Source organism: Lagenorhynchus albirostris, chromosome 6 (assembly GCF_949774975.1).
Source record: "Lagenorhynchus albirostris chromosome 6, mLagAlb1.1, whole genome shotgun sequence".
Taxonomy (NCBI): Eukaryota; Metazoa; Chordata; class Mammalia; order Artiodactyla; family Delphinidae; genus Lagenorhynchus; species Lagenorhynchus albirostris.
This window is the reverse complement of record NC_083100.1, coordinates 17,853,998-17,926,086: the sequence shown is the minus strand read 5'-3', so window position 1 is coordinate 17,926,086 and position 72,089 is coordinate 17,853,998.

The following is a 72,089-nucleotide window of genomic DNA, read 5'->3' as shown; positions in this document are numbered from 1 at the left end:
GTCTGCCTTAGCAAGGTAAGCCTGGCATACACAATAAAAGAACAACAACAGCGCACCACATGGCTTCTAGCACCAGGAAGTGATTCAGAGTCTTGCCTGGACCCCAGCCCAAGCCCAGAATATGCAGCAAAAGGAGATCACTGGGAAAGGGTATTAACTCATGGCAACCTTTAGCAGCACTGCTGTTGTTTTTCTCCTGCCTTGGGAAAAACTGCCTAATTTTTCTGACTACTCCGTATCTCTCCCGCATAAACCCAGATGCTCAGGGCCAGAATCTGTCAGGGCAAAACAGACCCAGCTCACCCTGTGCTGTGAGAACCACTAGACTCTGTGCTTCTGCTAATCTGATTACATTTCCAGTCCAAACCATCTTCATTTCTCACCTCCTAATTGATTTCCCTGCTTCCACTTCTACAATTTGTTCTTTACTCAGCAGCTGCCCACATCCTTCTAAATTGTGAGTCTGGTCATGTCACTCCTCTGCTCCAAGTTCCCTAATGGCTTCTCGTGTTCCTCCGAGAAAAGCCAAGTCCTCGATCACAGTGGCCTCTGTGATGGAGGGCGGGCGCCAGTACGCTTTTTCTGTAAAGGGCCAGATAGTAAATATTTTTGGCTTTTGTGGGTCACCGTCTCTGTGGCAACTACTCAACTCTGCTGTAGCAGGAAAGCAACACGGACAATATATAAATGAATGGGCAGGGTTCTGTCCCAACAAAACTTTATTTGAAAAGGGCAGTGGGTTGGATATGGCCTGTGGGCTCCAGTGCACTTAGCTCTGCTCCAGCAGATTGGGCTTCTGGTACGTCTTGGTCCTCATTACTTTCTGTTCTTGCCCTCTGATTCAGCTCCAGTGAGCTCTACAAATGCTCCAAGCCTCTGCTCGGGCCCTTGGAGCGGCTGTTCTACTGAGAACATTCTTCCCCAATATGTACGAGTGGCTCCTTTCTCCACTTTCTTCAGGTTTCTGCTTAAATGTCATTCCCAGGGAACCCTCCCTGACCACTCGATCTGAAATAGCAACGCTTCTCATTTTCTGAGCCACGCCCCCCCCGCCCTATCCTCTTTACCCTGCTTTATTTTCTTTGCTAGACCTTGCCGCCAGCTGGCATATTTATTTATTTATTGAATGATTTAATGATTTCTTCAGCAATTATTACCGAGTGCCTCCTTAATGCCAGGCAGGTGCCAGAATCCCATCAAGAACAAAACAGACAAAGGCCTTCACTGTCACTGGACTTGAAGTCTAGCTGGGAAAGACAGACAATAGGAGTAGTGAAAATAAATATAAATGTGGCAGGTGGAGATAAGCGCTACGGAGGAAATTAGGCTGGGCCAGGGGACAGGTAGTGGGGGCTTGCCTCTGGTCTTCTCTGTCAGAATTTGCGGCCTGGCATCATCGCTAGGGTTTTCCAAGTTACAGCTGCAGTGACATTAACTCCCTTTGCTCTGCTTAGAGCCTGTTGCCAAGCTGGAGTGTCTGCTGGAGCCAATAGGGGGCGCCACAGACTGTGCAGAACTAGCTGTGCAACGAGGTATGATGGGGATGGGGCAGCCAAGCTTCTGCACAGGAGGGAAAGGGAGGTGAAGACGCAGTGGAGGGATGGGGAAGTTGGAAGCTGTGGGATGTAACAGGATCTGAACACAACCTCTTGCACCGCCAGTGTTTTTCATGGAGCACTGCCTATACTCTGAGGCATTATGGAACAATGCACTTCTAAGTCGGGATGCTTAATAAATCAGCCAGGCGTGGATTATTATGCCGCAACGGAGCCCTTGTTGTGTCTTAGTGCTCAATTATATAGCACAGAAGCTGGGTCGGGCTTTCTATCATCTTGGACGTGTGGCAGCGATGGCCCGGCTCTAATTGCTCTACGTGGGGGTGGGTTCATTTGTGTCTTGGCAGAGTGACTCACTCACTTCCCTGGAATCACGGGCTCAGAGAACTCCAGACCTTGAAAGAGACCTTAGAGGTGATCCTGGTTCAGTCTGCTCGTGCTACAGATGGGAAAATTGAGACTCACAGAGAGGAAGTTACTTGCCCAAGGTCATAAGATAAATAGCAATTGAGACTTCAAGTCAGGCTACTGATTCTGAGTCAGATACACACTTTACCATCCCAGACAGGGTGTCAGGACAGCCACTGCTTCCCTTCCCATCTTTGTCTATGTTTGCAGCAAATGCCATGGACTGACATCCTCCTGCCATCTGATTCTGAAGCTAAACACCCAGAAGAAGCGGTGCCTCATTTGCTTGAATACAAATGGACAACCAGTTTAAAAACCACAGACTTCCATATTTTGTGGATCCCTAGGGACTCAGTGAACTCATGCTCCCAGATTAAAGGAAGGAGGAAAACCATACCCTTCTTGCTGAACTCTGCTGCCTGCTGGTTCCCCAGCGCCCCAGCAGTCTCCGAGATGGAGATAGTCATATATGACAGCTGGAGAGCATTATCACTTGAAGGTTTTCATTCTGGCTTTTATATTTGATTTACATCGATCTGCATACAGTATGCTCTGGGCATTGTTTTCTGTTTCATTCCATTTTCACAGCCACCCTTCTCCAAGCTCAGTTGCTATTTTGGCTTCCTCAGCTCTGCTGGGTGAGATGAGTGCTTGGCTACAGTTTGATCTGGAGAAACATCTGAAAGTTCCATCTCACGGGAGGGGCTCTGGGGCAGAGAGTGTCTGCTGAGTCAGCGATGTGTTATTTGGCCATCAGTTCCCTTAAGGTTCCACTGTAAAAATCTGTTTATTGCAGTCCTCATTTGTCTCTCATACCTAGGACCATCTGTATGTGTAAATGCCCAGAGGGTAGCCTGTGTGATCAGAGTGACTCTCTGTGTCAGGGGCAAAGTGGCACCTTCCAGATGCCATGGAGAGATGACCACCTTTTGGGCACTTAAATCAGTCCTAGATGGGAAATAGTGTTGTATAGTAAAGTACACAAAAGCACAACCACTTGTAGAGGATGCATGCATGTGTCAGTGTACACCAGACACGTGAACTAACTTACGTGATTGGACATGGGAACACGTTTGCATCTTTGAAAGTTTGCAACTTGAAGGTTCATATGTAGGGGACTCACTGTAGTCATAGGTGAGAAATGCAAATTAAAACCACAATGAGATATTACTACCCACCCACTAGGATGGCTAAAATTAAAAGGACTGATAATACCAAGAGTTTACAAGGATGTGGGTCAAGTAGAACTCTCATGCAGAGCTACTAGGAGTGTAAACTGGTACAATCACATCAAAACATCACTTGACAAACCCTCTAGAGGTAAACATATGCCTGTCCTGTGACCAAGCCATTCCATTCCCAGATCTTTCACCAAGAAAAATGAGTGCACATGTCTACCAAACACACGTACAGAAATGCTCTAGCAGCTTCATTCATAACAGCAAAATATTGCAAACTACCCAGATGGATAAAAGTAAGTTGGATATGCTCATACTGTGGAATAGCGCATGGCAGCCAGAAAGAATAGACTACTTATACGCAACAACACAGATGAGTCTCACCCATATAATGTGCAGCCAAAGAAAACAGACACAGGAGTCTATGCTGTAGGATTCCATTTACACGAGGTTCAAGAACAGCAAAGCTAGCCGATGGTGATAGAAGTCAGAATTATGGTTACTTTTGGGGAAGGGAGGTAGACGAGGAAAGGGCCTGGGGAAGCCTCCTGAGGTGTTGGGAATGTTAACCTATGTGAAAATTAATTCACTCCCTTAACTTTTGTGCACTCTACTGCGTGTCTATTATACCTCAATGAAACTGAAGGAGGGGAAAAAAGGACTCAGGAGAGAAGGCCTCCAGGGCCATTCGAGTAATGTCACAGGCCTCTTACTTCCAGGACTTGGTCTCTGTTTCTAGAATATTGATCCCAGTTTGCTTTGTGGATTATGCTCTTCAGCATTTCCTGATACCAGCTTTGCCACCTGCCTAAGGGCTTGATGTTCAAACATGCCCCAAGCCTGCCACCAGCCTTTGTGTTTGTACAGTATACACACACTTTCAGGTTTGCCCAGCTTCAAATTGAGCAGATGGTATCAGAGTTTGCCTGCAGCAAAATAGCTCTTCTGTGGCCTGCTTTCCCCACGCCCCAGCCCCCTAATCCCACACTTGGTAGTCAGGGTGAGATGGGAACTCCCCACGCCAGGTCTCCATAAGCTACCCACTGCTGCTGTAGTTTCTAAGGGGCATCTGAAGAGGGAACACTCCGGGTCATGTGCACTCTCTTAGGAGCTGAGTAATAAACCGTGGGTAGTCCCAGTGAGCTGGACTGAGTAGACCTATCCGGACTCCTTTGGGCTAAGCCAGTGGCCAGCTAAAGGCCTAGAATAAAAAACAGATTCTCCTCTCCTTGGGCCCTCTCCTCTGGGACAGGGATGGCAAATCCTTCATGTATGGGCCAATCCATCCTCCCTTGGCTCCTTCCTACCCTGTGGCAGACATTAATAATCAATTACAGCATTTTTCTAATAAGCCTGGATGGAAGAGCACTCCTAGGAAACACAAGAGACAAAGTGCGTGCTCAAGTTTCTGGAGAGGAGCTGCCTTCTTGAGTCCTAGCCAGGGCAGCATCTCCTCCCAAACAAAAGGCCACCCTAGACCTCTCTTCCCACACCAGCTGCAGATAAGAGAGATGCAAGTTCTAGATTCTTAGAAGTAGAAGCTGAAAGAAGGATTTGCCTGTAAGAGACTTATTAAGGAAATGCTCCCAGGTTACAGAAGGGGAGGAAGGCAAGTAAGGGTGCAGTCTCAAGCAAAAGGTCCCCAGAGGTGGCTTCACTGTGATTGGTAGGGGCATTCTGGAGTGTAAGTTACTCTGGGAATTGTCCAAGGGAGCTGGGCTTGCACATCTTCTCACCTGCTGTCAGTCAAGGGCCTCCGGGAGAGAGAGGTTCCCAGGTACTTCTGGCCATCTGTGTGCAGGCAGTGCTCTAGTGGCCCAAGGGCAGTCCTCTGAAGATGAACCTTGGGGTGGGTGTGGGATGCACCCAAACTGGGGCACGCAGGAACAGCAAAACACAAACACTCTCTACTACTGAAGACAAGTCAAAAAGAACCAATGAGAAAGGCTTCGTGCCAAGCAGCATAGTCTCTAATCCTTCCCGACTCTGGGGAAGAGTGAAGCGGGAGGAAGGTGATTGAGTTCCTCATGGTCAGTCCCATCCTGACCCCCACCGTAGTTGTCCCTAATGGATGAACAAGGTTGGAAGGGGCAGGGGCACTGCCTCTGGATCCCCCCCATTACAAAGACACAAAGGGATCTCCTTGGGAGCGGCTTCTGGCTCCTAGCCCTCGTGCAAAATCCATGCGAATCATGATCACTTCTGTTTTCACAGCAACATACAGTTTCAGTGCTTTCATGCTCAGGACTGTATTTTCATACTCTGCGAGGTGGCAGGGGCTTTTATTTCCATCAGTCACGTAATATAAAGGATTGGTGCTCTTTCCAGTATACTTCTATGTGCCGCTTCTCCAATTAGTTTGTATTTTTGTCTAGAGCTGACCCTGACTGTACATATCCACAGCTGAACTGGGGGGCAGGGCTGGTGTCATTTCCCCACCTTTAAATAGTCCTTTCTCTACTCTAATAGAAAGATGTTTTTTTCTTTTGTGCAAAAAAGATGGGGACTCTGGACATCTGGCCCTAGTGTTGGCTCAGCCCACCTGATGGCTGTTAAAATTCTTTAACCTCTCTGGGCCTCAGTTTCCTCATTTGTAGTGTAAAGAGGTTGGCCTAGATTACAACTCCAGTCCTGTTCTGAAACTGTGTGCACACGTGGCTCCTGGTTATGGGAATTGTGTTTCTTTGTTCATTAGGAACAAAGAGCGAGACTCAGATTGTAAAGGTTGCCACTATTTTTTGGTTTCGAACTTAATTTTTAGGTAACATTTTTCTTTAAGAGGAGGGAGCCGACGGGTATAAGGGAACCTGTTTTTTCTTTTCTTTTTTCTTTTAGACATTAAAGCCCCTGTCTTCAGGGAAGAAGAGGCTGTTGGATGTGTTCTGAATGTTTCAAATCAAAGCCTGCCAAGGGATAGAGAGCTATAGGTTTCAATAAGCACCTTCTTTCAGTAATTTTAAGAATTTCACTTATGAGGATAATGAAAACTTCAGAAACCCTAGGAGACATACCAGAAAAAAATATGGTTGATCAGTGGAATTTTCCTAAATATTCTCTCTCCCTACTCCGTTTGTCCATCAGGAGGGTCTCCTCTGTAGATTCTGATGTTTTCTACACCTTAATTGGATCTTTGGAAGCTTGAGACCTTGAGAGCTTGAGTCCTCTCCCCCGCTAGCAGCTCCCCCTTCCCCCCCCTTCCCCACAGCATCCAGGCCCACTGTTGACCACCCTGGCTCCTGGGACCCGAGTTGCCCTCTGCTCGCGGCAAATGTTTCCACCAGAAGCCCAGGCCTTGCATACCAAATGTTTGTTGCTTTGCCTCCTGCTTCTCTCAGTGTTGCTTTAATGAAAACAAAGGTGCGAATGCAGTCTTTCTGTGACCAGGTGTGCGGATTTCTTTTAGCTGTAGAATCTGCACCCACCCTGGGGTTTGTGGGCCTCAGTTAGGCGATAAGTGCCCTGAGGGCGGTCTGTACATGCAGGCCCTGCCATATAGAGTGTGCCCTGCTCCTAGTTGGGAGAGAAATGGGTATAGAGCTGACTTCTTCCCTTTGATAGGTTTTCTTGAGATTTTGCCAAAATTCATTCCTAGCTATTTAAAGATTAAGAAAAGAAGTACATTTCTGAGAACTTAATTTGATGTAATTTCAGGCAAAAAAAAATGCATACGTTTAGAAAAGGCAATGTGAAATCCTTAAAGACCCAGTTGAAATCGGACGAGTTGATGTTTAATTAAAAGCAGTGGGCATGGATGGATTCTGTACATTTTTTAAGGATCAAGTTACCTGGAAAGAAAGAAAAATTGTGGGATGGGTATAATGTAAACAAAAAGCAGAGTTCAAATTAGGACTTTAAGACATTAAAATCAAAAGAAACTCTTCAAAAAGAGTGTCCATCTTGGGTATTAACCTCCAACATTGAAATGAAAACAATTTTGAAAAGCTTTAAAACAAAAGGCAACCCACATTTGGGCATCCTTCAGATCTCTTGGCCTCCAGCTTTTTGTGGGAAGCTATGGTTTCCCGTCATTTGCTTGCTGGGTCTAACATGTATTCCCTGCCATGTGCACCTAGAATTTCTTACCAAAGCCACGCTGATTTGAAAGGGGATACTTTATGGCTCTTGTACAGTGTGTGTGAAGCCAGTGTAATGGCTGGAAAACACAGAGCAGAAGCCAAGACACTTAGTTTCTTGGTCCTGTTTCTGTTTCTCACTCACTGAGTGAATTGGGGGAAATTACTTTCTTCCTCTGAGACTCAGTTCTCTCGCTATAAAACGAGACCCTTTTCAGCGCCGTCCGACAGAACTTTCTGTGATAAGGGAAATGTTCTATAGAACATCCAGTAGAGTAGCTGCAAGACACATGTGCTGTGGAGCCCTAGAAACGGTGCTACTGTGTCTGAGGAATACGCGGTTTAATTTTATTTAACTTCCGCTGATTTAAATCGCCGCACGTAGTTGGAGGCTAGCATATTGGATGGAGCAGTTCTAGATGGTTGCTGAAATCACCTCCGGTTGTAAAATTCTGCAGTTCCATCCTTGGTGTTCATTGCGAATCAATCACACAATCCTCAAACCATACTTTGGGGCCTTGCCTGATCCAGGTGCAATTTTAATTCCTAGGGAAACAAAGATGATAAGGCAGAGTCCTTGTTCCTTAAGAGCTCACAGTCTCGTGGGAAAGAATCATAAACTTCTAGAAACCCTAGGCTGTTAAGGCTTGGAACTCCTGGGAAAACAAAGAGTAAGTAGGGCCAGGCTTCGTCGATATTCATTACATATAGGTCTTTCACGCCGGCTGAGCAGGGATGCACTGTTAGGCAGTTGGTGCCACGTAGGTCTGGCTTACTTTTCCTCCCTAACTTTAGATGCTAAAAGTAAACCTGGATATTCGCCAGCTGCTGAGTCAAAACTTGGTTATTTTTAGTGTCCGGAGCCTTGAAACCTAGTTAGGGTAAACAACCTAAAAGGATGGACTGAGAGATTCATTCTCATTCAGCGAATAAGTACTGTGCACATTTTGAGTGTCAGGTGATGGGCTAGACATGGGGATACGGCCACACAGGAGGCAGAAACGTGCCTTCCTCTCGTGGAGCAGTCGTGGCTTTCTAGGGGAGGCGGCAGACCTCGCACCAGCAAAGAGAGGCGATGATTTTAGATGGCGTTCAGAAGAGGTTGGCAACTAATAAAAATAATAATTAACAAAATTATTTAGGACAACCCAACTAAATCTGTTGACCTCTAGCTTATGGTCTCTGGGTAGATGTTGGTGTAGGGATTTTGGTCTTAGAGGAAAAAAAAAGGAGTTCCAGGCCTGGTGTGCTGCTCACTTTGGTGGAAATTTGGGGAAGCACAAGCTTGTTCTGGGGATGGAATAATACACTGTGTATGAAAGGGCTTCATAACCGGTTAAGCACTCCACAATGGTAAGGGTCCATTATTATTGCTTAGGTTCTAAAATCTCCCTGTAGATTGTAATGACTAGTTGAGGATCTCTGGCTCAGCACACAGGAAGGGGAGACCCGGGAGAGGGATGGAGAACATCTTGAGGAACATCTAAGGGATGCTGCAGGTCAGGGGTCTTCAAACAGTGATCTCCAGAGCCCTTGGCTTCTATGGAAGGGCTTCTGCTGCTATATAGCGTACAGGCTGAGAGGCCAGCCCAGTGGGTCTGACCCTACTCTAGCTAGAGCTACCCAATCTTAACTATCCTATATGCAGGATGTATGTGTAAAGTCTTAGTTAAAGTATCTTTTGGCAAGAAAATTTGTGTGAAACTGGTTGGGTGTCTGCTGAGAGTGGAAGGGGTCACCAAAGACTCTGGAGCACGGGAGGAGCTCAGGCCAACTTCCTTCCACGGGGAACAAAATGGGTGTGACCAGTAGGAACCTGGGAGAATCCTTGGGGCAGGACGAGAAAGAAGCAGATGAATTCTCCAGGCATTGAACCTTATTTACAGAGCAACTGTGAGTTGCACTGTTTGTCCACGTTGTGCAATTCATGTTGTGTCCAAAACAAATAACTAGAAACACGAAGTAAGCGGTTAATGTATATTGAACGTGTGCTCCAGGCTCTGTGCCTCGCTGCCTCATCCATTTCTTCCACTGGCCTCTTCAGATTCGCTCTCCACTCTTCTCTACCCTGCTCCGTGCCCCACGTGGAATGTATTAAGGGGCTCCTCTGCCCTCTGGTTTCTTTTGGTTTCAGCCAGTGGGAGGAATGGAGGGAGGACAGTGAGGTTAGTGCATTTATTCACGTGGCTCTTTCGCTGTGGGGTTCCTCCCAGCTGGCTGCATCCCTGCCTTGAAGGTCATAACTCATTTCAGGTGCCCTCTTCACAGAGATCTCACTTTCTTTGGGTATAGATACCCAAGTGTGTCCTGGTGCCCCTTCAGACCTAGGCGTGACAATGGTACCCACTGTTGTTGGCCTGGGGACGCTGCACCCCTCTTGTGGTTTTGCTGCATTTTTCACACTCTTGTGTAAATTGGTCTTTTAATAAACCTTCCTTGGATTATCCCAATTTGAGGGCACTGTTTCCTCCTGGGGCTCTGGTGGATGCATAGCACAACAGCCCTGTGAAGTATGTACAGTTATTACCCCATCTTGCAGATGAGGGAATGGAGAAACAGAAAGGTTAGGATATGCGTCCAAGCTCACACAGCTAATCAGTGAGCCCAGAGGATTAAAAACCCAGGCAGTGTGCCCTTGAGCAATGCATGATAGCACCTCTTCAAGTAGGGGAGGTGGGTGGGTAGATGGGGGGAAGGCCTAGAGCTTGACTTCCATCACAGGGAGCTTCCTGCTCGCTGCCCCAAATTCCTTTGAGATCCGGCCTTTTCTCATTAGCCCCTCTTGACTGTCAGCCCAGCCAGGGCCATTAAGTGCTCGCAGGCAGGCAGCCTGTAAGAGGTGGCGGCGAGGTGAGGTCTGGGGAAGAGTAGACGACAGTTTGTTTCTGTGATTGCAAAAAACACCACCACCCAAACCAAGACAGCCCCAAATGAGTTAAACAAGCAGAAAATAGGCTTCCGGATGTGGCAGGGGCTGACAGCTTCCCCTCCGTGATTTCATTTGGTGGTGAAGGTTTTGTCAATACAACATGCTGCCCGGAACCACACACAGTGTCTGATTCTGTCTGAGAACATTTTTTTTTTCCCTTCTGACTTGCACAGGCTCTGGCTGGGAGTGACAGAAGCCAGCCTCTAACTTCTCTGACCTACTTCCCAGCTGCTTTTCCAGCCAGCAGCCTATGCAGCATCCATTTTAACCAGCTTTTCCAGGTCGGGACCGTTCAATGCAGAGGCTGGCTTTTGCTTGACACAAAGCCAGGTACCATCAATTTTCCTGTTTGCTAAATTTTCAGTGTTCCCTTTCTTTAGCTGAAAAAGTATGGATTGGGCTCCTGTTTAGGACAGATAACAAATGCAGTTGCTTTGAGCCAAAATTGGCCACTTGCTCTATACTTCAGGTGCTTTAAAAGGCAGTTTTTCTACTATTATGGAGAACCTGGGCCAGACCAAATGCAAACAGTGAGAATTTAGGCCATCCCGGTAGACAGTCATTCTCCTCTTTTTCTTGTGACGCAGACAAATGTATGCTCCACATAAACACAATGTCTTATTTTTCACTGTTATGAAAGGATCATATGAAACCAGCTCTTCACAGATAAAAAGCAAGTGCTTTGTGTATCTATTACTGTACCTTACATCTCCCAAGGCTTTGTGAGAAACTTCCAGCTGGAGCTACATTCTTTTCTGGTTTGATAAAGATAAATTGTATTCAGTGGGAGAGAAAGGGGAAACCTTTTCTTGATTATTCTCTAAATAAAAAGTCAGGGGAAATGTGCCTTTTTTTCCCCAGTCCTCAAAGAAGTTATTCCCCGTCAAAATGACCCCAAATTTTCTGTGCTGCTCAGCATACTAAAACTGTTTGATCTTTAAGAGAAACTTGTTATATATTGGGTCCTGGGAACTCATTAGAGAATAAAGAGGACAGATTGCTTTCTTGACTAATATCTGTTAATGGTCAACACTCAGGTTCAGGCCGTATGGTGTAGTGGTTTATGGCATAGGCTCTGGAGTTTAAATCTTGGCTTTGACCCTTGCTGATTTGGCAATTTGCCTGTGCCTCAGTTTCCTCATCTGGGGTGTTAGATATAATATTAGGTCTCTCATAAGATGTTGTGAGAGGTAAATGGAGTGAACCATGGAAGGTGTTCTAAATAGTGCTTGGCACATACATTTTACTAAATGTTCACAATCATTATCTACCGCAGGAAAGATAGAAAGGCGGGAAGAAACCCAGTCCAGTGTGTGTGTGTGTGTGTGTGTGTGTGTGTGTGCGCGCGCGCGCGCGTGTGTATGCGTGTGTGTGTGCATAAGCAAGTGTAGAATTTAGTTGCTGGGAGAAGGGAGCTCAAAGAAACAGGGAGCAAAGCAAGAGGAGGGTAGTGGGGATTCTAGAAAGGGCTAAGTGGGATCCAGGTGTCCTCAAAACTGATTCTCTTTCTTTGTTAGTTTTCAACACAAGAAGGAAGACGAGAAGCAGCCAGCTGCCTATCAGGTTGCTGTCCTTGCCTGAGCAGGGCTATCAGGAGCTCGGAGCTTTGCTTTTAGTGGAGCTACAAGCGTTGGGGCTTGCAGTCTCCTGAGGTGGTGGGAAAGGGGCACAGGGGGGTTGACTCGGTACCTGGTATGCTGCAGTGACCTTGTGACCTCCAAGAAGTCTTCTTTCACCAGGCCTGGGGCCACTCACAGACCAGGAAACTGCTGGAATGGACGCAGCAGGTGCCTGTGACCTCATGGTTTTGGGGTCCAGAATATTTTGACCTTGCCATTTTATTCCCAGGACATTGTGAATATGACTTTTAATAGAATTATACCAGTATTAATTGTTTTTTGCTGGAAATGTATTTTTCTAAGGGACCCCATTAATTCAGTTTAATTTCTTGATTAATATTCTAGCCAGAACAGTAAATACTTCTGGATATTTTCTATTTTTTTTTTTTTTTTTTTTTTGCGGTACGTGGGCCTCTCACTGTTGTGGCCTCTCCCCGTTGCGGAGCACAGGCTCCGGACACACAGGCTCAGCAGCCATGGCTCACGGGCCCAGCCGCTCCACGGCATGTGGGATCTTCCCGGACCGGGGCACGAACCCGTGTCCCCCACATAGGCAGGCGGACCCTCAACCACTGCGCCACCAGGGAAGCCCGATATTTTCTATTTTTAATGAAATTATTTTCATTTGGATCCAATTCAAAGAGAAACAGAGAAAAGAGAGAAAGGAAAACAGGGATCGAGAAAGGGAGACAGAGACGAAGGCAGAGAGAGAGGGAGCAGAGAAACAGAGGAATGTCTGCACAAGCACATTTACACAAAGATGCAAAGAAAAATACAGAGACAAAGATGCAGAGTTAGAGAAACTGGGGGATTTACAGAGGCAGTCACGCAAAGAGAGTGGGAGACAGTGAAACACAGAAGGAGAAAAACACACACAGACAAGGAGAGAGAGAGCAACATAGAACAGATGTTCAGATATGCACACGCATTTACACACACACATGTGCACAATCACAAAGCAAGAGAATCAGAGGAAAGATACACACACATACACAACACAAACACACACCACAACCGAGGAGATGACAGCTGTTCTGGTTGGTTGATTGCCAAATTTTTGGATATAGCAGGATCAGAATATGGTTAGGATCAAACAGTGGGATTGAACTTATCTTCATGATCAAAATGGCAGAATTCAGATCAGGTATATAAAGTTCTTCACAGAATACTTGATAAATAGAAGTTATTAATTTTTAAAATAAATTTATTTATTTTATTATTTATTTATTTAGGCTGCGTTGGGTCTTTTGTTGCTGTGTGTGGGCTTTTTCTAGTTGTGGTGAGCGAGGGCTACTCTTCGTTGCAGTGCACGGGCTTCTCATTGCGATGGCTTCTCTTGTTGTGGAGCACAGGCCCTAGGCACACGGGCTTCAGTAGTTGTGGCTCGCGGGCTCTAGAGCGCAGGCTTAGTAGTTGTGGCGCACGGGCTTAGTTGCTCCACGGCGTGTGGGATCTTCCCGGACCAGGGCTCGAACCCATGTCCGCTGCATTGGCAGGCAGATTCTTAACCACTGTGCCACCAAGGAAGCCCAGAAATTATTAATTTTAATAGAATCTTAGCCTGATACTTGCAGCAGAAACCCCTTTCCTGGTTGGAAGACCACTTTCAGGTGATGTCACAGATTTTTTTCTTGCAGGGGTGGGAGCATCCTGGTCTGGATCCTCTCCTCATCCATTGACACATTCCCCACTCCCCTCTGTTGTGCTCCTGACATGCATGGCGGGCAGATAGAATATAGCTATTACTTGCTCCTCTTTAGAAAGGTGGCAAAACTTGCAAGGAATGGCAGAATGGGGGCTGGTGGGCAGTGAAATTTGGTAGGAGAACCAAAAAATAAAATCAAATAAAATGTCTGTGACTGGGGCCACCAAATACTGTGAGACTGATTCTAAGCAGTGTTGTTTTATGGCTGTTTCAAGATCTCAAAATCCTTATGGTTTCTTAAATCCCAAGGAAATGGGCCTGAAGACACAGAGAATGTAAACTAGATCTTTGAAATTCCCTCCGGTTATTCTCTGGAAACTTATTTCTGCAGAAGTGCCTTCTGATTGACAAAAGCTCACTTTTATATTCACAATCTCACCCTGTGAAGGTCTAGTCTAAAATCGCCCTCAGAGAGTATGGTGCAATAACTTCTAAAAAGCCCCAATCCTGTCGATTTTTGCATTTAATTTATTGTTTTTTTCTTTCGGAGCTTTCTTTTGTATATAACCAAATCCCAATTCTGAGTGCCTGTCTCACACCCCTAAGCCGTGATGTTGGAAGCTATTTTTAAAATTTAGAGCTTGAAATTCCCTTCATTTACTTTCAAGTCCCTGGTCCTTTGGAAATTTATATAAGATTTCCCAATCCCTCCCAATCTCCTACTTTATGCTCCCTTTGGAAGCAGTTAATTAATTTCATTTCTCAAAGATGCTTTGTTTCCTTAAGCAGTTCAGTCTGGCTAGCCTTCCACTGGGTATCACTTTTCGCCAGCACTTTACACAGATTCATTCCAAAATGGCTTATTGTGGGCCAGTTGTCTGGGTTTGATGGGACAATTGCCTATGAGGTCAGGGTCTGTATGCATCACTCAGTCACTCAACAGTCATTCTTGAGTCCCTGATATGGGCCAGGCACTGAGGATAAAAAAGCCTGACCTTTGTGAATCCCTGTCCCCAGCCCATAAAGGCCCCAGTGACTGACCTGGGTGGGGTCCTCACAGGCACTTTGGGGGATTTTATACTGAAAGTAGAAGACATGAGAGCTGGTGAGTGAGGCCACAGCAGTGCCTTTGACAGGGAGTTGAGAGACCAGGAGAATACATGCATCTTTCAAGCCAACAGGACTATAAATGGGAGGTAGAACCAAGAGTCAGTAACCAGACAAACAGCAGATTAGGAGGGGATTACGGTGAGTTGCTTCCAGGATGACCGCCATGAGCTCTGTTTGGGGTGTTGACAGCTCAGTTTGATGGTGCTGAAGGTACACAGCACGTGGGTGTTTCTGGCTCTGGATTAAAGGTACAGGCTCTGGAGGGGCTCTGTCCACCATCCACCATCCCTCAGGCCTTCCATGCAGTGTGGTTTGGAAGAGGGCAGCCCCCATTTCCCTCAGTGAGAGAACAGAGGGATATTCTGGGATGTTCACACTAAAGGCCTGATTACTTTAACTTCTCCTCTGGGTCATCTCCTTTGCATGGTTCTAGGTACTGGAGCTGGAAAAGGTAATAATCTTGTTTCTTTAATTGCCTTCTCGGGCTTCCTGTCTTGAGCTAGAGGCCAGGATGAGGAAGTGTGGGGAAAGCACAGGTGTAGACAGGTCAGGTTAGCAGGGGGCAATGGTAGATAAGGTGGGTGTACAGAGATGGTATAGCCTGGGGCAAAGGTCAGCATGGTCACTTGCATGACTTAAGATGAGTCTAAGAAGTGCCTGTGAGTTTGGGGGAGGGGCAGATGGTAAAGACAGAGACAGAGGATGAGTGGACAGATAGAAGCAGCCAGAGGTCCAGTGTAGAAGTTGATCATTTTGGTGAGTGTTCCTATTACTGTCAGAATTACGTTGTGGCCTTAGAAGGGTGGCAGCTCCATTATAAATCTAAAATTATGGTTTTTCAAGGAGTTTTCAGGACTGAGAGTGGTGGAGCTTACCCCTAGGGGGTGTTATATTGGGGAGAATTGTGCTGGATTCCACATTGTGCATGGATCTCAGAGAACTCTCTGCTTCTGTTCACTCTTCCTGTCCCTTGCCAATTCCAAGCCCTGGGGTAAAAGTCAACATGGCCACTTGTTTGACTTAGGGTAAGTCTAGGCTTCCCCCATGGTATTTGAATCAAGATGTTTAGGTAGAGCTAGGTTTTTTGGTAGAAGAGACCCACTTACACTCAATTTATTTAGGACATTCCCAGAATATCTCAAGCCATGCCAGACATGATTGGGCATAAGCAACCTCTGCCTTTCACACTAAATTACCTTAATTAATTCCACTGGTGGCTGGCCCGAGGCACCAGTTTCTGGGCACAGAAGTTCTTGGAGCAGGATGTTTTATAGTCTACAAGAACCTTGTATTGATAGATTGAGAAATCTGCTTAGCAGTTTGAATGTGAAGCATTAAAAATAATTTCATCTCATCTGAAGGTCCAGAGATAGGAAAGTTGACATTCTGACACAGGCCAACATGGGGCACAAATTATATGGTCATAGATGACAGATGAGGAATGAGGTGCCTTGCCAGTAGAATGGGACAGAGATGACAATGCTGGGCTTAAGCTTTAAAAAGGCAAGTTCATTTCCCCTTGGGCTTTGGGGAGTCCTGAGTTGCCATGTAATAGGAGAGGCACAGCAGCTGGGATTTAGACTTTTGTGGATTCCAGCTGAGTCCAGCTTTCTGGTCAACCTTGCCAAGGTGCCGGACAGATGACTGAGCCATCTTGAATGTTCCACCCAGTTGATAACCTCAGATGCCTGCAGATGCAGCCATTATCACATGGAGCAGAAGAATCACTCATCTGAGCCCAATCGATGGACAGAATCTTTGGAGATAAAATAATTGCTGTTCTAAGCCACTGAGATTTGGGGTGGTATGCTGTGCAGCCATAGGTAACCAAAACAGGAGACATATCCTTTATAGTTTTATTTATTAGAGAAGTTAGATATTATGACTCATAGACCAAATCTGGCCCACTATCTTTTTTTTTTTTTTTGTGGTACACGGGTCTCTCACTATTGTGGCCTCTCCCTTTGCGGAGCACAGGCTCCAGATGCGCAGGCTCAGCGGCCATGGCTCACGGGCCTAGCCGCTCCACGGCATGTGGGATCTTCCCGGACCGGGGCATGAACCCGTGTCCCCTGCATCGGCAGGTGGACTCTCAACCACTGTGCCACCAGGGAAGCCCACTGTCTATTTTTATAAGTATATTTTTATTGGAACATAGCTCTGTCTATTTGTCTAAGTATTGCCAATGACTGCTTTTGTAGAATTGAGTAGTTGCAGCAGAGAACTTATAGCCTGAAAAGCTAAAAAAGATTTACTTTCAGATCCTTTATAGACAGTGTTTGATTTGCTTGCCCATGATCTATTACACTAATCTAGAAAAAAGGTGAAAGATAAGCAGAAATGATCTCTTTTAAAACAGTGTGCAAAACCCAGTTGTGCAGAAACCAGTGGTATATGGGAAATTCCTTGTCTTTCATGGTCAGAGATTTTAAATGCCCTTGTGTGGTTTGGCTCAACTTCTTGAGTCCATGCTGTCTGCCATGAGAAAAACATGCTCCACATAGCTGTAGCTGATTTTGCCTGGGTCTCAGAATGAGTGACACATAGAGCAGAACTAAACCCCACCTGCTATCTTGATGGTAAGCTGGTCCAAATCCAGCTGAGTCCAGCAGAGCCCAGCAAACCCTGCAGACCTGTGAAACATAAATAAATGTTTCTTTTTCCCCACTTTTTCTCTGTAATTGACAATAACAGTCCTGCTGTTGTTAGTCACCAGAGAGTTTTGGAATTGTTTGTTACATAGCATCTTTGCAACTATGCCTATCTAATACAAAGCTCAAGAAGCATAGAAAGAAAGGGGATTTTCTTTACGTTGAGCTGCTACTAGTCCATACAGCACCACTGTGAAAATTAGAAAAAGGTGGTTCTCTGTCAAGATACTTTATTTCCCATCTGCCAGAAAGTTGCCATGTTATGACTCTGCTGTAACAAGACAGTTGATTGCTAACATCAGATGTATTATACTGCATAAATGAAGCTATGAGATCCATGATGTGAAGGTCACCCAATCAGATGTGTCACCTGTGTGCAGTGTACACATACAAAACCAAAAGTTATGACTCTATACTGAGAGAACTCAATGAGTTGGGTCCTCCTGCATTAACCCGTGCTGTGTTAGAGGCGGATGCAAGGGTATTGTTGAAGACATTAGCTTGCCGCATAATATTATGTTTCAGTGGCAGAAGTTGTAAATTATTTTGCATGTGTCTTTGCATCCTTTCATGGACAAATTCTATTCTCTCTCCTTGTGGATGGAAGCAAAGGTAGATCAGGGCAAAGGTAGTGTACTAAGAGAGAGAAAGAAGAAAAGCCCATTAAAAATGTTAAAATATTACCACGATTACACATGCTGGTTCCATCTGGGCAAATGCAAGAAAACAGCCTCTCCTTTGTCCCCTTTTTCTCCTTTATGCCTCTGTAGGGTGGAGAGGGATAAGTTGACCCTAGTTTACTGGCAAGTCAGGACTGAACTGGGTGTGACTGGATTAGTTTTTCTGTGTGACGTATCTAAATTACTTCAGGTTGAGGTGTGTAACTTTGCAAACTGCTTCTGTTATCTAGCTTAAGTTTGTGTATCCAAAGCCCTGGCAGCAACACCATATACGCTAATGGAGAAAACTTCAGCTGTATAGGAAAAAAAAAGATGTGCTTTGAATTTGGGCCCCTCAATTTATTAGTGACCTGAGTTTCAGTTTTCTCATTTATAAAATGGTGAAACCAATTCCTGCTTCAAAGGGTTGTTATGAGGATTAAATGAGATATTGCATAAGAATAATCTAGAAGAGTGTGGTACAGAGTCAGTATTTGCTGTTGGTATCCATTCCATCTCTCTTCAGGCCAAAAGGGAATGAAAGCAAAGTGGAAAGCATGTGTCTTTGGTGTCTTCATATCTCTCTTCTTCTCATGTTTGGTGTCCTTTTATCTATCACTTCTCTGTCTCTGACTTTCCTGCTCCCATTTTGTGAGCATCCAGGTTTACATTTTTGTTCACGTAAAGTTGCAGAAGCAAGTACATGATTGTAGCATGTGTGCTCTTGCTCAGTTAGATCCAGGCAAGCCTCAGACATGTCTGCATCGGTTACCGAACTCGGGTTTGGCTGCTCGCTGCTTGAAAGCCAGTACTCGAGAGACAAGTGCGGATACGTTGCTTTATTCAGGAAGATGGCAACCTGGGGAGAAGGCGGACTCGTGTCCAAAAACCAACTGTGAAGATTCTGCTTGACCATGAAAGTTTTTAAAGGGAGAATCATTTGGGGAGGGGGTCAGAGTCTTTATTATCTTCCACTGTGTGCAGACTTGCTTCTGATTGGTTGAAGTAACAGAGTAGTGTTCCAGGTATCTTGTGTTCAGCCTGAAGTTACCATCCTTCACCTGGGTGGGGACTTTAGTTCCTGCAGAAAAACTCAAAGGTATTGTCTATATTCCTTGAGGAGGAGCCAGGATCCTGCTTCAATCACTGCACTATTGGTTCTTGACTTCTCCTCTTTTGTTTCTGCATTCCTTCTTTTCCTTGGTAAGCAACTGTTTGAATCTGCCCTTTAGAACTCAGGGAAAGTCAGGGAAGCTGAATGAAGCCTATTTCCTACAAACAAGAAACGGGAGACACAGAAAGGATTTGTACCTGGGAGGGCCCCATAGGGTCCTGCTCCGTTCCACATCTCGTGCTAGATTGTAAACTCTCTGAAGACAGGGGTTTGTGAATCTTATTCACATGGTATGCACAGGGCCCTGCCAGCACCAAGCACACTGTGAGCTAAGCAGTGATGCTTGTTGAATTAAAATTGTATTGTATAATAAGTGAAAGTGGTCTGTGTCACATTGTGAAAATTCTTTCATCTATTCGTTTAATATTTATCACTTGTTCACTGTCTGCGTGTCTGAATTTTATGGCTGTGGGTATAAATGATGATATTGTTGGAGATTTAACTTTCAAAGGAAATGCTTCCTAGTGCTTCTTTTTGAGCTTCTGGGTCAGTGTAAGACATCCTTGGAAAAAACGTGAAGTATAAATCATACACCAATACTGGAACAAGACCACAACTAAGCTCTAAAAACTTCTTACTTTAAAATTTTGTGTTACTTAAAAGTAACTTTCAGAAATCTTATTGATTGAATTTCCAATAAGTAAATGTTATATAAATTTGAATTTATAAAAAGCAGCACTAACAGCATTTGGCGTTTTATCTGTTTTGTATGTATGTTGGGGATCCTGATAAGATTTGATTTGAGAAAACAGCACAACTGCTGAGAAAGCGGCTCTGGAGTGGAGGTTGGCAAACTTTTTTGGCAAAGGGCCAGATATTGCATGTTTTCCGCTTTGCAGACTCCATGCAAAGTCTCTGTTGCAATCACGCAGCTAGGCTGTTGCAGCTTGAAAGCAGCCACAGACGATAAATAAAGGAATGGGTGCGGCAGTGTTCCAATGATACTTTATTTACATCAGCAGGCAGTGGGCGAGGTGTGGCCCTGTAGTTTTCCAACCCCTGCTCTCGAGGAGAGAGGATGATGGGCTTTATAAGTCATAGACTTGGGGTGGGGGTCACTTATTCTCTCTCATCATCAGCACATCTGTAAAAGACGGCAAATGAAACCTACCACACTGAGTGCTGAAAAGGATAAATACGATAGGCTCTAAAAACACCCAGCATAGCCATCATTTTCTTTCTTGATTTTCTCTCCTCCCTCTCTTCTTGCCCCGATCAGAACAGTTGCATTCCTTTGGTGCAGCTACCTGAGCTAGTCATTGCTAGGATTTGATACTCACAAAAAAGACAGCTAAGGCTTAACACTCCCAAGGGAATTTGTGTTAGAAACAAGAACTTACCAGCTGAACTGGCACTCCAGAGAGAAGATTCTGGAGCCAGGGCCCTCTCTCCATTCTCCCCTCATATCCTTATTTTGGATGTGAGTTAGTTCTTCACCTTTGATCACTACCTACTCACCTCCGCCACAACTGATTCGTCCTCCAAAGAGTAAAACATAGACTCAGATTTGCTTTGTGCCTGGCCGAGTCTAACAGTAGTCACCCACTCTTGTCTACAGAGCAGGGAGTTTTGCACACAGGGCCTCAGTGGGCATAATTTTGGGGTTCAGTTGAAAAAGAGCTTGGATTGGCATAACTAGGCAGTTTTGGAGGTAGACAGACCTGGGATTGAATTGACTCCTGTCCTAATAAGTGATGTGATCTTGGGCAAAAGAATTAACTTCTCTGAGCTTTCACTCCTTTATAGTAATTAAAGTGACAATAATACCTACCTCACAGGGTTGTTGAAGTGAACTATATGAAATGTGTAGAAAAAAAAAATCTTGGACTGGCAGGTGGAGAAAGCTAGGATTATTTCTGATATATAAATACTGTTGAAAATGAATATCATCACTATGATTTTTATCATGACACATATGGTAACTGAGATATTAATCTCTATCATCACCACCATTTACTGTTGTCTTTAGTCTCTCCCTTTTATATTATCAGCATCCCTAGAAACAAGATATGCATCACTGAAAACAACGCATTGCCATTTTTTTAACTTATTTTTTTATACAGCAGGTTCTTATTAGTCATCCATTTTATACACATCAGTGTATACATGTCAATCCCAATCTCCCAATTCATCACACCCCCCACGCCACCCGGCTGCTTTCCCCCCTTGGTGTCCATACTTTTGTTCTCTACATCTGTGTCTCAATTTCTGCCCTGCAAACCGGTTCATCACCATTTTTCTAGGTTCTACATATATGCGTTAATATACATTTGTTTTTCTCTTTCTGACTTACTTCACTCTGTATGACAGTCTCTAGATCCAGCCACGTCTCTACAAATGACCCAATCACGTTCCTTTTTATGGCTGAGTAATACTCCATTGTATATATGTACCACATCTTCTTTATCCATTTGTCTGTCAGTGGGCATTGAGGTTGCTTCCATGACCTGGCTATTGTAAATAGTGTTGCAATGAACATTGGGGTGCATGTTTCTTTTTGAATTATGGTTTTCTGTGGGTATATGCCCAGTAGTGGGATTGCTGGGTCATATGGTAGTTCTATTTTTAGTTTTTTAAGAAACTTCCATACTGTTCTCCATAGTGGCTGTATCAGTTTGCATTCCCACCAACAGTGCAGAGGGTTCCCTTTTCTCCACTCCCTCTCCAGCATTTGTTGTTTGTAGATTTTCTGATGATGCCCATTCTAACCGGTGTGAGGTGATACCTCACTGTAGTTTTGATTTGCGTTTCTCTAATAATTAGTGATGTTAAGCAGCTTTTCATGTGCTTCTTGGCCATCTGTATGCCTTCTTTGGAGAAAAGTCTGTTTAGGTCTTCTGCCCATTTTTGGATTGGGTTGTTTGTTTTTTTAATATTGAGCTGCATAAGCTGTTTATACATTTTGGAGATTAATCCTTTGTCTGTTGATTCATTTGCAAATATTTTCTCCCATTCTGAGGGTTGTCTTTTTGTCTTGTTTGTAGTTTCCTTGGCTGTGCAAAAGCCTTTAAGTTTCATTAGGTCCCATTGGTTTATTTTTGTCTTTATTTCCATTTCTCTAGGAGGTGGATCAAAAAAGATCTTGCTGTGATTTATGTCAAAGAGTGTTCTTCCTGTGTTTTCCTCTAAGAGTTTTATGATGTCCGATCTTACATTTATGTCTATAATCCATTTTGAGTTTATTTTTGTGTATGGTATTAGGGAGTGTTCTAATTTTATTCTTTTACATGTAGCTGTCCAGTTTTCCCAGCACCACTTATTGAAGAGACTGTCTTTTATTTTTTATTTTTTTGCAGTACGCAGGCCTCTCAGTTGTGGCCTCTCCTGTTGCAGAGCACAGGCTCCGGACACGCAGGCCCAGCGGCCATGGCTCACGGGCCCAGCCGCTCCGTGGCATGTGGGATCTTCCCGGACCGGGGCACAAACCCATGTCCTCTGCATCGGCAGGCAGACTCTCAACCACTGTGCCACCAGGGAAGCCCGAAGAGACTGTCTTTTCTCCATTGTATATCCTTGCCTCCTTTGTCATAGATTAGTTGACCATAGGTGCGTGGGTTTATCTCTGGGCTTTCTATCCTGTTCCATTGATTTATATTTCTGTTTTTGTGCCAGTACCATATTGTCTTGATTACTGTAGCTTTGTAGTATAGTCTGAAGTCAGGGAGTCTGATTCCTCCAGCTCCTTTTTTTTCCCCTCAAGACTGCTTTGGCTATTCGGGGTCTTTAGTGTCTCCATACAGATTTTAAGATTTTTTGTTCTAGTTCTGTCAAAAATGACATTTGTAATTTGATAGGTATTGCATTGAATCTGTAGATTGCTTTGGGTAGTATAGTCATTTTCACAGTATTGATTCTACCAATGCAAGAACATGGTATACCTCTCCATCTGTTGGTATCATCTCTAATTTCTTTCATCATTGTCTTATAGATTTCTGCATACAGGTCTTTTGTCTCCCTAGGTAGGTTTATTCCTAGGTATTTTATTCTTTTTGTTGTAGTGGTAAATGGGAGTGTTTCCTTAATTTCTCTTTCAGATTTTTCATCCTTAGTATATAGGAATGCAAGAGATTTCTGTGCATTAATTTTGTATCCTGCAGCTCTACCAAATTCATTGATTAGCTCTAGTAGTTTTCTGGTGGCATCTTTAGGATTCTCTATGTATAGTATCATGTCATCTGCAAACAGTGACATTTTTACTTCTTCTTTTCCAATTTGTATTCCTTTTATTTCTTTTTCTTCTGCTTGCCGTGGCTAGGACTTCCAAAACTATGTTGGATAATAGTGGAAAGAGTGGACATCCTTGTCTTGTTCCTGATCTTAAAGGAAATGCTTTCAATTTTTCATCATTGAGAATGATGTTTGCTGTGGGTTTGTCGTATATGCTCTTTATTATGTTGAGGTAGACTTCCTCTGTGCCCACTTTCTGGAGAGTTTTTATCATAAATGGGTGTTGAATTTTGTCAAAAGCTTTTTCTGCATCTATTAAGATGATCATATGGTTTCTATTCTTCAGTTTGTTAATATGATGTATCACATTGATTGATTTGCGTATACTGAAGAATCCTTGCATCCCTGGGATAAATCCCACTTGATCATGGTGTATTATCCTTTTAACGTGCTGTTGGATTCTGTTTGCTAGTATTTTGTTGAGGATTTTTGCATCTATATTCATCAGTGATATTGGTCTGTGATTTTCTTTTTTTGTAGTATCTTTGTCTGGTTTTGGTATCAGGGTGATGGTGGCCTCATAGAATGAGTTTGGGAGTGTTCCTTCTTCTGCAATTTTTTGGAAGAGTTTGAAAAGGATGGGTGTTAGCTCTTCTCTGAATGTTTGATAGAATTCACCTGTGAAGCCATGTTTTCCTGGACTTTTGTTTGTTGGAAGATTTTTGATGACAGTTTCAATTTCATTACTTGTGATTGGTCTGTTCCTATTTTCTACTTCTTCCTGGTTCAGTCTTGGAAGGTTATACCTCTCTAAGAATTTTTCCATTTCTTCCAGGTTGTCCATTTTATTGGCATAGAGTTGCTTGTAGTAGTCTCTTAGGATGCTTTGTATTTCTGCAGTGTCTGTTGTAACTTCTCCTTTTTCATTTCTAATTTTATTGACTTGAGTCCTCTCCCTCTTTTTCTTGATGAGTCTGGCTAATGGTTTATCAATTTTGTTTATCTTCTCAAAGAACCAGCTTTTAGTTTTATTGATCTTTGCTATTATTTTCTTTGTTCCTATTTCATTTATTCCTGCTCTGATCTTTATGATTTCTTTCCTTCTGCTAACTTTGGGTTTTGTTTGTTCTTCTTTCTCTAGTTCCTTTAGGTGTAAGGTTAGATTGTTTATTTGAGATTTTTCTTATTTCTTGAGGTAGGCTTGTATAGCTATAAACTTTCCTCTTAGAACTGCTTTTGCTGCACCCATAGGTTTTGGATCGTCGTGTTTTCATTGTCATTTGTGTCTATGTATTTTTTGATTTCCTCTTTGATTTCTTTAGTGATCTCTTGGTTATTTAGTAACATATTGTTTAGCTTCCATGGGTTTGTGTTTTTTATGATTTTTCCACTGTAATTGATTTCTAATCGCATAGCATTGTGGTCAGAAAAGATGCTTGATATGATTTCAGTTTTCTTAAATTTACTGAGGCTTGATTTGTGATCTGTCCTAAAGAATGTTCCGTGCGCACTTGAGAAGAAAGTGTAATCTGCTGTCCTTGGATGGAATATCCTATAAATATCAATTAAATCTATTTGATCTATTGTGTCATTTAAAGCTTGTGTTTCCTTATTAATTTTCTGTTTGGATGATCTGTCCATTGGTGTAAGTGAGGTGTTAAAGTCCCCCACTATTATTATGTTACTGTCTAGTTCCTCTTGTAGAGCTGTTAGCAGTTGCCTTATGTTTTGAGGTGCTCCTATGTTGGGTGCATATATATTTATAATTGTTATATCTTCTTCTTGGATTGATCCCTTGATCATTATGTAGTGTCCTTCCTTGTCTCTTGTAACATTCTTCATTTTAAAGTCTATTTGATATGAGTATTGCTACTCCAGCTTTCTTTTGTTTTCCATTTGGGTGGAATATCTTTTTCCATCCCCTCACTTTCAGTCTGAATGTGTCCCTAGGTCTGAAGTGGGTGTCTTGTAGACAGCATATATATGGGTCTTATTTTTGTATTCATTCAACAAGCCTGTGTCTTTTGGTTGGAGCATTTAATCCATTCACATTTAAAGTAATTATTGATATGTATGTTCCTATTACCATTTTCTTAATTGTTTTGGGTTTGTTTTTGTAGGTCTTTTCCTTCTCCTGTGCTTCTTTCCTAGAGAAGCTCCTTTGGCATTTGTTGTAAACCTGGTTTGGTGGTGCTGAATTCTCTTAGCTTTTGCTTGTCTGTAAAGCTTTTGATTTCTCCATCGAATCTGAATGAGATCCTTGCCAGGTAGAGTAATCTTGGTTGTAGGTTCTTCCCTTTCATCACTTTAAGTATATCATGCCACTCCCTTCTGGCTTGTAAATTTTCTACTGAGAAATCAGCTGTTAACCTTATGGGAGTTTCTTTGTATGGTATTTGTCATTTTTCCCTTGCTGCTTTCAATAATTTTTCTTTGTCTTTAATTTTTGCCAATTTGATTACTATGTGTCTCCGCATGTTTCTCCTTTGGTTTATCCTGTATGGGACTCTCTGTGCTTCCTGGACTTGAGTGGCTATTTCCTTTCCCATGTTAGGGAAGTTTTCGACTATAATATCTTCAAATGTTCTCTTGTGTTCTTTCTCTCTCTTTTCTCCTTCTGGGACCCCTATAATGCGAATGTTGTTGCGTTTAATGTTGTCCTCTTAGGCTGTCTTCATTTCTTTTCATTCTTTTTTCTTTGTTCTGCAACAGTGAATTCCACCATTCTGTCTTCTGGGTCACTTATCTTTTCTTCTGCCTCAGTTATTCTGCTATTGATTCCTTCTATTGTATTTTCTTTCTTTTTTTTTTTTTTTTGCGGTACGCAGGCCTCCCACCGACATGGCCCCTCCCATTGCGGAGCACAGGCTCCGGATGCGCAGGCCCAGCGGCCGTGGCCCACGGGCCCAGCCGCTCTGCAGCACACGGGACCCCCCAGACTGGGGCACGAACCTGCGTCCCCTGCACCGGCAGGCGGACCCCCCACCACTGCGCCACCAGGGAAGCCCTCTAGTGTTTTTTCATTTCAGTTATTGTATTGTTTATCTCTGTTTGTTTGTTCTTTAATTCTTCTTGATCTTTATTAAACATTTCTTGCATCTTGTCGATCTTTGCCTGCATTCTTTTTCCAAGGTCTTGGATCATCCTCACTATCATTATTCTGAATTCTTTTTCTGGAAGGTTGCCTATCTCCACTTCATTTAGTTGTTTTTATGGGGTTTTATCTTGTTCCTTCATGTGGTACCTAGCCCTCTGCCTTTTCGTCTTGTCTGTCTTTCTGTGAATGTGGTTTTTGCTCCACAGGCTGCAGGATTGTAGTTATTCTTGCTTCTGCTGTCTGCCCTCTGGTGGATGAGCCTATCTAAGAGGCTTGTGGAAGTTTGCGGATGGGAGGGACTGGTGGGAGTAGAGCTGGATGTTGCTATGGTGGGCAGAGTTCAGTAAAACTTTAATCAGCTTGTCTGCTGATGTGTGGGGCTGGGTTCCCTCCCTGTTGGTTGTTTGGCCTGAGACGACCCAACACTGGAGCCTGCAGGCTCTTTGGTGGGACTAATGGCAGACTCTGGGAGGGCTCACGCCAAGGAGTACTTCCCAGAACTTCTGCTGCCAGTGTCCTTGTCCTCCCGATGAGACAGAGCCACGCCCCGCCTCTGCAGGAGACCCCCCAACACTGGCAGGTAGGTCTGGTTCAGTCTCGTATGGGGTCACTGCTCCTTCCCCTGGGTCCCGATGCGCATACTACTTTGTGTGTGCCCTCCAAGAGTGGACTCTCTGTTTCCCCCAGTCCCTTTGAAGTCCTGCAGTCAAATCCAGCTAGCCTTCAAAGTCTGATTCTCTGGGAATTCCTCCTCCCGTTGCTGGACCCCCAGGTTGAGAAGCCTGATGTGGGGCTCAGAACTTTCACTCCAGTGGGTGGGCTTCTGTGGTATAAGTGTTCTCCAGTTTGTGAGTCACCCACCCAGCAGTTATGGGATTTGATTTTATTGTGATTGCGCCCCTCCTACCGTCTCATTGTGGCTTCTCCTTTGTCTTTGGATGTGGGGTATCTTTTTTGGTGAGTTCCAGTGTCTTCCTGTTGATGACTGTTCAGCAGTTAGTTGTGATTCTGGTGTTCTTGCAAGAGGGAGTGAGAGCACGTCCTTCTACTCTGCCATCTTGACCAATCTCTGCATTGCTGTTTTGAATCCCAGTTACAAATCTTGGGATAGTCAGACTGTGTGAAGCTGAGGTATTTGGGAGTCACTGAGCCCTGAGCTTAAATGCCTCTTCCTTTCTTTAGCTGCCAGTGTGTAAACTCTTATAGACCAAGTGAAATGGGGTTAATAAATAAATAAATAAATAAATAAATAGTGGCTTAATAAAAATAAGTAGTCAACCCCTTCTCATTCTCTTCTAGGCAAAATATAGAAACTAGGCTAAGTCTCTTTGTGGCCCCAGAAACACTCTCTCATCTTCCGAACTATGTCTCCTTGAATTCCTCAGAGTGTAACTCCCATTGTTCATCCACACCAGGTGTGAAGGGCTGTTGACAACTTGAAGTGTGGTCACTCTGGGATGGGGTGGATGGGACAGTGGTGGTAATGGTAACATGTGTTTAGGCCATTATTGCAAACTCATATGGCTACAGAGACCACACAGGAAACTCAAACTAGTGATGCAGGCTGGATGCTCACGTCCAGTTTCTTAAAACACGTCATCCTCTGAGGTCATCTTTTATTTTTCTGATATTGACTTAGAAATGAACATGGAGAAATATTTCCTACTATAGCAGTTCTCAGATGTGAGCAGTGGACCTCTGGGGGCCCCTGAGATAATTTCAGGAGGTTCATGAGGTCTAAACTATTTTTATAAAGTGTAAGACATGACTTGCCTTTTTCACTGTATTGATATTTGTTCTGATGATACAAAAGCAATAGTGATTCAACAGGAATCAAGTCATTGGCACCGGACTGTTCTAGTAGTTACTGTATTCTCCACTGCCATGCACTCACATTTTTAAAAAAATGACAATTTCACTTGTCCTTGGTGAAATAGTAAAAATTATTAATTTTTATTACATCTCAACCCTTGTTGAGTACACATCTTTTTTCGTATTATGTGACAATATTGGAGGTGTACATAAAGTATTTCTGCACAGTGAAGTATGGTGGCTGTCTCACTTATGCAATTGCTTGAGTTGCAAGCTGAACTATACACTTTTTTTTCATGGAACACCATTTTTCAAACTATGGTTATTCAACCTTGGGCATCTGGCATTCATTCAAAATGAATGAAGTTAGCTTGTCACTTCAAGGAAAACAGCCATCAGAATTTGTTGCCAGTGGTGAAGTTGGAGCTTTCAAACATTAATATTTGGGAAAACTTGTGTCCACAACTATGAGCTGGATAGCATGCTAATACTTTCAAAACTTTTTCCAAGATAACATTAAAAACAAATGTGATTTTTTTGATGTTATACAATGGAGTATGTCAACATTTGGAAGATCTGCATAACTCATTGAACCAGTATTTTCCAAATGACCAATGCATGACATTATAAAATCTTGCATGGGTAGAAGATACAAAGTGTAAGACCAATGGATTTTAATGTAACAGTATGAGCTTCTTGGAATGGTTGCAGATTCCACATTGCAACTAACTTTAAGAAGTTACCACTTGTTGAGTTTTAATATAGTATCAAAGAATCATATTCACAATTATATGAAAAGGCTATGAAAACATGTGTCCATTTTCCAACTTCTTACACAATTGTGCAAGGCCGGTTTTCTTCATTTGCTTTAACCAAAACAACATATCACAATTGATTAAATACATAAACAGATATGAGAATCCAGCTGATTCTATTAAGCCAGACGTTCAAGAGATTTTCAAAAATATAAAAACAATGCCATTCTTCTCGTAATCTTTCTTTGTTTTGGAAAAATAATTTTTCATAAAAATATGTTATTGGTGTTAATAGGAAATATCTTTATATTTTAACACTTTCTCAGTTTTAACTTTTAATATAGTAAATATTTATAGATCTAACATACAAAACAGAAACTCTTTGAGCGCTTAATGATTTTTAAGAGTATAGAAGGGTCCCAAGACCAAATATTCGAGAGTCCCTACTCTACTGCAAGAAGTGCAAGAGCTTAAGAATGGTGGTAAGTGGCAGCAAAAGCTTGGCTTTGCTGTTGGGGAGGGCGGAGCCTGCGGCAGCCTGTAGAATGCCTGCTCTGTCCAGTGGGGCAGCTTATTTCTCAGTGCCTGCTGATTGTTGCTGTGAGGGGAAGGCAGGTTCAGAATTGCCAGATATTCTGCTTTTTAAAGAAAAGCCAGAATTCCACACCTCAATGTGAGATCTCTCACTTTTAATATTGGCAGTACTTTCAAGAAAATTTTAACACCCTGTGTGGGCGGCAGAAAATCTACCTGGATACAGGATGCTGCCTCTGGGACAGCCTCTGGTCCAGGCTTGTATGTCGACAAAGCTCTGTACCGGGTTGCGGGGGGTAATGTATGACCGTGATGATAATGTAGTCAAGATTGAATAATAGTAAGGATTTAAGAATTAGGAAGGATTTTAGATTTCTGTGTGTATGATAAAAAATTCTTTTAAAAATCACAAAAAGCACAAATTCCTAGAAACTTACCAGACGATTGTGTTCTACATGGCAGACATTGTGCTCAATCCATTGGGGAGCCTGGGAGAAGAAATGAGGGCTTTTCCTTTCTTCCTTTTAATTCCCTTTCTGAAAAGGAGCGCTTTTTGTCTCTACCCCTCACTGTAAAGAAAACCAACTGCAGACAACATAATAGCTCTTTGTTTTATTATAGTGTGGTTATATGCTTCTGTTCTCAACTGTTTGCCTCCTTATAAATTGTTAAAAAAAATGTAGCAATGCTGGATTCCTTAAAGGTCATCACCTTGTAACTCCATTTGTAACAAAAATGAAAAACAACTCAAAAGTAGCACAATCGGAATATTTGTCAGGATTGGCTGAATGAAAATGCTTTTAATTTAACATAACAGACTAATTTCAAGAGCAAACCAATTCATGTAAAATGTGATTTTATGTTTCTAAATCAGATAATTCCAGATTTGTAAAGGGTATGAAATAACACGAATTGCATATATTTAAATTTACTTCAACAATTTTGACTTTGTTTACTTAAAACAAGCATAAACAAACAAACCCTTCACAACTCAACCATCAATTATTATTTTACTCATGGCAGCCTTTTATTTTAAAGCACTGAAATAATGCATCTTTTTCATTTGTGAGAACAAAATCAATTTTTGAGGTTTGTGGTATAATGAAAAGAAGTAGAATGGGGTCAGATATTCATGGATTTGAATTTCCCCTCTATCATTCATACTAGCTATGTGATGAGATTTTGAGCAAATTTTGAAGTTCTGTTAAACCTATTTTGTCCTTTTGCAACATGAGAATGATGAGGCTGGTTATGAGAACTCAGTGAGGAGCTAGCAATCAACACAGCTTGGCAGGTGGGCATAACAACTACAACAATATAATAAGAGTTAACTTTTACAGAGAGTTTATCACCATGTGCTAGTTATTGATCTAAACGTTCCATATGAATTAACTCACTTAATACAGTGGCTTCATGAGAGAGGTGTTATAATTATTCCCAGAGGTTAGGTAATTTACCCAGGATGACACAGCTAGAAAATTGAGGAGCCAGGATTTGAACCCTGGCAGTAGCAGCTTACTAAGTTCTCCCTTCTTTCTTTTCTTGTGCTTCTCTGCTTTAAACAGTCCCACGGTAAGACTACTGGGTCTGTGATGCTTATGAGTAACAAAAATAGAACAGAGAGCTGGGGGGGTGGAGCGCGTCTGTGATCAGGCAGCACCGTGTGGTCCTGTCAGGAGCACCAAGGGTTGGTTGGTACCGAGAGCTCTATTCGCTAAATCAGACTCAAACGCCATTATGATTATCGCTCTGTGTTTAATAAACCTTTTAGAAATCAATTTTCAGGGACTCGCTATAAGAAAGAGAATACAAAATTTGCTCAAAGCTGAAGAGTTATTTAAAATGAGAGAAGAAATCGGCTGATAAATATCACAAACGCTACAAACTGCAGAAAAAAATCATGTATGTCTTCATATATCAATGATTTTATAAGATCATTTTCCATAATAAGAATGTAAAGGTAATTCAGTTTGTTGGCAGTTAAAAAATATGTAAATAGTTTAGAAGAGTTCCTTTGAACTTCGTGATTCGTTCTTGGTAATGTCATTTACATTCAGGTTGACTGTCAGATTTGAGAAAATCTCTAGTGAGTTTCATTTGTAATTGAGCTGTTACAGATGAGGTACTCAGTCTGCGGTACTGCTCTGGGTTTTCCCCAATAGATCCAGAGATTCTGATAAATTTATTTCACATGTTTCCCATCAAAAAGAAAAAAATCAATGGTGCATTTATAATTGTAAAATGCTGCGTTATTGAGTATACTTCCTCAATAAGAAAGAACTTCTGTTCTTATTAGGCATTAATGAGAACCAAATCTTCTGCTTACAGTTTTAAACCTCTGATGATTGGAAGAATTTTCCACAGGCTGGCTTCTGGTTCCACACATTTCAAATTATATTTCTCATCCAGTACCCACATACTTGCATGCTGGGTACCATAGAACCTGTGAGTATCTCCATATGACCTCTGGCCCTGGTCCTGGTGCCCGATGAGTTGGCACAGTGGGCTGTAGGAGTGTTCCTAGGAGCTGTTCCTGTCCCAGGACAGCTAGCGATGACTTCATTATGCACAGAAGTGACTGTGAGCCACCGAAATATCTCCCACTGAACTCAAACTAAATGCACCCAAGTTCAACCTGCCTTCAGCCAGATGTCTTGAATGCCTATGACCTCTCCAAAACACCTCCAAGACATCAAGGGGAAAGCTTGATGGAGAATAAGTTAGAACAAAAAGGCATGGTGATCTTAACACACTGCAGTTAAAATATCTTACTTTGGCACATTTTCCAAAAATGGTTGACCATATGAAACATTGCTTGGACTCAACTCAGTTTTGTGGTAAACCCACCAGGTAATTGAAGAAAGATCACGTCACTGCATGGCAGAGAACAGTTTGAGAAACACATTATCTTGAAATGACCTTGATTAATGCTAGAGAGTCACCTAATTCAACCGGTAAAATTTAAAAAGGAAGCAAAATATTGAATACAATTTAGTAATTAATCCTGAGTTTTTGGCCTCATAATTACAAGTGTTGGATGTCACTTTAAGCCAGCCTTTTTATTTTTTTATTTTTTTAATTTTTATTGCGGTACGCGGGCCTCTCACCGCTGCGGCCTCCCCCGCTGCGGAGCACAGGCTCTGGACACGCAGGCTCAGCGGCCATGGCTCACAGGCCCAGCCACTCCGTGGCACGTGGGATCTTCCCGGACCGGGGCACGAACCCGTGTCCCCTGCATCGGCAGGTGGACTCTCAACCACTGCGCCACCAGGGAAGCCCTGCCTCTCTCTTATATGAACACTTGGGAGGGCATTTAAGGACCATCTAGATAATCCAAATAATCACCCCCATGTCAAGATCCTTAACTTAATCATATCTGCAAAATCTTCACCATGTAATGTAATATTTATAGTTTTAAGGGATTAGGACCTGGCATCTTCGGTAGCCATTGTCTGCCTACTACAACCGCAATTCCTACAAATGTATATACTCATGTTGACTAAGAATTTTTAAAAAATCTTTTCTTTTGGAAAAATAGTGGATTGCTGTATATTTGGAGTGACTTCATATTTGGTAGTTTAGTTGGACATTTGGGACTAGAAGGATTGGGAATTAGGGCTAATACTTGCATTTAGGTGTTCAAGTCTGAAATTCACATCCTTTAACAGCTCACCTGCTGTCTTAGGCAACTCAGGCTGCTATAGAAAAATACCATAGACTGGGTAGCTTAAACGACAGAAATTAATTTCTCACAGTTCTGGAGGCTGGAAAGACCAAGATCAGATGCCAGATGATTTGGTTCCTGGTGAGTGCCCTCTTGCTGGTTTGCAGATGGCCACCTTTTTTTGTGTCCTTACATGGTGGGAGGGGAGAGAGAGAGAGGGAGCTCTGGTTTCTTCCTCTTCTCATAAGAGCACTAATCCCATAATGGGGGCTCCTCCCTCATGACCTCATCTAAACCTAATTACCTCCCAAAGGCCCTACCTCCTAAAACCATCACATTGGGGATCAGAACTTCAACATGAAATTTTTGAGGATACATATTCATCCCATACAACCTGCGCAGCTCAATACCCCCCTTCCCACCCCCAGCTACTTTTTTTTAAAAAAATTTATTTATTTATTTTGGGCTGTGTTGGGTCTTCATTTCTGTGCGAGGGCTTTCTCTAGTTGTGGCAAGTGGAGGCCACTCTTCATTGCGGTGCGTGGGCCTCTCACTATCGCGGCCTCTCTTGTTGCAGAGCACAGGCTCCAGATGCGCAGGCTCAGTAGTTGTGGCTCACGGGCTTAGTCGCTCCGCGGCATGTGGGATCCTCCCAGACCAGGGCTCAAACCTGTGTCCCCTGCGTTAGCAGGCAGATTCTCAACCACTGCGCCACCAGGGAAGCCCCTCCCAGCTACCTTTAAGTCCCTGGCCCCTTGAACTTTGACATTTCCTTTCTGAAAAGATAGAGAAAAAGGGACAATGAGAGATTAATTTCAGGATAGCTACTTGGGGCAACCAGATAGACAAACAGACAATAAAAAATATATTTTATTGGTATCAGGCTAGAATCCTCCTTGGCTAGCTCAGCCTCTGGGGAGGAGGCCAAGTGATGCATTGGGAATGATAAATACACTGTGGCTTTCTAAGAGGAGCCCCTAGTGCTACAGAATCCAGCTACCACTCTTCTGGCCTCAATGCTGTCTGAATGAAGAAGGCATGGGAATGTCCCCAAAGATGAGAGGCTCTTGTGACTGATTTAATAATAATTTTTGGAGGCTTCCTTTGGAGGAGAGGAGCTGTGTAACTTAGAGTTTTCAAGCACATGGCAGCTGAAGGAGGTGCCGCCTAAGAGGATGACCTGTGTTTTTTAATTAAATATAAAGGAATCTTAAGGATGGAAGGAATAGAGTAAGTGTAATCTATTTGCTTAATCTTATAAATGAAGAAACTGAAACCCCAATTGATTAACCTTTGCCAAGTTCATATAATTAGCTCCAGAGCAGGGACTAGAACCAAGTCTTCTGAGACACCAGGCTCAGGGTTTTCCCACTGCAGCAACATAATAGACACTCTTTGGTTGGGCTTCCAGGCTTACAAGAATTTCTCTTTTCTGGGGCCAGCTTGGGATATATGCGTATTGTCCCTATGGGTCATGGTTGTGCAGCATGGCCCTGTCTCTGACCAGGAGAGTGGGTGGGAGAGTCTCCCATGAATGTGGAATCTGAAACAGTGACACATGGAGAATAGCAGTTGATGGTGCTGGGTCACCTGGTGGCCATGCTCTAGAAAGAAGACAGCATGCAGGAGTATCGTGGAGTCTTGACTGTGCTACTTATTAGCGTTGGGACTTTGGGCAAGTTAGTTAACTTCCCTTTCCTTAGCTTCCTTATCTTTAAAATGGAGATAGTGGTACCTACCTCATGACATTGTTTTGAGGACTAAATGAGAAAATACCTTTAAAATACATAGAACAGTTCCAGACACACAGTAAGTATTCAACATATATCAGTTACTTAATCTCTTGCTGAGGGCCAGGAGATGCCCTGGGCTCCTTTGCTTTCTGAGTCTGGTTATTCAGTTCTCCTTTTGATTCTAGGTGATAACCTGGGATCTTTTCAATAAATGTTTCTCCCCTCCTTTATTTAAGCAAATCAATCAGCTTCTGTTTCTTGAAACAAAAATAACTTAAACAATATAGATGTTCATGCATTATGGCTCCTACGTTATTAGGAAAATTACATATAGTGTGATGACTCTCAGCGAGGGTGTGTGTGTGTGTGTGTATGTGTGTGTGTGTACCCTGACAGTACAGAATGAGAGCACACATTCTGTTTGACAAAAAAATTAAAAATCAATATTTGAGGGAAGTAGTACTAAAAAGTAATGTGTATTGATGGTACTTTATATCTGTGCATGGAAGTGGAGTCAGTTAGATCTATATAAAGAGGGGATAGACAAATTGATCCAGATCGTGATGTGTAGTGAAATGGATCATCATTAATAGATTCAAGAGCTGGTTAGCAATGCTTAAATTACCAAAATATTGACTTAAGCAACTTTATCTGCCGATACTAGTTGAGAAAATTGTTGCATTCCACCATACTTATTGGACTACATAGATCTTAATACATGTAATATGCAACCATAAATAAAATTCAGCTGTTACACTTAGGAGAGAAAGATAATTTGATAGCCTATATTCCATAACATTAAAGGGAGTGATTCCTAATATTATGCATCAAATACACTTTTGTTTAACAACTTGCTGTCTTTGTACTTTACATAAATTAGATATATAGCAGCAGGTTCAATTAACTGTACAGAATAAAAATAGTAATTTCTAAAAGCAACTTCAGGACATTGCTGTGTATAATTCCACAAGATGCCTTCATGCCATTCAATGAATGTAATAAAGATGCTGGTAAAAATAGCGTTTGCATTGAATGTGGAGTAGAAAATAGAATCAGTGGGGATATTAATAAATACTAATCTACAAACGAATCTTCAAGTCTATTAAGAGTTCTAATGTTGCATTTGAAGCTCGTAACTCCAGGCAATTCCCTGTCTAACTTAGCTTTGGCAAATGTTTATTTTGAGAAATGCTCAGTCATCTGTTTTACAAGCTGATTCTCTTTACACCTGAAACTTTCCATAAGAAAGTCGGCATAAAAATTGACTCCATTTTTAGGAAGGGTTGAGCCCATCTGCTTTAGGGTTGGGAACATATGCACAAAGAATATTGACTATTTGGACTGGAAGGAACCTGAGAGGCAACGGTACCTAGTTGTTCATTTATAGATTGTATTATAAATTGAGGCCCAGGGGCTTCCCTAGTGGCACAGTGGTTAAGAATCTGCCTGCCAATGCAGGGGACACGGGTTTGAGCCCTGGTCGGGGAGGATCCCACATGCCGTGGAGCAACTAAGCCCGTGTGCCACAACTACTGAGCCTGCGCTCTAGAGCCTGCGAGCCACAACTACTGAGCCCATGTGCCACAACTACTGAAGCCCACGTGCCTAGAGCCCATGCTCTGCAACAAGAGAAGCCACCACAATGAGAAGCCTGCGCGCCACAATGAAGAGTAGCTCCTGCTCACTGCATCTAGAGAAAGCCTGCGCACAGCAACGAAGACCCAACACAGCCAAAAATAAAAATAAATAAATTTATAAAAAAACATAAATTGAGTCCCATAGCAGTGGAGTACTTGTGTAAGATCACACAGGAATTTGGCAGAGCTGGGGTCATGTCTAGTCCCAGTCTAAGACTCTTTCTACCACATCCATATTAATTCTCATTTTACATATGAAGAGGTTGGACCCTGAAGAGGTTAAGTGACTTACCAAGAAGGTCAAATGGCTGGTTAATGGATGATGGTGACCAGCAGGCCTCTTGATGCTTTTCTGCTGGTTTTGATCAAAGTCTCTAAGGATATGATCCAGTGGGCCCTGAAAAACGTTCTGTGATTGAGACATTATTTCTGTTCTGTCCATCCAGGTATTTGAAATTTTATCTTAATGAGCAAGAAACTCCTTTTGCTCCTAATTAGACATTAGGCTGAAAGTAAAAATATCCTTGGGAAAAGGATTGGCTCAGCTTTGCGCCAGAGTACCCTGGATTTGCCCAGGCCTCCCCAGCCAGTGGGTACAAATAAAATCCCAGTAACATTAGGACCTCTGTGTTTTTGGCTCATGGTCCCCCCTGGCGTAGACAGAAGCAGGCTGGGACTCTTAGTTTAGGCTCTCAAATACCTGGCCACATAGGGGTGTAAATGATGACTAGGAGTAGGAAGCAAAGGCACTAGAATCAAACTCTGCCTGTCATACCATGTTCCCTTCAGACAGTCCAGCTTACACCCAAGGGAGTTTCAACAACCTGGCAATTGCTTGATCTAATCCTGTTGCTCATTAGTATCAATGACTAATTTTTCTTTGTCTATCGAACTTGTCATTTCTCTTCTCCAGTTCATTCATTCAACAAATTTTTACTGGCCTCTTACCTACTGTGTTCCAGGAACGGGAGAAACTATAATGAATAGACAGATGTGGTTCCTGGCCTCATGGAGCTTGTGTTCTGGAGGGAGACACAGGCAATAAATACATACACAAACAAACATACCAAAGGTTTACAGATTATAGTAAGTGGTAGGTAGGCAATGCAGGGTGCTATATAAAGAATAATGGTGGGTGTGAGAGCAAGCGTATTTTATGTGGGGTGCTCAGGAAGGTGTCTGGGGAGAATGACTTTTTAACTGAGACCTGACAGATGGGGAGGGGACAGTAGGACTGGCTGATGTGGGAATTCAAAAGCTGGGATCCTTGACTCAATTTGGGACAACTTTCAAAGACCATTTCTGCTCCCTGTAGGATTAGCTGAGGTCTACAGAGGTCCAACCCCACATTTCTTGCTCTTTTTACAGGCTTATCTCCTATAGCCACAACCCAGTCAACCTTCAGCATGCAACTCTCAAGTTTAGAGATTATTTTTAGGTAACTGAACCTAATATAGTTAGTACTGGATGTGGTTCTAGAAAGCTGACTCTTAAATGGGATTTTAGATATGAATTACCACTTACAGCTGGCAACATCCAGCACAAGTGGAATATCCTCTAGCAGCCTGAGGCAGTGCAGTTGTGAAAACTTTCATTAGTGAGGAAAATGGTAACTTTCAGAACTATGGAGTTGGGTGGCTCTTGCCGAGTGCCATTAATTCCTTGAAAGAGCAACAGTGACAGGCTTAGGTGATTAATCACCATTTCAAGGCAAAATGTGAAAGCCAGAGGGCCTTCTTGACAGTATTTAAGGAAACTCTAATCTCCTATAGTTGGAGAGCAGAGCAAGTGGAGAACTTACTCTTAAGAGTAGCAGAGCTTCAGAGGGGGTTGAATTCTCAGCCTTGGTTGGCCTCCTGATCCAAGGCTGAGGACCTAACAGGGAAGGAGAGGGGCCTGTCACTGAAATTGGGATATCTGGGTGGATGCATTTTAGAACTTTGAACCCCCATATTCTTCCAAACCTGCTTGATCTGCAGAAGTGGCCCACCCACCCTGTTAGAAAATAACAAGTTGGGCTTCCCTGGTGGCACAGTGGTTGAGAGTCCGCCTGCCGATGCAGGGTACGCGGGTTCGTGCCCTGGTCCGGGAGGATCCCACATGCCGTGGAGCGGCTGGACCCGTGAGCCATGGCCGCTGAGCCTGCGCGTCCGGAGCCTGTGCTCTGCAGCGGAGAGGCCACAACAGTGAGAGGCCCACGTACCGCAAAAAAAAAAAAAAAAAAGAAAAGAAAAGAAAATAGCAAGTTACATAACAACTCGTCGGTCCCCTTCTCTTACTAGGAGATCATGCAGAGGACTCACATCAGGCAGGTGACTTACGAGACAGTGCTTGCTCGCTCTCAGATCTGTGCCTCCCTCCCCTTCTTACCATTCTGTCAATAACTAGGGTCAAGTTACATTATTAGTAGGCTGGGAAGAACTAGACCTGCTAAGGGAAGGGAGAAACTAGTACCCCGAAGGAGCTGCAGGATCTAGTCAGCATGGGGGTACATGAGAGCTGGGAGAGGGTACACGGGACTGGATCCTGAGGGATGTGGGGAACATGAGTTTTCCAATATGGAATTCTGTGATACGTAATTCAGCATATTAGCGGGAATTCTAGGGAATGGGACTAATATGCAGGTCAACTCTCAGGAGCTTGGCCAAAGTGAAGGCCTACCTATACTAAGTGAAGTAGATGATGTGATAGATGATGGAAAAAGGAATCAGAAGGGGCAGAGAAGTGGGTATGTTATAATGGATATACTATATAAGACTCGCCTGCTAAGTTCCACAGGAAACCCCAGAGGAGCTACAGCATTTCTAAGAATCCCAGTGGGGGCTTCTGGGATTCTTACAAATGCTGTAGCCAGGAATGTTGGTAGGAAATGCTTTTATAGAGCAGGGCTCCCTGATACCAGCGGGGATGTTAGGATACTGAAAGGATAGAGGCCAGGTGGCTGAATCAAGGTGGGTAAAATGATAACAATGAGCAGTTGAAGCCCTAAAAGCAACCGGTGTTACCGGGGCAGCCTGTAGAGAAATGAGGGGTTTGTAACAGAACATGGAACACGATATTCCTAGATGCAAGTTGGAAGGGAAACCAACAAGGGTATTGCTTACTTACACAAATCAAAAGAAATCACAAATGAATAATTAAGAGGCTTAGGGTCATCATCCCAATAATCATTTGTGATCTCTTGTCTGGTTTCTAGGCATTATTTTTCAGACCCAGAATCCACTGACCAACATAGCAGCAAGTATATTCAGTAGTAATTCCCCCAGTTCTTGCCCCAAAGGACCTATTTCCTCAACTGTGCATTGGGGAAAGGGAAATACCAAGCCCTTTTGAGGATTGGTTAGACACAAAGTCTGTATTGATAGTGATAGCAGGGACCCAAAGGACCACCATAGTCCCAGTTTTCAAGTGAGGGTGTGCAGGGGCCAGGTAATAAGGAAAGCCTGGCACAGGCCTAGACCACAGTGGGCCCTCCGGATCCAGACCCACTTGATAATCATTTTCCTAGTCCCTAAGCATGTAATTGGAACAAGCTTACCTGGGACTTTTCAGAACCGTCCTCACCTGAAAGGTAAGAGCTATCATTGTGGGGAAAGCCAAGTAGAAGTCTCTGGCACTGCCCCTCCCCCTCCCACCCAAGAGAGTGAATCAAAACCAATACTGTCTGCCAGACATCAAAGACTTAAAGAAGGCAGGGATGGCAGTCCCTATCATATCCCCATTTCATTCTCCAGTATAACCTCTAAAAACCAGATGGATCATGGTAGATGACAGTGGATGACTACAGACTTTACCAACTACCTACCCCAACGGTAGCTATGAGCCAGAGGTGAGTCTCTTTGCTGGAGCAAATGAACACAGCCTCGGGCTGTGCTATATGGTCATTAATCTTGCCGATAAGTTCTTTTCCATCTTTATTAGAAAGGATTGTCAGAAACAATTTGCATTCAATGTAACAGACAGAAGTAACCATTTTTCACTTTGTTCCACAGCCATACTAACTCTGTCCCTGCCCTGTATCATATTCTAGTCCAAAGGGACAAGAGCCATCTGGACATTCCTTAGAACATTACAATAGTCTGCTATATTGATGATGCTGTGTTAATCAGATTAGATTACAAGAAATGGCAGGTATGTTGGAGGTTTTGGTAAGGCACACGCACTCCAGATGGCAGGAAATAAACCCAAAGAAGATTGAGGGGCCTGTCACATTAATGAAGTTCTTTAGAGTCCAGCGGCTTGGACCATGTTGGGAGATCTATAAGTAAAGGAAAACTCATTGCGACTTTCATCTCCCATTACCAAGGAAGAAGCACAGTGCTTCAGATTCTGGAGACAACATATTTTGTATTTTGGAGTGCTGTTCCTGCCCATTAACAGGGGGTCATGGAAGGCTGTTTGCTTTGAGACAGGCCCAAAGAAGGAAAGGCCCAGGCTGTGATGGAAGCAGCTCTGCTGTTTGGGTCACATGGCTTGGCACCCCCTGTGGCACTAAAGGCATTGGTGGTAGAAAAAAAGCACTGTGTGATATTTACGGGAAGCGCTGATAGGAAAATCTCAACATGGACTCCTAGGATTCCAGAGCTAGGCCATTCCATCTACAGCAGAGAATTATATGTCATTCAAAAAAAGTATCTGGCACATCTTTGGACCCTGGTAAAGACTGAGCAACTGACCGTGGGACATCAAGGGGCCATGCAGCCAGACCTGCCCATCATGAGCAGTCTGGGTCAGATCCTCTGAGTCAGTGGCATGGTGGACCCACCAGTGGTCCATTGTAAAATGGCAGTGGAACACTCAAGATCAGGCTCCCACAGGACCAGAGGGTACAAGTAAGCTGTAGGAGCAGATACTGCAGACTCCATAACACCCACCATTGTGGTACCAGCCTTGCTCCTACACTCGTGTCTATGTCCAATCAGCAGTCCTTCATAACCAACCAGCTGACAGGGAAGGAAAATGCCTGAGTTAGGCTCATGGATTGGTCAGCTTGGTATGTGGATACAAGCCAAAGACAGAGAGCAGCTGCCCTCTAGATTCACTTGGGTATCTCTGAAAGACACCAGGGAGGGGAAAGTACTCCAGTGGGCAGAGTTCCAGGTGGTGCACTGGGTCATCCAGTTTGTGTGGAAAGTGAAGTGGTCCTATGCAGGAATATATATAGACTCATGACCTTGATTCTTGGTTAGAGGCTTGGAAGGAGAAAGACTGGAAGATCAGAGATAAGAAGGTCTAGATGGGTCTATGGAAATGGGCATGAATTTTGTATTGCATGTAAATGATCGCAAGAGTTTATCTATCACAAAAGAGGCACAAAACAACAAAGGTATAAAATGACTTAGCCAGGTGACCTCAGCCCGTCTGGCATGGACCATCTCAGTGCTGGCATGATGAGTAAAAGGAAAGGACAGCCATGGTGTCAGGACCAGGGCAGTTCATCAAGGCGGAAATAACTACATCCACTGCCTGATGTCCAACTGGCCAGCAACAGAGACCAATGCTGAGCCTTTTATATGAGCCTAGCTCATGGGGAACCTAGCTCCTCCATCTATTGAGGAGAACAACCGGCCACTTGGTAGCAAGTTGACTACATTGGACACCTTCTACCTTGAAACACGCAGCAATTCATCTTGATGAGTTGACACATACTTTAATTCTGAGTTTGCCTTATTGCTTGCAGGCCCTCAGCAAGCACTCATAACCTGCAGAGCATTTAATCTAGTGACATGAGACCCTATATAGCATTGCTTTAGACCAGGGGAGCCACTTTACAGCCAAAGGACATGTGGCAATGGGCACATGGCCATGGGGTCCATTGGTCTTATCATTTACTGCACTACCCAGAATCCACAAGAATGATAGAGTGGTGGAATGATCTTTTAAAGAATTCGCTTAAATGCCAGCTTGAAGATGATGTACTGCAAAGATGGGACATCATCCTCCATTTAAGGTATGTGCCTTAACTCAAAGACCATTCTGTGGTATTCTTTAATAGGTGGAATACAGGAGTCTGGAAATCAAGGAGGTAAGAAGTAGGAGTGACCCCTTACCATCATTCCCAATGACTCACTTGGGGAATTGCTACTTCTCTTTCCCATAACTCTGAGTTCTGTGAATCTAAAGATCCTGGTCCCATAGGAAAAATGCTTCCCCAAGGGGACACAGTAAGTGTCTCATTGAACTGTGGCTGCCACCTGGCTCACTTTGGGTTTCTTGTCTCAAGAGACCAGCAGTCAAGGAAAGGAGTTACATACTGTTATGAGTAATTCACCCTCATTATTAGGAAGACGTAGGGCTACTGCTACACAGAGAGAGCAGGAAGATGTTTGACTTCTAGGTGAAGCACTGGGACACCTTTCCCAGTTTTAACAGAAAATAGGAAAGTACAACAGCTCCTGCCTGAAACTGACATGGGAACCAGGAGCTTGGAGCCCTCAGATATGAAAGTCTGGGTCATCCCACCCGATATGCCATTTAGACTAGCAGAGGTTCTAGCCAAGAGCGAAGGGAATCTAGAATAAGTGTGGTAGAAGAGGCAAATAATGATTATCAGTTCAGCCTTGAGATCAACTGTAGAAGCAAGATTATTCTTTGCACAAGTTTTTGTCTTATAAGTTTATCTCTGAAACAAGGTCAGCCGGAATCATGGAAAAACCACTCCTTTGATGGGGTGGACTTACTATAAAAAACAAGTGCATAAGGGGTGGGCTATCATGGGCTATAATGCCCCATCCAGATTCCTCTTGAGAACTGATGCATCTGTCCCTAGCTCCTGGGAACATTGGCTGCTCATGGCTCACAGGTTTGTCACTTAATGGGAATTGCTCTCGGCCACAAAGCACCGCCTCACCCAAGGTATGTAACTGGCTGATAAGGGATTAAAAGTCCTGGCCTCTTCTCTCAATTTGGGAAGACTCCTACCGGCCCTCCCAGCTTTAGAGCTCCCCATCAGATTGCCTGAAGTCTCTGTTGCAACCACATTGTTGGCTAGTTTCTCCCTCTGCCCTGCCCTGCTGTCTTCTCTTCCTTCTATCCCGAGAGCACTCCCCAGTATACTGTTAGCAGGCAGCTTTCCATCTCAGAGTCTGTTTCCAAAGATCTCAATTTAAGACACCATCCAAGTGGAAACATAAACTCAAACCAGTTCTTTGATGCTTGAGATGTTTGCATCTGGAACACAGGCCTCTGTTGGGGGTTTAAATTCGTGAGCAATCATAATTATATGCCTAAGGGAAAATGTGTTGGTTTGGGGAACAGGGGAGGTCAGAGCTGGGGAATGTACAGAGAACTTGAACTGAGCCTTGTTGTAAAGGGGAGCATGTGCAGTTTGTAACGTGGTGCCATGGGAGAGGGAGAGGGAGGAAGAGGGGTTCCCTGTCTAAGACATCCTGTCCTGCCTTTATTTTTGGCTTTATCTTTAACAAAGGGTTTTACCCCATATATTCAGGTAGCTGAATAGTTGCTGGAGAAGTACGTCTGGGGCAAGGACCCCTTCCTGAGTATCGTAAATCACACTCTCCTTTCTTTCTGAGCTATAACGTATGGCTACTCCGCTTTCTACCAGCTCTGATGGGAGGGTAACCTTTCTCACCTCATTCACCAGACTCTCCTGACTGTGGTCAAGTTGGATAAACAAAGGCCTCTGCGGGTGGGCAGTATTGGGGAGTATTCAGGGCAACCTTAGTGAACTCATTGTGAGCTCTTGGTGGGGGAAGGAGGCTTGTGTGTCAGGAGGAGCCTTGGTGTTGGCGCCGCTTCTAGAGCGGCTATGCGTGGTCAGATGCCATGGTCCGGGGCTGGAACTGCAGCCAGGTCCTCTCGTGAGCTTCATTCCAGCCCTCCTGGGGGGTACTCTGCCCCTAAGACCATGAGGACCACTCCAGGTTGTACAAAAATGGGTTCCCTGCTCAGGTCTGTAGATGGATTCCCAGGCAGAAAAATGTGGTCTGCAGCAGGGTCTGCCAGCTGCAGCTTGTGGGCTGGGGGAGTGGGGTGGAGAGAGGCCTGCTGGGTAGGCAGGGACTGTCATTTTTAGACCATGACTAATAAGAAATCTGGATTTTCTCAGTTGTAAAAACTCTTCCCACTCTTCCCTTTCTCTCTCTGCAAGGTAACTGCAAAATAATAAAATAACTCTGGAGTTATTTCATGTTCTCTTTTGATGGCCTAAAGTGAATTAGAAGCTGGAAAACATTGTACATGGGAAACACTATATGTGTATTGTGTATTATATCTTAAGCTAAATGTTATATGAGAACAAATGGTTTAAGGGAGTTTGAGCACATAAAAGAGGTTGGCAATCATTTTAAGCCCAACATTTGGCCCAAATTAGCAATTTTCAAATATTCATGTTTATATTTAAATACAAAGATTTCTTATTTCAAACCAATTGCGGCTGATCAGTAGCATAACTTCAAATTTGTTACAGCCTACAGGAGTGGGGGGAGGGGAGGGCCAGAGTAAAATGGAAATTTTGAACTTGAAGTTAGAAGACCTTTGGTCTCAGCTTTTCCATTTACTAGCTGTATGACCTTGGGCAACTTACTTAACTTCTCTGTTCACTCGTCAATAAAATTAGAGTAATAATTTTTACCTTATAGGGATATGGGGAGGATCAGGAGAGATTGTGAACATGAAAGTGTTTAGAGAACCATAAGTTCTAAACAGATGCTAATTCTTATTAGTGGGAATGTGTATGGAGGTGGTGCATGAGCTTAGTAGGATGCAGGTGGCTTTGGGGAGAGCATCAGATATGAGTCACAAACAGGAATATGTATAATTCTGGAAAACATGGCTGTCATTGAATCCAATTCCTAGTTCCACTGAGTATTTTTCCATGAGTCCTATATCTCAACAAAAACACATCTTTTTTCCCCACATTCTATGATTGTTATGTAGTTATTCACCTCTAACCTGCTGGCATTGAACAAGAAAGACTTCTGTTCCATCGTCTACTTCCCTTCCCTTGGAAATCATTACTGTACCTTCTAGGTTTATCTTTTAGGACTTTTTCAGCCTCTGCGACTCAAGCCAGGCCAATTTTTTGCTAAAAAAACCCCAACAAGATTCACTCCTAATTCTACAGCACAGCGGTTTCACAGAATACTCCACTGACGCCATCAGATGTTGAGTATACAGGCACACCTTGTTTTATCGTACTTTGCATTTTTTACACATTGAAGGTTTGTGGCAACTCTGCATCGAGCAAGTCTAATCAGTGCCACTTTTTCAAAAGATTTGCTTACTTTGTGTCTCTGTCTCACATTCTGGTAATCGGCACAATATTTCAAACTTTTTCATCATTATTACATTTGTTATGGTGATCAGTGATCTTTGATGTTACTATTGTAATTGTTTTAGGGTGCCGTGAGCTGTGCCCATGTAAGACAGCGAGCTTAATCAATAAATTGTGTGTGCTCTGACTGCTTCACCGACAGGCCATTCCCCCACCTTTCTTTGTCTTTTGGGCCTCTATTTCTCAAGACACAACAATACTGAAATTAGGCCAATTAATAACCCCACGATGGTCTCTAAGTGTTCAAGTGAAAGGAAGAGTCACACATCTCTCACTTTGAATCAAGAGCTAGAAATGATGAAGCTTAGTGAGGGAGGCATGTTGAAAACCAAGTCAGGCTGAAAGCTAGGCCTCTTGTGTGAAGCAGTTAGCCAAGCTGTGAATGCAAAGGACGAATTCTTGAAGGAAATTAAAAGTCCTATCCCAGTGAACAAATAAATGAAAAGAAAGCAAAATAGCCTTATTGCTGATATGGAGAATGTTTTAGTGGTCTGGATAGAAGATCAAACCAGCCACAACATTCTCTTAAGCCAAAACCTAATCCAGAGCAAGGCCTAACTCGCTTCAATTCTGTGAAGGCTAAGAGAGGTGAAGAAGCTGCTGAAGAAGAACCTGAAGCCGGCAGAGGTTGGTTCATGAGGTTTAAGGAAAGAAGCCGTCTCCATAACAAAAAAGTGCAGGGTGAAACAGCAAGTGTTGATGTAGAAGCTGCGGCAAGTTATCCCGAAGATCTAGCTACGATAATTAATGAAGGGGACTACATGAAAAAACAGAGTTTCAATGTAGATGAAATAACTTTATGTTGGAAGAAAATGCCATGTAGGTCTTTCATAGCTGGAGAGGAGAAGTCAGTGCCTGGCTTCAAAGCTTACGAGCACAGGCTGACTGTCTTGTTAGGGGCTAGTAGCTGGTGACTTTAAGTTGAATGCAGTGCTCATTTACCATTCCAAAAATCCTAGGGCCCTTAAGAATTATGCTAAATCTACTCTGCCTGTACTCCTTCAGTGGAACAACAAAGCCTGAACGACAGCACATCTGTTTACAACATGTTTTACCGAATATTTTAAGCCCCCTGTTGAGAGCTACTGCTAAGAGAAAAAGATTCCTTTCAAAATATTACTGTTCATTGACAATGCACCTGGTCACCCAAGAGCTTTGATGGAGATGTACAATGAGATTCATGTTGTTTGCATGCCTGCTAACACAACATCCATTCTGTAGCCCATGGATCAAGGAGTAATTTTGACTTTCAAGTCTTAACATCTAAGAAATACATTTTGTAATGCTACCTATAGTGTGATTCGTCTAATGTATCTGGGCAAAGCCAACTGACAACCTTCTGGAAATGATTCACCATTCTAGATGCCATTAAGGATGTTTGTGATTCTTGGGAAAAGGTAAAAATATCAACATTATCAGGAGTTTGGAAGAAGTTGATTCCTACCCTCATGGATGACTTTGAGAGATTCAAGACTTCAGTGGAGGAAGTAAATGCAGATATTGTGGAAATAGCAAGAGAAGTAGAAAGCTTGATAGAGACTTATGACATAACTTTCTTGTTTCCTTTTCACTTAAACTATACAGAAGAAAAGTAGAGCTCTGAGAAAACATGGCTGAAAGTTGTGAGAAGTTATTTCAAAATTAAATTGTAAAGGAGGAAAATCACAATTTCCTAAGCTGAAACAACCACAGCTGGCAGTTGGGAAAAGCAATATAGGTTTTTGATTCTAAGTTGGCTTAAAGTCCAAATCAATTGCAAGGAGGCTTTGGCTTGCAATGATTGTATATCTGGGTGATTTGGCAAAGAATGCTAAACAAATTCCAAGAACAAGGCTACATTTTTAAAAAGCTATGATTGATAAAATAAATGTTATTTACTCTTTTTATATTGTCCTTAAATGTGACTTATATAAAAGCTTGATCCATAAAAATCGCTGACCTTATTGGTTTCTGTTGTTTAGGTGGAGAATTATGTTATACTTTTAAAAAACAATTTGGTAGAAGGATCCCAATTGCAATTGCATCTGAGAGGTAAAGACCCTTCCGTCTGGTACTGGTACAGCAATTCTACAGCTGGGAAGCGAGGCAGGCATCATAGGGGTGGGTGACACCACAGGCTTCTCAGTTTCTTTTGGTGTTCCTGTCTCTTGATTTGGGTCTCTGAGGCTTTTGCAGCACAGGTGACCTGCTTCTACTTAAGAAGGGTCACCTCCCCACCAATACTCCCTGCCCCGGCTCGATCTCTGTGTGCTTATGGCTAATCTGCTTTGCTGAAGATGATGTCCGTGAAACTGTAAACCATTTCTTCTTACCTCCAATCACAGTTACTCCATAAATTGTCCATTTATTAACTTATTGGGAAAGGCCCTGGGATCCCTCTACCTAACACATGTCATTCTAGGCAAGGTTGTTTTCCCACTTAACCTCATTTCGTTTCTGTCTCTAAGACAGATCTCTTTCCAGGACCTGTTGTTTTGAGCTACTCTTTTTTTTTTGTGGTATGCGGACCTCTCACCGTTGTGGCCTCTCCCGTTGCAGAGCGCAGGCTCCAGACGCACAGGCTCAGCGGCCATGGCTCACGGGCCCAGCCGCTCCACAGCATGTGGGATCTTCCCGGACCAGGGCCCGAACCCGTGTCCCCTGCATCGGCAGGCGGACTCTCAACCACTGCGCCACCAGGGAAGCCCTGAGCTACTCTTATCACACCTTGTCATGAGGCCCTGCTCATGAAACTTCTCAAGAAAACAAATGGGACAGTCAGATTTAGCCATGGGCTGGCAGAGTAGGTGGCCATTCCTATGGCATATTTTGAGGGTCCCCAAAGGACTTTGTGCCCCCAGAACTATCAGGTGGTTCTCAGATTTTAATGTTGCAGATAAACTCTAGCAATCCCTAAGCAGGGTCCCAGTGAAGTTTTTCAAATGCATATGCTTGTGTTCTAAGGCGCAGAGTCCTATTCCTAACCAGTTATTGACTAAATAAAGTGTCCTGGCAGTGCTACAAGCTATGGGGTGGAGAGTGCTAGGGAAATGGTCATAATTCAGGGTATGATTGTGGGGATCCATGGCCAGCCTTGGGCCAGCCAGTTGAAGATGCCACATACAAGGGAGTGGAGGAGCCACGTGAGTTTTAGTAAGGTGGCACTAAAGAGGAGTGTGGCTGAATTTAAGTTCTGCTGGTAATGGCCTGCAGGGCTGTGTCTTGTTGTGGGTACTTAGACACAGGCTCTGTAGATCTTTAGAGAGGCGTACTAATGGAGGCTGAACATTTCTTGTCTGTGTCCTAATGATGATATAGGGATTTGTACCTTAGTTCACTTCCTTATTCTCAGTGATTGCTCTGTTGGGCAGATTTCACATCAGTTTAATGTGAGGTTTTCTTATGGAGGTTGTTTGTACCACAACCCAGCTCTTCCATAAGTTCTAAATATCAGTACTCTCTTAAGTGGGTCTTTTACTTTTGATAATAATAGTAATAATCATTTATTGATTTTCGTCTGTTTTGTGTGGAGTGTACTTTCTATGTCTGTGTATACCTACATCTTTTTAACCAGCACAAAAACCCTACAAGATATTATTATTCCCATTTTATGAGTGAGGAAATTGAGGCTTAGAGACTTGAGTAAGGTCACACAGTGAATGGCGGAGGCGGAAGTGAACCCAGATCTCTGATTCTCCAGAGCCCCCATCTACCCCATGCACCATGCTGTCCCTCCTAAACCATGAGTAAAAAGAGCCTTTGATTCGTTGCAGCCCCCCTCCAAGGTGACTTAAAGGATAGTGGATGATGATTATGTAAATTGGTCCTTCACATTTTAAGGATTCCCACATAACCTCATAAATGGCTCATAAATTTGATTTATTTTCATGGAAGACTCTTCTGATTCTATCACTTTAAGACACCAACATTTCTGTTTGAGAACTATTATTTCCCTCAGCCTTATGACTGAGGGGCAGTCAAATCAACATATCCTAAATTCTGTTTTAAAGTAGTGATTAGATCCGACCCTGTATAGAACAAAATGAAGTGAATTTAGAGTTGGGATTGATGGGTACCACATGGCCTGAAAAGAAAAAAAAAAAAAAAAAAAGTAACTTTCAGCAGGAGAAAGTTAAGCTTGAGTGTCATCTAAAGTTGTACAAACTAAAATTTCAGTCTTGACCACTACTCTCCTGCAGTTTTCTCTCTTCCTCCTACCCTGTAATTAATTAGGGTTTGGGCTAAGACAGTGAGGGGGGTGGTATCAACGGAGTAGACCAGATGAAGGGTTGGGTGGAGGCCTTGTTGAGGTTTGAGTGAAAGTTTGGCTCGAAGTTTCTTTACATTGTTTCTGTTTTGTTTCAGACTTCATGGTACTGGAATTAAAAAATCTGTCTGTGTGTGGTGTTAATGTATTTTAACAGCATGATTGATTTAACAGAGACTCAGTGAGGCCGACCAGAGGACCACTCTAGCAGAATGTCACACTTGAGGAGCGCGTTCCATTTTCTAGTAGCCAGTGTGTGTGGGTAGAACAAGGACTTCCGCGGCCTTGCTCCTGCCCCCGTGCCCCTCCCCATTTGCTGATGAGCTGTGCCTGATGCCTGGCAACAGCGCCATCACGAGAGGGGGTGGCCGGAGAACCAGCAGCGCTGTTACACGTATTACTCTAAATTGAAATATTGGAAATATAAATAAAAGATTGTCATGGCTTTCTTGGGTGGAGAAGAAAAAACTTTTCAACAGCAATGTTATTCAATTCAGCTCCTGCTTTCTTTGCCAGCAGCTCGTGGAGGAGAATGGGATGTGAAAGGGGGTGGGGGTCTCCGTGCGGGCTCGTTAGTCAGCAGCTGGAATCATCTGGGGTCAATCTGTGGCCTTCCCCCCCTCCATGTCTCCACTGCAACAGGAATACTTGAGGCCCCCAAACGCATATTGAACCCTCAGATATATCCAGAGGAATGACTTGAAGAGCCAGTTTGCAATGCACAAAAAAAGCCTTTTCACTCCCTTGGTGCAAAGGTCATGTTTCTTTGGTTCAGGAGGACCCATGGGTATAGCTCCCCACCTTGGAAGTGAGACCATCAGACTCACTCAGCTAACTCTCCTGAACTCTAAAATATATTTCTTCATGCATTGGCTGGGAGGAGCAATCCTCAGTCCTGTAGTGCACTCACCCTCCACTTGGCTTTGCTCCACACCCATCTGGAGTGTCCTGGGAGGTGTGGTTGGAAGCTGGGCTGGGACCGAGTGTTTGGCATCGGGTTGGATGTCGCAGGAAGAGCTGATAGCTCCCAGTGGTCTGAGCCAGTCTCTGCATTACCAGCTGGCAGGGAGACTGAAGTCATCATCCATGCTATTGGCAGAGCTGGGCCCACCAGTAAATCTTGGGATGTGAAAGCTAGAAAGGACTTTGGAGTCATTTGAGTTCATTCTTTTCATTTTATAGTCAGGGAAGCAGGCCAGGGAGGATGAGTGACCAGTCTAAGACCGCAGAGCGCTTGGTGCAGAACTGGGGACCAGCCTCTGCTCTCCTGGTCTCGGTTCCTTGGCCTGGCTCACCACACCACTTCTCCTGGAGGCCTGACTGGGACCGGTCCTTGGGATTTGCTGAATCCTGGTTGTGCCGTAGCAGGGACTGGCTGAGGGTGGAGAGTCCTCAGGAAGCAGCTGCCTTGGAGGGACTCCCCATCCCCTGCCCCACCCCTTTGAACTGTGGACATGCTTGTTTAGCACCTTCTAGGAGGTAAAAGAGAATGAAGCCAATTATGCATCTGGAATACTGGAACCTTCTTTTCCACACACGATTCTCTGGTCTCCCATGGTGTATGAGTTGCTTGTTAAATTAATGTTTGCCTGTCTGGAGTGCCAGAGGAATAGACATTATAGGCCAATTAGAGAGAAAAATCAAACCAACCAGAATTGTCCTTTTAAAATTAAGAGTCCTTTTTATGTGCTGTGGAGGTGTCGGCATTATCATAAAGACTAATTAGGACATTTTACAACATCCTGGTAACGGAGGAAACAATCTTGTTGGTAACTTTAAAGATTATTAAGCATCTTTAGCACTTGGGGTCAGATATTTAAGACGCTTTCTGTGCTCACCTGCTGTTGCTGCAGGAAGTATTTTATTGTCTCATAAGAAGAAAGGAACATTTTGAAGGCCTAAATGCCTAGTTGTAATGGACGGTCCTGCACTTTGCAAAGCCCTAAAACAGGGTCTCCAGGAAGAGCTGGCTGTGATTTGAGATGCGATTTGTCACACTGTGTTCCATCGGTCTGCACTGAAGTCAGTTTCCATCTTGGCCTCCTGGAGAAAAGAAAGCTCCCCGAAGACAGGCGTTATGAGGAGGGTGTGTTCTGGCGTTGGCAGCAGAAACAAGGAAAGCAGACAGTGCATCTTCCTATTAAAAATGCTATTTTTCACTTATGGGCAGATGCTTCTCCTATATTCTAGCAAACACGTTCAAAAGCACCGAAGGAAGTAAGGGTGGAGAGGACACGGGGGTCCACGGAGAGTTTTGGGGGAGAGCATGTGTATGATTCGCCCATTCCTCCTAGAAATCACTATGAATTGGAACACACTTTTGGAACTTGACTGAAGACAAAAGGTGCGTGGCAGATGCAGGTTGGATGCTTCAGTTGTGTGCCGTTGTTATTTAAAGAACTGCATATTGTCTTGAAATTCAAATGTCCTTTAACAAACAGGGAAATTGTATCAAGGTCAGACAAAGCAGAAGGGTAAATTTAAATGTCACAGAAGTATCTAATGCTTGTAAGATCTCTGTGCAGAAATTTCCAGAAAGCTAAAGGAAATCTTAAAGAATTCCTAATCGAAGGCTGTATGTTTAAAGTGTCATTTATCTGTGAGTCTGTGGGAAAGCCTTTCACATTTTCAGCAATTTTAATTGAGACTAAAACCACACAATTAGGCTTCGCTTAGTTATCAGTGAGAACACTAGCTATTTACTTTATAGTCTTAATGATATAACAAGTGTAAAGAAAACACAGGGCAGAGTTAAGACTTAAGTCTCGGCTTTGTGCTCTGGGATTTTGCCACGTGAACTATTCACATTAATCGGGGTTTTTATAGTAAAATTTCAGAATATGGTTCTGAAACTACCATTTCCTGCTGACCAGTCTGCCACACTGCAGCTTTCAAGCAACAATTTCTCTTTTTAAAAGGTTATTTCTCACTGTAAATATAATGCAGTCTTATTAAACAGAATCTGAAAAAAATCACCAACATACACCACACACACAAACATTGTTCCTGTCTTTGTGGATTTCTTTTAACCTTTTCCCTGTTATTAATCAGTTTATTTACGATTTGTGTCATTGTAATTACAGTATTTATGCAATTTTATATCCTGCCTTTTTCACGGAATATAGTGTAACCTTTATCCATGTTATTTTATGGTATTTGTAAACATAATGTTTAATGGCCTCATAATACTTTATTAAGTGAATATATTATAGTTTGTTGAATCAGTCCTCTTTAAGACCCATTTGTTGTTTCCCGTTTTTTTGGAGAGGTTACACAGCTAGCCAGAGGAGAAACCCTTCTCTAAATTCTGGCTTGAAACCCTTCTCAAAATTTGTGTTTTTCTGCCATTCCAGACTGCAGATATGCAGTGTATGAGTGTGTTTTATACACTCCACCCACCATGAGTCTTGCTTCATATTTGAAAAGCCTTGACTAATTTGATAGATCACAAATGGGATTTTAGATTAACTTGCATTTCTTTTGATTACTACTCAGACTCTTTTTTCTTTTCATATTTTGTCAACTAGTTGTACTTCCTTAATTATGCAAATTTATTTCTCAGTTTACGTCTTTATTTCAGTTATTTTACCTTATTATATACAGAAGCTTAAAATTTGTATGTAGTTTAATCTACACAGTTTCTCGTTTTGGCTTTTTCTAAGCTTCTAAGCTTAGAAATTTCTTTTTACTCTAGGAGTCTGACAGATATTCAGTTTGATTGCCTTTTAGTTTCTTTCTATGGCTTAATCCTTTTATATTCTACTCTTTAGTGCATCTGGCATGTGTTTTGGTGTATGGTGTGAGAAATGGATATGAATTGTTCTTGTTTCCAAATTGTGAATCTATTTTGTTGATTGAATTCCTCTTCTTTTCTGATTTGTGATGTCTTCTTTATTATATATCAAAAATTTGAAATTGCATGTTTTCACAAGAAATATACCAAAAGCCATTGGGATTACTTTTATTTATTTATTTATTTATTTGTATCATGGCAGGTTATTTTGACTAGACAATTATGTGACTTGCTCTGGAGTAAAAGAAATTGGGTAATTGTGGACAACAGCCTGAAGTATGTAGGGAGCCCCAGGAACGTCTAGAGAGAGCAAAATCTGGAGCACCCTGTCTAAATTAGGGGTGCTTATCGGAATCATCTATGGAACTTAAAAAAAATTATCATCTTGGATTCTGCCACCAGAAATTTTCATTCTGTAGGTTTTAGGAGATGTCTGAGCATCCCTGTTTTTAAAAAGCTGCACAGATGATTCTGATGTGTATCTCAATTGAGAACTATGGTCTAGAACAGGGGTCAGTAAACTATGGACCACATACCAAATCCAGCCTGCCATATGTTTTTATACGGCCCATGAGCCAACCATTTACATTTTTAAATGGTTGAAAAAAATTTTTTAGAGAATATTTCATGGCATATGAAATTAATATGAAATTCAAACTCGTGTCCAAAAATGAAGTTTTATTGGAATCCACCCATGCTCATGGGTTTATGTATTATCTGTAACTGTTTTCCCACTACAGTGGCAAAGATGAGCAATTATAACAGACTGTGGGGCCCACAAAGCCAAAAATATTTACCATCTGGCATGTTACAGGAAAAGTTTGTGACCCCTGGCCTAGAGTAGTGAAATGAGACTCAGAATTCCTTGGTTCTAGGGTATTACTGAAGTGCTGTCCCAGAATGATTTGTTGTCCATTTCAGAAGCAAAATTACTATAGTTATATCAAGGTTCTAAAGACAACAAACAGAGCTGAAAGAGATTATAAACTGTAGATCTTCCATTTATGGCAATAAGGTGAATTCTGTTTCCTGAAATCCTGCTACAATATAGCCCAAATTGCTGTGTGGAATAGAAATAAACCACTCTTTAAATGCATGGCTGAACTGGAAAGAAAGTAAGGGTAAATTTCAGATGCAGCAAACAAAGAAGAAAAACAAACTATATATATGTATAACTGAGTCACTTTGCTGTACAGAAGAAATTAACACAACATTGTAAATCAACTAGACTTCAATAAAATTTTTTTAAAAATTTAAAGAGAAGGAGAAGGAGAAGAAAACAAACCCAGGTAGCTGAGAGTGCTCTCAAGCTGGCAACTGCCTTAAGGGAATCTTCTGATCTCTGGCGACTACTGGGAGGGAATAGGACACAAAGCCTGGGGCCAAGGCAAAGTAGAGAGTTGAATTGTACTGTCCCCCACACCCCTTACCTCCCATGACACTGGGACTCTTGAGGACAACATCGTTACTGAGAGGGTGACCTAGAAAAACAAGGCACACAAAGGAAGACAACAAAGAAACTTGCTCTCTCAGTCTTCGGTTCAGGGTAAGGAAAAAAATTCTCCCCTGCAGATTCATAACACAAATCTAGCGCCCATGCAGATTTGGGGCCTGGATTCACACAATGTGCAAGGTATGAAGATTCCAAGAATTTATTTTCAAGTTGGTAGTGCCCCAGGTACCTGGCAGCAGTAAATCTCTTATCTTCTCTGAAAGAAGAAAGACTCACCACATGCCTCCTATAACTACCACGTATAAAGTTCCAAAAGACGTGAACTCACGCAACAATAGATATACAAATACCAAAACACGTGAGGGACTAAGGCACCATGAGTGAGAGTCAGAACAAACAACAAATAGCAGAAGGGGTCCCCGAAAGACTTTAGATAAAGGAACTACTGGATACAGAATGTAAAGTAGCCATGTTTGATCAGTTTCAAGAATTAAAAGACTAAATCAAAAGTCTGAGTAAGGAGCAAGAGATCATTCAAAATGACCAGCAGACTGGGAGAAGAATGAGGTAGAACTTCTAGAAATAAAAAAACATAATACTTAAAATAGTATACAATGTCAATTTAATCCACTGTCCCACCTTTCAGGAGAACAATTGACTACTCCACTACCCGACATGGGTGGTGTAGGTAAAGATAAGATAGAGTTGGGGGCTTCCCTGGTGGCGCAGTGGTTGAGAGTCCGCCTGCCGATGCAGGGGACACGGGTTCGTGCCCCAGTCTGGGAAGATCCCACATGCCGCGGAGCAGCTGGGCCTGTGACCCATGGCCACTGAGCCTGCGCGTCCGGAGCCTGTGCTCCACAACGGGAGAGGCCACAACAGTGAGAGGCCCGTGTACCGCAAAAAAAAAAAAAAAAAGAAAAAAGATAGAGGTGGAATGAACTATAGAGAGCTCTGAAAGACAGGCTGAAGAGTTTGGAACTTATTCTGTGTGCCATGAAGAACCCCTGACATTTTTTGAGCAGGAGTGGTGGCGGTGGTCATGGGGGGATTCAGGGTCCCGTCATATTGAACCCCAAGCCTACCATCTTTCAGAGCACACAAATATGACCCTTCTTAAGAGACTCAGGGACCTTAAATATTGCAGCTAATTTTCAGGGTGAAAATAAGTGGCCATGTGGGGCAAGTGGCAGGTCTAGCCTATCACCAAAGGAACAAAATAGAAATTAATGGATGTAAGCATGGCCATGAAGAGGCAGGAAAAGGAAGAGCAGAAACCCAAAGGAAAGACACAACGGGCTAAGAGTGGAGAAGTTTTGTAGGCAAAGGTGGATTGTGGCAAGGTGAATAGGGAGGTCAGTTAATAATGGTTGAAGGTGAAGGTGGGAGGGAAAATAGTAGAGTGAGTACGTAGGTAAGTGGTTGCTGACTGAACTTAAGGACACATAGTATCAGCACCAGGGAGTTACCAGTAAAGCAATGTTTTGTGGCTCTGGGAACTTAAGTGGCTGCGAGGGGAGAGAGTTTCTCATTCGTTCTCTTCATTCTGAAGATCAAAGCCTTGATTTTATGATCATTTCTAAACTTTGTTAGTATCATTTCTCTAATGTTTCTTATTTTTCAAAGTCCCTCATGAGCCTCTTTTTGTACATTCATTGCTCTAATTGATGTTGTTACAATTAGATGCTGCAGCTCCCCTGCCCCTAAGTTTCTGCCCCCACCTTCTGAAGTCTAATTTTTTAAAAATTTGCCCAGGCAGCTCCAGAGAGGTTCTCTGATTCTTCTTACATCCTGTGTTTTCTGCCTAATCTTTGTAGGTTAATTTCATTGTGAGATGGCATGCAATTAATGAGACTTATTATGTTAATGAGCACAGAAGTTATTATTTAATAATTATGTTAGGGATGAAAACAGTTATGGGTTAATTGTTACATTTACTATTAAAATAACAAGCTGAGTGTTGAAGTTATGTCTATAGTTCAATTAAAAAGAAATTTAAACATAGAATTGTGAGCAAGTGACTGGTATGTAGAAGACAAAAAATGTGTTTATACATGTAAAAGTTAACAGCTATCAACCTCACCAGTAAATGTGGTACAAGAAAGATTTTGACACAAAGAGACTTTGTACAGGGTGATCTTAGGTATTTTTTAAGAAAAGCAAAACTGTGAAAAAAACACTCCAGTTTGGAAGGACACCAGTGGATAAGATATTGGGACCTTATGATAGACTCTAACGTCAAGGTCAAGAAAATATCAAATATCAACATAGAACAAAAGCCATAACCAGATCAGGTGACTTGCTTTCTTGGTCACTGAATAGCCATTGCCTTTTTTTTTTTTTTGCGGTACGCGGGCCTCTCACTGTTGTGGCCTCTCCCATTGCGGAGCACAGGCTCCGGATGTGCAGGCTCAGTGGCCATGGCTCATGGGCCCAGCCGCTCTGCAGCATGTGGGATCTTCCCGGACTGGGGCACAAACCCGTGTCCCCTGCATCGGCAGGCGGACTCTCAACTGCTGCGCCACCAGGGAAGCCCAGCCATTGACTTTTGACAGTTCATTTTACCCTCTTAGTATCTCAGTTTCCTAATCTATCAAAAGAGGCTTTAAGGTCTATGGAAATGAATATTTGTAGAGGCATTGACACCCACACACCAAAGCAACCAAGGCTATTCTCTAGAGTTGGTCTAAGTATCAATGAAGTGTGTATGTGTATATGTGTATGCATGCTTGCCCATAGACACATGCAGACATGAGACTAGGCAAACTTCTATAATTAGTCTGTTTGCAATGAGAAATCTTTGTAAATGATTTGTCTTAAAATCTCCTTCTTAAGACATTTGCATTGTGCCTTGCAAAAACTATTTGTTTTTAATGGCAAAGCAGGCTATGAGGGCATGTCTGAGTTCTGGGAAAGAGTGTCATGATCAATAAACCATGTCTGCCATGGCCAGCCCTTTACAATCACTTCTGATTTCTTGCATTTTCTTTATTACTATTATTTTAAAATTTGGTCTAAAAACTTTTTTGGACACATATCCATTTTACATCAGTTTTCTTCTCTTTGTTTTGCTTGGACTCATAGACTTCTGACCTGGGAGGGACCCTAGATCTCATCTAATCCAACTGTATCATTTTACAGATGACAAAGCTGAGGACCAGAGAGGGGAACGTATTTGTCCAGACTTACAGGGGCAATTCCTAGCAGATTTGGAACTAGAATTCCAGTCTTTGACTCCTTGTAAAATGGTTTCTCTGCTCTAAGCTTTCCAGGACTCATCATAAGGTATGTCATAATAGTATATCGTTTTATCCTGGTAAAGCATTTTACAATTTTTAAAGCACTTTCATATATATCATCTCACTGGACCCTTATAACATCTAATAAGATACACTCAGGCAGTTTTGTCTATATGTTAGCTGGATGACAATCCTGAAATTCCCTTGTTCAAGGTCACATGATGAGTAAAAGGTAGCAGTGCTATTAGAAGCCAGTCTTTCCAGTTCTGGCTTACTGCTCTTGCGTTGCTCCATGATATAGGAAAAATGGGATGAGATGATTGGGATTTATTTCAAAAACTCAAGAGCTACTTTAAATTTACCCTGTAAATATTTTTTCAAAATATCAATTCATCACATCTAAGAATTTCCCTTTGGCATATTTTGCGCTGACCCTGCTCAATCTCTGCAGTAGCAGGAAGAAGCAGACTAACACTTGGGTTGTAAACAGCCCCACTCTATAAGAACTGTTTCGTGCACTGTTCATGGATGAAATCTCAGCCTTGTGATACTGAGCAATGCCACTAAAGAAGCCTTAAGACCTGTAGAGGTAGTAAAAGGCCTGTAGAGGTATTAAAATAAAGGTAAGAATTAGGAAGAATAAAAATGGAGCAGGTGACCCAGGACACAGACGTAAAAGCAGAGGACCCCAAGGTAGGGATGGTTGTGCCACCAGCCAGTGCCTTAAGGGCTCACGGAGTGTGGGGCTGGGAGGTAACTGGTGTCAGAGGCTCAGAGTTGACATTTAGAATTACTCCTTTTCCCAGGTCTTTATTGACCGATTTCCTGCTCTGTTTGATATGGCCTAGGGTAGTAGCCAAACTGAATGAACCTTCATTTAGGTTTTTCCAGGTCCTGGTGGACATGGCCAGAATTAATAAAAACAGCTAACAGGTACTAAGATTAGCTTATCATGACAAAGCTAACATTAATTGAGCTAATAGTTATGAAAGTTAGCTTTTATATAATGATAAGTAACAGGTATTGAACATTTAGTAAGTGCCAGACCTTTTCTAAATACTCTGCGGGTATTAACACATTGAATTCTCACAATTCTATGAGTAGTTCCCTTTGACAGTTGAGAAAATTGATGTGCAAAGAGGTGACCTATCTTGCTCAAGGTCACACAGCTAGTAAGTGGTACAGTTAGGATTCAAAGCAGAGTCCTTGGGATTAATTACCAGGCTACACAAGTAAATGTCAAGTAAATAGTGATACCAGAAAGGATTGATTACTTGGGCCCTCTAATGCCATCATTGCTTGGTAGGCATGTAGTTGCTTGAGGTGCAGACGGTGTGCCCAAGTGCAGAGTCAGCCACCAAGGGTGACTGGGCAGACTGGCCATTCCACACCCAATATGTCAGTTTCCTGTACAACTGTGAAAACCACTTAGCTGAGAGGTGTGCAAATCACAGCCTCACCAGTGAGTGGTTCTCTGAGAGAATTAGAATATACCAATCTCAACAGAAGTGTGCAGAAAAGTGGGGGTGTGGCATTTTCAAGCCCTCCTTCACTGCTAGCTTCCAGCTATATACATTATCATGCCCTTTCAAAGGGAGAGGGAGAATTAGTCATGATAGGTGTTAGAATCAGGTCAGGGTTATTGGCAGCTTGCTGTGAGGGAGGAAAAAGGGATTAGGAACAAAGTAATTCTCTGTCTTCATTGATTTCAGAGGCTGTTTACCTGCAAGTGTTTTCTACAACTTTCCTTCTCCTTTTCGGCAAATTCACAGTGCAGGGAAGAGATTTGCTCAATGGTGGCTCTGAGAGAGTCCTGCAGAGCTTAGAGCTGCCAAGGTCAGGAAATGGAACACATGCTTTTTGCCAAGGCAACTTTTTTTCTCATCAGATTAGTGGTCATGCAGGGAAAAGGGCGATTGATAGGTCCAGAGGCAAGTATAGTGGGGAAGAAATAGCCACAAGCCTGTGTTAGAGCAGCTTAAAATTGTCTATTTAGTTAAAACAGGGGCCTACCTTGGAGTGCTGGCTTCTGAGTGCCTGGCTTGAGGAAGGTCAGGTAGAATCTATGCCATTGCTTCTGTTGCACCTTTCGGAAGCCATCAGAGGAATCATGAATTCAGTTAAAGCAGAGCCATAGCATTCAAAATAAGTAGAAACGATCTGCTTTCAGGGTGAGGACATGCAAGATTTCCTTTGTTCTCCCAAGATAATTTGCTATTTTATAGATTACAGATCTGTGATGAGGCTGAGTATTGTTTGAACCTGTCTAGCTGCCCGGCTGTTTTAGGAGACAGCTGAGGAGGAAATACTCTTTTATTCATCCCTGTGAAACATTTCCCAATTAAAAACCAAACAAGCAAACAAACAACCCAATAAACCTACATTTAAAGAATCTGAACGTCTCTATGAGCAAAATCCCAATATGTGGGAACATGAGTTTGGAAATACAATTGTCCCTCAGTATCTTTGGGGGGTTGGTTCCAGGATCTCCCCCTGCACCCGGTGGATACGAATATCTGCAGATGCTAAGTCCCTTATATAAAACAGCTTAGCATTTGCATATAGACTATGCACATCCTCCCAGGTACTTTAAAATCTTTAGATTACTTATAATACTGAAGACAATGTAAATGCTATGTAAATAGCTGTAAATACAATGTAAATATTATGTAAATATGTGCCAGCAAATTCAAGTTTTGTTTTTTGGAACTTTCTAGAATATTTTTCCCGACTATATCTGATCCCAGGTTGGTTGAATCTGAGGGTGTGGAACCCATGACAGAGGGCCAGCTGTACTTGTTTTTCAAATCCAAAGAGAGTAGAAAGTGTGAATATTATCTGGCAAATCCAGGGCATTATTATTAGCTGTAAATATGAAAAACATTTAATAAGTTAACTTTCCCCTTTGAGTACAGCTAGGCATAAAGGGGCAGAGCGGCTGCCCCCAGGGTGCTGTTTATGAGTAACTTCAGCAAAGGAGGGGCTCCTTGCTGCTAAAGCCTAATGGGGTGCTGGGGAGAGGGTTTGCTCTGCTGCTTTCAAGTCAGCGTGACATAAGGACATAACGCAGCTGGATGGCAGCTCACGCGTGTGGCTGGGTCTCCACTCAGTCATAGCCCCTGGCTCTTCCTTTGAAGTGTCTACTTTGGGAAGTGCTAATAAGAGCTGTTACAACCACTGTGGTGCAGAGGAGCATGTGACAATCTAAGTATCTGTGTGGTAGCTCAGTGCTAAAAAGAAATGGAAACATAACTGACCCTGGACAAGGACCAGTAATCCTTGCTGACTGTTGGGACTCCAGAGTGAGATGTGGTTCTGTTTGAATAAAGTTCTCTGCCCCAGCCTAAAGGTGGATATCTCTCTCCACTAGAGGAAGAGGAGGAGTCTGCAGGGTTCGCTGCTGTGATAGAAGCAATGCAAGGGGAGTTTCTCCAGGTGGTTTGTGGAACAGAATGTCTTGAAGTTATTGCTATTTGGAGAGTGTCTCCATGGAGACATTGGCTTTCTGTAATATTGGATGCTGGAGTCTTGTTCAGGGACAGCTGGGCACCAGAATGGCTTTGTCTGCTCTGACAAGGATAAGGCATAAAGCCTTGGCTGACACTGCATTTGGTTTAAGATCTGGGAGGACTTGAGTCTCCTAGGCATTCTCCAAATGGAAACTCACAGATTGGTAGTGTCACGGTGATGTAAGCCTGAGCATAAATGGGGAGGAATTTGTGTTCTCTCCCAGCTCTGGTGGAGGGAGAAGCTGGGGCAGAGTCTCTGCACCTGCTGCTGGGCCAGGAAGCCTCCTTGCTGCCTCCTCTGCATCCTTGGTTACATAGTATGGAAAACTATAGCTGTGCATGGATGTGGCCTCTTCTCACCATTTGTAATGCAAATAATTTCTCTATTTTACTCTGTTTAAAGTGTGTGTGTGTGTGTGTGTGTGTGTGTGTGTGTGTGTGTGTGTGTAGTGGGCGGGGGAGGAGGCTTAAATTAAACCAAATATAGAAATTAAGAGTACAAAAATTTCCAAAATTTGAGTTTGACCGAAGTATTACATAATGACTAAACTGTAAATGAACCACATTAAAAAAATCTGACGAATTAATTTGAATCAGAACGAAAGTAGTACTGTTTTTAAATTTTTATTTTTTTACGTTATTTCAGACTTATAGCAAAATTGCAAGACTAGTACAAAGTCTTTGCAGATACCTTTCATCTAGATTCCCCCAACATTAACATTTTACCATTTTTGTTTTACCTCTGTCTCTGTCACTTTTTGACTATTTAAGAAAAAAGTTGCAGACATGATGCCTCTTTGCCTATAAATTCTTCAGAGTGTGTTTTCTAAAAATAAGGAAATTCCCTTACATAACCAGAGTATAGTTATCAAAATCAGAAAGTTAATATTAACACAATACCATTATTTGATGTATAAACCTCACTCAGATTTTGCCAGTTGTCCTAATAATGTCCTTTATAGCAGAATAAACCCCCAAATCATGAGTTGCATTCAGTTGTCATGTCTTCTTAGCTCCCTTAATTTTGGAACTGATTCCTAGTCTTTCTTCAAAGCAATATATATTTAAAAGTATCTAGAGTAGATTAAAGGAGGGAATCAAAATATTGTGGAGCCTGTCAATTTTCCTTTCATCTTTGTAATGGAATTACACAGTCATAGAATTTTTTAGTTGGATACATGATCACTCACTTAAAGACTACATTTCCCAGATGATGTCTAGTTGTGACCCTGTAACTAAAATCTTGGACAAAAGGAAGTGAGTAGTAGTAATGTGTACAACTTCTAGATCAAGCCCTTTATTAAAGGGAAAAAATGTGTCTTATTTATTTATTATTTTTGCAAGGTGGGATAAAGATGTGATGGTGATAGCAGGACAGCTCTCTTGGACCATGAGGCTCATCAACAAGCTGATAATTGTGAAGCAGCCATACCAGCTGTCTAGATGATTACCCCCACCCTGCCATTCCTCCAAAAAATGTAAAGACTTTAAAAAAACCCACCATTCTATTTTGTATGAGTCATTATTATTTTGGGTCTCTTTCTTATAATATTTGTACCAGTATGCAATTGTCTAAACCACTATTTATAGAATTGTTCAAATCTCTGGAATATTTCTGCCAAAGGAGGAAAAAAAAGACACAAAGTTTTATACTATAACAGTGTAAAATGAGGTGAACTTGTGTAGAAAATTTTTTATTGGTAATTTTATCAAGACTGGAAAATGATGCCCCCTATGCTTTTAATGCCCCTTATGCTATTAATTAATGTTATTAATTCTTTTAGTAATTACATTTTCTCATTTGCATTGGTGTCAGTCAAAGCTGTATTCTTTGTGAACTTACAAAACTGTCTTTGTTATGCAAATTTGAAGTTTTACACTTAGAGGAATCTTGGGTTGAATGATCTGCCCCTGCAATTTCCGTATGTTGGCATCAGGTGGCAGTAGAGTTATATCTGAGCAGCTTAGTGTAACAGGACATTCACTGATGATGTCAGCATGAGTTCCTGAGCTAAAACGTTGGATAAAATATGATCTATTGATTTAAAAAAATGCAATACAAACTGAAGAAAGTTATTTCATAGAAAATACAAACAAATCTCACATACATTTTTCATGTGTTCTTTAGCATAACCAAGCTAAAACATGGTCTTGATAGTAAACCTGCAAAAGGCCTTATTTCCCATTTTCTGTTTCCCATAGAACCACTATTATGAACACCCCTTTCTCTTAATTGCTTTTTCAAGGAAGGTAGTTCTGTCTCATAATCTAGACAGAAGGGTAGCTTTTCTGATCAACTAAAAGGGTCTACAATTAAACTTTTCTCTTTAGCTTCTTGCTAAAACCCTCTCTTATTCCTACAAATTTAGGAAGAGGGAGGAAATTGTAAATGGTAGCTCTTTAAGCCTATTAAAATCTTGTATTCATCATGGGTTAAACTACATATGGTATTTTTTTAAAAAATTATTTTTGGCTGCATTGGGCCTTCGTTGCCGCATGTGAGCTTTCTTTAGTTACAGCGAGCGGGGGCTACTCTTCGTTGTGGTGTGTGGGCTTCTCATCGCGGTGGCTTCTCTTGTTGCGGAGCACAGGCTCTAGGCACACGGGCTTCAGTAGTTGTGGCATGTGGGCTCAGCAGTTGTGGCTCGTGGGCTCTAGAGCACAGGCTCAGTAGTTGTGGCACACGGGCTTAGTTGCTCTGCAGTTTGTGGGATCTTCCCATACCAGGGCTCGAAAACCATGTCCCCTGCATTGGAAGGCAGATTCATAACCACTTAGCCACCAGGGAAGCCCCTACATATGGTATTTTGCCATTTAGAATTCTTTCCAAAATTTTCCCTGCCAAGTTAACATACCTTGGAAACCTACTTGACCTAAAATGCATACAATAGTTTTTTTTTTAAACTTAATTAACAGCCTTGTTTGGTACCTGGGTTACCAAGGTAACACCCAGAAGATAAAAGGAGAGTTGAACCAAAGTGAACAATATTTGGACTATTTTAATAATCTCACGTGATTTCCTCTTTCCCACCAACAGGGGCTATAGGAGAGAATGGGAAAGGATTTTTCTATGTCTCCAAGCAAAGATGTGAAGAAGCCAGAAGTTGTCTTGGTCATAAGGGGGGGCAAGTCTCATGTAACAATGTCACTTGATCTCTGTCCTGTGGCTGTTACGTCATTGTAGATGGGTTTGGGACATCTGCTCCCAGATGCATTTTATTTGGAATTATCAGTGTCAATTGGACTAGAAATAGTATAAATGTTAGGTGCACAATTCATAAGTTTGGGTTCTGAAATCATTGCAGGAAATTAGAAAATAAAATATGCAGCTCTTTGTCCTACCCAGGGGCAAAAACATCCCTGAAAAGTTCCTTCCTTTTTTAGATGGATTTGGGCCTACAGCTCTGTCCAGTCTCAATTATGATTCTTTTTTTTTTTGACATCTTTATTGGAGTATAATTGCTTTACAGTGGTGTGTTAGTTTCTGCTGTATAACAAAGTGAATCAGCTCTATGTATACATATATCGCCATATCCCCTCCCTCTTGTGTCTCTCTCCCACCCTCCCTATCCCACCCCTCTAGGTGGTCAAAAAGCACCGAGCTGATCTCCCTGTGCTATGCGGCTGCTTCCCACTAGCTATCTGTTTTACATTTGGTAGTGTATATATGTCCATGCTACTCTCTCACTTCATCTCAGCTTACCCTTCTCCCTCCCTGTGTCCTCAAGTCCATTCTGTACATCTGTGCCTTTATTCCTGTCCTGCCCCTAGGTTCTTCAGAACCATTATTGTTTTTAGATTCCATATGTATGTGTTAGCATACGGTATTTGTTTTTCTCTTTCTGACTTACTTCACTCTGTATGACAGTCTCTAGGTCCATCCACCTCACTACAAATAACTCAATTTCGTTTCTTTTTATGGCTGAGTAATATTCCATTGTATATATGTGCCACATCTTCTTTATCCATTCACCTGTCAGTGGACACTTAGGTTGCTTCCATGTCCTGGCTATTGTAAATAGAGCTGAAATGAACATTGTGGTACATGACTCTTTTTTTTTTTTTTTTTTTTTTTGCGGTACGCGGGCCTCTCACTGCCGTGGCCTCTCCCGTTGCGGAGCACAGGCTCCGGACGCGCAGGCCCAGCGGCCATGGCTCACGGGCCCAGCCGCTCCGCGGCACGTGGGATCTTCCCGGACCGGGGCACGAACCCGCGTCCCCTGCATCAGCAGGCGGACTCTCAACCACTGCGCCACCAGGGAAGCCCACATGACTCTTTTTGAATTACAGTTTTCTCAGGGTATATGCCCAGTAGTGGGATTGCTGGGTCATATGGTAGTTCTAATTTTAGTTTTTTAAGGAACCTCCATACTGTTCTCCATAGTGGCTGTATCAATTTACATTCCTACCAACAGTGCAAGAGGGTTCCCTTTTGTCCACACCCTCTCCAGAATTTACTGTTTGTAGATTTTTTGATGATGGCCATTCTGACCAGTGTGAGGTGATACCTCATCGTAGTTTTGATTTGCATTTCTCTAATGATTAATGATGTTGAGCATTCTTTCATGTGTTTGTTGGCAATCTCTATACCTTCTTTGGACAAATGTCTGTTTAGGTCTTCTGCCCAGTTTTGGATTGGGTTGTTTGTTTTTTTGATATTGAGCTGCATGAGCTACTTGTATATTTTGGAGATTAATCCTTTGTCAGTTCCTTCATTTGCAAGTATTTTCTCCCATTCTGAGGGTTGTCTTGTTTATGGTTTCCTTTGCTGTGCAAAGCTTTTAAGTTTCATTAGGTTCCATTTGTTTATTTTTGTTTTTATTTCCATTTCTCTAGGAGATGGGTCAAAAAGGATCTTGCTGTGATTTATGTCATAGAGTGTTCTGCCTGTGTTTTCCTCTAAGAGTTTTAGAGTGTCTGGCCTTACATTTAGGTCTTCAATCCATTCTGAGTTTATTTTTGTGTATGGTGTTACAGAGTGTTCTAATTTCATTCTTTTACATGTAGCTGTCCAGTTTTCCCAGCAGCACTTATTGAAGAGGCTATCTTTTCTCCATTGTATATTCTTGCCTCCTTTATCAAAGATAAGGTGACTGTATGTGCATGGATTTATCTCTGGACTTTCTATCCTGTTCCATTGATCTATATTTCTGTTTTTGTGCCAGTACCATACTGTCTTGATTACTGTAGCTTTGTAGTATAGTCTGATGTTAGGGAGCCTGATTCCTCCAGCTCCGTTTTTCTTTATCAAGATTGCTTTGGCTAATCAGGGTCTTTTGTGTTTCCATACAAATTGTGAAATTTTTTATTATAGTTCTGTGAAAAATGCCATTGGTAATTTGATAGGGATTGCATTGAATCTGTAGATTGCTTTGGGTAGTATAGTCATTTTCACAATGTTGATTCTTCCAATCCAAGAACATGGTATATCTCTCCATTTGTTTGTATCAGCTTTAATTTCTTTCATCAGTATCTTATAGTTTTCTGCATACAGGTCTTTTGTCTCCTTAGGTAGATTTATTCCTGTGTATTTTATTCTTTTTGTTGCAAAAATGGTAAATGGGAGTATTTCCTTAATTTCTCTTTCATATTTTTCATCATTAGTGTGTAGGAATGCAAGGGATTTCTGTGCATTAATTTTGTATCCTGCTACTTTATATGGTCCCTTTTGAGTCTTTTTCTTTCTTTCTCTACAGACTTTTATGAAATGGAAAGGAATTACACACACACATACACACACACACACACGTCTGTATATATGCATCAGTGTAATTCATAGCCTCATTTATATCAAGGAACTCTATTAAAAATATGAGCCAAAATAAAATGGACTATTGATTCATGAAACATTTGTGGAACACCTACGATGTGTCTGACCCTGTATTAGGTGATGTGACATCAAACATAAAAAAGATACGGTTTTTACTTCCACAGCATCCTCCCTGCAATACTTCTAAAAAATGTAGAAAGTAGTCTAATGAGAGACTCAAAATATTATTGATATGTCAGTTTTCCTTTAATTCCTATTTTTTAAAGATATGAATCACTGAGCTCTTTAGCAACTGCTTAGTCTTTGTTAGAGTTTCCCTTTAATACAAAAACGTTAAGGGAAAAACTTAAAGCATGGGACTGAGCTACCATGTGGCTCAGACCCCAAAGTGGGCAACATTCTGGAAATGGTAAATCCACTATAATAGGAAGCAGTTTTTCTGGGACATTTTTGCCCCTGGGGAGCACAAATTTGGCAGAATTTCCCCACTCTCTGTTTTTCTAAATTCTTTTCTTTAGAAAAGAATTCTTTGCTTTATATATATATATAATATAAAGAAAATTCTTTTCTTTATATTGAATACATTTAGAGCTCACAACAATGCTAGGAAGTATTATTTCTGTCCTCATTTTATAAATGAGAGAACTGGTGCATAGCATGGATTAGTAACTTGTCCCAAGGTTATACAGTTAGAGTGTGTCAGCCAGGAACCAAACACAGACAGCCGGGCTCTAGGATCTGCACTTTTAACCACTTCTCTATACATTTTATGATCTTAAGTGAGGGGGGAAGGGAGTTCATAACGAGAAATACATCCCCTAGTTTGGAATTTTATTTCCATTCAACTGTCGAGAAATCAACATAACCAGTCAGTGGTTTAGGCACCAGGGACCCAGAATTCTCAAGAACTTACTATGGAGCAGGGGAGATGGGCGTATCTGCAGATAGGTATGGTGAAAGGCAGAAAGCAACTAGTACTGTAAGAGGCTGAGAGAATACTTGGTCAGCACAAAGGAGGAAGCAACCTGTCATGATTTCAGTGCTTGGAAAATCTCACCTGGAGATAATTGTTGGTTCTGTGTTAAATAGAACTTTGTTGCCCCTCTTATTTGGAATGGGCAATTCTTGGTTCTTTCCTTGTTGGATAGATTTTCTTTTCTGCCTCATTTTTGGGGCTAATGTCTATCAACGATCAGCAAATTCATCGAAATGTGCGCAGGTTGATGTTTCTGTCCTCAACGTAAAGGCCACCACCTTAATCAACTGTCTTCATTCAACTCACAGTCTCAGGGTGCTCATCTCATTGTTGGGTAACTGTGAACTGGTTTATTTGGCTTAACCACTGAGCTTGAGCTCTTTTGGGGTAGAGGGAGAGCCTTTAGGCCAGTGGCCTTAAACCTAGCCTGGAGCCAGGCACTCACATACTGAAAAACAAATGTATATGAAATGAATGAAATGCAAACAATTGATCCTGGGAAAGAGGGAAAAAACCCCACCACCTATGTATCACATTGCCCCATCCAATACACTTTGACCCTGTTACTGAGGACAAAAGTTATTCATTAAATAAATTAACCAGTAAGTTGAGAACACGAATGTCAGTATAGACACAGGCTGTTAATTTGTTGGTCACTGATGCATCCAGTGCTCGGAGGACCTCAGCCACTGCACGTCCGTTAAACAGGAGGTGACTGAAACATGGCTGAAAGGGACAAGGCCAACACAGAGCTCGCACAATTTGATAGAATTATCCGAAATGAGATCCTCTTGCCCTTTGAAAAATGGTTGCTCCTTGGCATCAAACTTTGAAACTATCTAAGTGATTAGGCCTATCCGTTCCCTTTTAACTGTTTTATTTCCATTTTAAAAGAGATTGTACCATTTCTTACTTGTAATTTGGCCTAATGTTGCCTTGAAATAAGAGGGTGATAAAGAGAGGGAGAAGAAATCTTTGATCATTTGTCATACTGTGGAAAATCTGACAGTGGCTTCAATTAACAGATGGGACCGCAGAGAATTTCTCAGGCTGATCATCCCCCCAGCACTCCGTCTAATTGAGTAGAGGAAAACAGCCTTAGCGGGGACCTGGATAGCTGCCCAACGAAGCCATTGCCATTTCAGTGAGGCTAAAATCTCTGTCATACTCTGGGCTTTTTAAAAATTTTGCATGCTGATCTGACAGGCTGCTGAAGCATAGCGGTCAAAGGATGATGGCATTAGTGAGATGCGGTGGAAAGAGCACTGGAATGGAACCTGGGAGACTCAACCAGCCTTGAGATCTTAGAGGGGCTCCTTCCCCTGTGTGGCCTCAGTTTCCACGTTTGTAGCATGCATCGGTTGGAGTAGATGATCTCTGGGGGGGTCTTTCTCTATTCTGACATTTAGTAAGCCCTTCTTGCCTTTTCTCCAAAAGGAGCTTAAAAGGATAGGTTTGGAAAATCCTTACTTGGGGCACACACAACTCTTATCCTAGAAATGGAATTTTTATAAATGTGTTTGGCAAATATGAAGGCAGGCTGAGACCAGTGGGGAGGATGGAATATGAGGATGTCTTTGTAAATGCAGTTGGAAAACTCCTCATCTTCCTTCCCCTTCCCATGCCTGTCCATCCCCCATACAACTGCTGAAGGGATCTACCTAAAACACTAAGTCATTAATGCAGTTGTTTTTCTTCTGAATCATGCATGCAACAAGGGCAGGCACCATATTTGTCTTATACAGTGATGTATCCCTAGCTCTATCCTAGCACAATGCCTTGCCCAGGACAGATACTCCATTAATGTTTGTTGAATGAATAGAATGCATACATGTTTAAAACTTTTCAATGATTAACCATAGGTTTTAGTTTCCAGGTTAAAACTTAATACTTTAATTCATGAATTCCTTCCTTATCTATCCCTCTCTTATGCAGCCCTCCTGGATATATTCGTCCCTCCAAGTATACTATAATCTCTGCAGTTCTCCCAGGATATCACAACGTTTGACATTTCTGTGCCTTTGTCTGTTACGTTTGCCATGGATGCTTTTCTGCTAGTGTTCTGAAAATTAACTAGTTCATCAAAACTCACATCATATCCCAATTACTCTGGAAAGCCTTTTCTGATCTCCCTCCTCCATTATGATTTATGATGTCTCTTCCTAGGTTCCCGTAGCATCCAATGCATGCCTGTATCTGACTATTATGCTATTCTGTAGTTATTACCATCCTTAGCACACTGTCTAGAATATGGTAAATGCTCATTTAATGTTTTCTAAATGAATAATTCAGTGAGTTAGCTCTCAGCCCCCATTTCAGGCTCATATCACATCTGTATTTTCTCCTTTTCTGTTATTCGTGGTCTCAGAGCGTCAGCCTGCTTCCTTATCTTGGGATTCTTCCACCCCCCAAAACTTGGCTAAGGCATAGAAGTCCATTTTTTCAACTTTTTGTTGTCTCAGTAAAAAGTCCACAGACCCTTTTTGTTTCATGTGTTGATCATTTCATGGAAATACATGATAAAATAACAAGCTGAGTCTAGAAGCTTACGAAGTTCTCACAGTAGCTTTCTCCTACTGCTCTCTCCATCCATCTCTGTGATGATAACTAGAATCTCAGCTAGACTTTTGCCCTCTGATTTATGCCCAGAGTTGGAGTTCCCCAGTCCTTTGAGCTCCTCTGACCTCATCTTCAGATACCTTACGGACCCCAGTTTTTATGATTGAACCCTCTTGGGTCTGAGGATATGGTTTAAGCAGCTGAAAATAGGGAACATTTATAATCTCATACACTTTCTGAGGGTTATGAATCCAGAAGTGGCTTGGTTATGTGCTTTTGGTTCAGGGTATCTCATGGCTCTCAAGCCTTGGCTGGGCTGTACTCTCAGAGGCTTGAAGGCTTGACCGAAGGAGGGTCCTCTTCGAGCTCATTCACGTGGCTGTTGGAAAGCCTCAGTTCTTTGCAGACTCCTATGCTGAGGTTCTCATTTCCTCACTGGCTGTTGGCTGGAGGCCTCCCTCAGTCCCCTGCCATGTGGGCCTCTCCATAGGGCAGCTTATAACATGGCAGCTAGCTTCCTCAGAAGTGACAAATCAACTCTTCTGCCGTATGCTATTGGCCATGCAGACCTGGTCCTGGTAGAACGTGGGAGGGGACTACATAAGGGTATGAATACCAGGAGGTGGGGGAGTCATTGGGAACCATCTTGGAGGCTGGCTGCCACAGGCAGAATTGGGGCTTTTTGTATGTGATGGAAAATAGCAGTTTTGAGAACTTCCAGGCTGGCTGGGGCTCAGTCCAGATGGCCTCTGGTGTATTTGGGAATGATTTTCTCTCTGCATTTCTTTATTGATGTTTTGGAATTTTAATCCAAACACTTTTTACAGTGTTAGATACATCATTTCAGC